The 60948-nt window shown below is 46.6% G+C and overlaps 2 protein-coding genes across 2 annotated transcripts; both read right to left on the bottom strand.

Moving 5' to 3' along the window:
- Positions 1–3201: 3201 nt before the first annotated feature.
- On the bottom strand, positions 3202–32653 carry LOC149441211 (uncharacterized). Its single transcript, XM_089657588.1, has 4 exons — positions 32564–32653; positions 29592–30918; positions 3984–4296; positions 3202–3818 (listed from the first exon to the last, which is right to left on the bottom strand). Exons 1-4 carry the CDS (start codon positions 32625–32627, stop codon positions 3375–3377), a joined length of 2148 nt encoding a protein of 715 aa, XP_089513714.1. The 5' UTR covers positions 32628–32653; the 3' UTR covers positions 3202–3374.
- Positions 32654–57813: 25160 nt separating this feature from the next.
- On the bottom strand, positions 57814–60086 carry LOC149441210 (uncharacterized). Its single transcript, XM_089657573.1, has one exon. It carries the CDS (start codon positions 59762–59764, stop codon positions 58535–58537), a length of 1230 nt encoding a protein of 409 aa, XP_089513699.1. The 5' UTR covers positions 59765–60086; the 3' UTR covers positions 57814–58534.
- Between the last annotated feature and the right edge of the window lie 862 nt (positions 60087–60948).

Here is a 60948-nt window from a genome sequence, read left to right as displayed (position 1 = left end):
CGGGAGTGTGACCTCAGGGTGAGGGAGTGTGACCTCAGAGTGCGGGAGTATGAGTTGAGAGTGTGGGAGTGTGACCTCAGAGTGTGGGAGTATGAGCTCAGAGTGCGGGAGTGTGACCTCAGGGTGAGGGAGTGTGACCTCAGGGTGAGGGAGTGTGACCTCAGAGTGCGGGAGTATGAGCTCAGAGTGCGGGAGTGTGACCTCAGAGTGCAGGAGTGTGACCTCAGGGTGAGGGAGTATGACCTCAGGGTGAGGGAGTATGACCTCAGAGTGAGGGAGTATGACCTCAGAGTGCGGGAGTGTGACCTCAGAGTGCGGGAGTGTGACCTCAGAGTGCGGGAGTGTGACCTCAGAGTGCAGGAGTGTGACCTCAGGGTGAGGGAGTATGACCTCAGGGTGAGGGAGTATGACCTCAGAGTGAGGGAGTATGACCTCAGAGTGCGGGAGTATGAGCTCAGAGTGCGGAAGTGTGACCTCAGGGTGCCGGAGTGTGACCTCAGGGTGCGGGAGTATGACCTCAGAGTGCGGGAGTTTGACCTCAGAGTGTGGGAGTGTGACCTCAGAATGCGGGAGTATGACCTCAGAGTGCGGGAGTGTGACCTCAGAGTGCGGGAGTATGACCTCAGAGTGTGGGAGTGTGACCTCAGAATGCGGGAGTATGACCTCAGAGTGCAGGAGTGTGACCTCAGAGTGCGGGAGGGAGTATGACCTCAGAGTGCGGGAGTATGACCTCAGGGATTAGTATGGAGCTGTGTCTGATGAAGGAAATCAAGGGCTCTATTTATAGAACATTCATTGGACCAATGAGCCAATCATTCCTCCAGCTGTGACAACATCCGGCCCTATGTTAAGTAACACAGTGATTTCCTATGATCGCCGGCTCAATCTAGTGGCCACAATGAGGTGATTTTTCTGAAATCTCTCCATCAGTAAAACTAGCCCAATATGTTATTATGGCCACTAGATGGAGCCAATGATCATAAGAAATAAAATATGGTCAAAACTCCTCCCAGCTGGAGAATGCCGGTCACATCCGTTCAACAATGTTCTCCATAGACCTCCAAGTGTTTGTGAAATCTCCCACCACAAAATGCACTCAGCCAATCACAGGGCAGGACTCCATTTTTATTCTTCTCTTGCTATCAATGACCAACCCGGTCCCACACTTCATCCATGTCTTTGGGGACCTCTGATCTCCTTATGAACTGTTTCTTCCATGATGAAGATCAGCCATGAGGTATACAGGTGAAACTCGAACAATGAGAATATGGTGCAAAAGTTCATTTATTTCAGTGCAGCAACTTAAAAGGTGAAACTAATATATGAGACTCATTCCATGCAAAGCAAGATAGTTCAAGCCGTGATTTGTCATCATTGTGATGATTATGGCTTACAGCTCATGAAAACCCCAAATCCACAATCTCAGAAAATGAGAATATTCCATGCAATCAATAAAACACGGATTGTACATAGAACAATATCGCACCTCTGAAAAGTAGAAGCTGCATATGTACTCAGTACTTGGTTTGGGCCCCTTTTGCAGCAATTACTGCCTCAATGCGGCGTGGCATGGAAGCTATCAGCCTGTGGCACTGCTGAGGTGTTATGGAAGACCAGGATGCTTCAATAGCGGCCTTCAGCTCTTCTGCATTGTTCGGTCTCATGTCTCTCATCTTTCTCTTGGCAATGTCCCATAGATTCTCTATGCGGTTCAGGTCAGGCGAGTTTGCTGGCCAATCAAGCACAGTAATCCCACGGTCATTGAACCAGGTTTTGGTGCTTTTGACAGTGTGGGCGGAGCCAAGTCCTGCTGGAAAATGAAGTCAGCCTCCCCATAAAGCTCGTCTGCGGAAGGAAGCTTGAAGTGCTCCAAAATCTCCTGGTAGACGGCTGCGTTGACCCTGGACTTAATGAAGCACAGTGGGCCAACACCAGCAGATGACATGGCCCCCCAAATCAACACAGACTGTGTAAACTTCACACTGGACTTCAAGCATCTTGCACTGTGTGCCTCTCCATTCTTCCTCCATACTTGGGGTCCTCGGGCCTCTCCATTCTTCCTCCATACTCGGAGTCCTTGTGCCTCTCCATTCTTCCTCCATACTCGGGGTCCTTGGGCCTCTCCATTCTTCCTCCATACTCGGAGTCCTTGTGCCTCTCCATTCTTCCTCCATACTCGGAGTCCTTGTGCCTCTCCATTCTTCCTCCATACTCGGGGTCCTTGGGCCTCTCCATTCTTCCTCCATACTCGGGGTCCTTGGGCCTCTCCATTCCTCCTCCATACTTGGGGTCCTTGGGCTTCTCCATTCTTCCTCCATACTCGGGGTCCTTGGGCCTCTCCATTCTTCCTCCATACTCGGAGTCCTTGGGCCTCTCCATTCTTCCTCCATACTCAGGGTCCTTGGTTTCCAAATGACATGCAAAAGTTGCTCTCATCAGAAAAGAGGACTTTGGACCACTGAGCAGCAGACCAGGTCTGTTTTTCTTTAGCCCAGGTAACACGCTTCTGACGTTGTTTGTTGTTCAGGAGCGGCTTGACAAGAGGAATATGACATTTGAAGCCCATGTCCAGGATCCGTCTGTGTGTGGGGGCTCTTGATGCACTGACTCCAGCCTCAGTCCACTCCTTGTGAAAGTCCCCAACACTTTTGAATGGCCTTTTCCTGACAATCCTCTCCAGGCTGCGGTCATCCCTGCTGCTTGTGCACCTTTTTCTTCCACACTTTTCCCTTCCACATAACTTTCTATTAATGTGCTTTGATACAGCACTTTGGGAACATCCAACTTCTTCTGCAATTACCTTTTGAGGCTTTCCCTCCTTATGGAGGGTGTCAGTGATGGTGTCAGGTCAGCAGTCCTTCCCATGATTGTGATTCCTACTGAACCAGACTGAGAGACCATTTAAAGGCTCAGGAACACTTTGCAGGTGTTATGGCTGAATGAGCTGATTAGAGTGGGACACTTTGAGATGAGAATATTCCACCTTTTCACAAGATTCTCATTTTCTGAGATTGTGGATTTGGGGTTTTCATGAGCTGTAAGCCATAATCATCACAATGATGACAAATCACGGCTTGAACTATCTTGCTTTGCATGGAATGAGTCTCATATATTAGTTTCACCTTTGTTGCATTACTGACATAAATGAACTTTTGCACGATATTCTAATTTTTCGAGTTTTACCTGTCTCTGACGTGTATATCAAAGTGTGCTTCTTCCCCACATGAGAGCTGGGATGTCCAGCAACATTCATCTAGAAGACATTTCCCACACTCAAGGCTCTAATACACCTCCAGGGTTGTGTGTGACCCCTGATGTACAGGAAGACAGCACTTCAGTGAGGAACATTTCCCTCATTCAGGACAGGAAAGTGACTACTCCCCTGTGTGAGATCTCTGATGTTTGGAGAGATTGGACCTCCATGAAAAACATTTCCCGCACTCAGGACAGGAATATGGCTTCTCCCCTGTGTGAGATCTCCGATGTTTGAGCAGACAGGACTTCTCTGAAAAACATTTCTCACACTCAGGACAGGAATATGGCTTCTCTCCCGTGTGAGATCTCTGATGTGTGAGCAGACTGGACTTCTGTGAAAAACATTTCCCGCACTCAGAACAGGAATACGGCTTCTCCCCTGTGTGAGATCTCTGATGTATGTGAAGACTGAACTTCATTGAAAAACATTTCCCGCATTCAGGACAGGAATATGGTTTCTCCCCCGTGTGAGATCTCTGATGTGTGTGCAGACTGGACATCTGTAAAAAACATTTCCCACACTCAGGACAGGAATATGACTTCTCCTTTGTGTGAGATTTTTGATGTGTGTGAAGACTGGACTTGTCTGAAAAAAATTTCCCACACTCTGGACAGGAATATAGCTTCTCCCCCATGTGAGATCTCTGATGTTTATAAAGTTGGTACATCTATGAAAAACATTTACTGCACTCAGTACAAGAATATGGCTTCTCCCCCGTGTGAGATCTTTTATGCACATTAAGATTGGATTTAGAACAGAAATCCTTCCCGCACTCAGGACAGGAATATGGCTTCTCACCTGTATGAAAACGCTGATGTCTATAAAGATTGGACATCTGTGAAAAACATTTCCCGCACTCAAGACAGGAATACGGCTTCTCCCCCGTGTGAGATCTCTGATGTGTGTAAAGATGGGACTTCCTTGAAAAACATTTCCCGCACTCAGGACAGGAATACGGCTTCTCCCCCGTGTGAGATCTTTCATGCGCATTAAGATTGGATTTGGAATGGAACCTCTTCCCACACTCAGTACAGGAGAAGCTCTTTGTTGTTGGAAAGCCGGCCCGGTCCTGCACAGTCTGAGGTTCCTCAGGATACGAGGAATCCGATGGTCCATCTACACTGGGTGGTGCCGGATGGACATTGGAGGGAGCCGGGTTTTCTCCTGGACTATACTGTGTGATGTCCTCATCTTCTACTTTCCAGTCTGGAGACAAAGTGAGACAATCCTCGGAGGTTTTCCTCATCTCCCGGCCATGGACTAAAATACAAAGGCAAAGAGGATTACTAGACAGGAGCTGATTGGTTCCCCCAAACCAGGACTCCGCCCACATCAGGCAGCTTGGTCTCTAAGGAGCTTACAATTCCACCCTATCAATTTCTGCTTAAGGGTCCAAAGTTGGAGGATGTTATCACATTATTATCACCATGTAAAAGTCTGTGCTCCAATCACATCATCCGATATAAAATGTCCGGCTGGGAGGAAATGGGGGGAACAAAAGAGAATCCATATTATGTGTATATATAGCAGTGGGGGGAGGGGGGGAGAGCAGAAGTCAGGAGTATGGCAGGTACAACATAGAGTATATAGTGCAGGGGTCAGGAGTATGGAATGTACAACATAGAGTATATAGTGCAGGGGTCAGGAGTATGGAATGTACAACATAAAGTATATAGTGCAGGGGTCAGGAGTATGGAATGTACAACATAGAGTATATAGTGCAGGGGTCAGGAGTATGTAATGTACAACATAGAGTATATAGTGCAGGGGTCAGGAGTATGTAATGTACAACATAGAGTATATAGTGCAGGGGTCAGGAGTATGTAATGTACAACATAGAGTATATAGCGCAGGGGTCAGGAGTATGTAATGTACAACATAGAGTATATAGTGCAGGGGTCAGGAGTATGTAATGTACACCATAGAGTATATAGTGCAGGGGTCAGGAGTATGTAATGTACAACATAGAGTATATAGTGCAGGGGTCAGGAGTATGTAATGCACAACATAGAGTATATAGTGCAGGGGTCAGGAGAATGTAATGTACAACATAGAGGATATAGTGCAGGGGTCAGGAGTATGTAATGTACAACATATAGTATATAGTGCAGGGGTCAGGACTATGGAATGTACAACATAGAGTATATAGTGCAGGGGTCAGGAGTATGTAATGTACAATATAGAGTATATAGTGCAGGGGTCAGGAGTATGTTATGTGCAATGTAAATTATACAGTGTAAGGGTCAGGACTCATAATATTGGTATTCAGTAATCAGTGGAACATTAAATGTTTACTGTAGACAAGTTGCAGAGATCCCACACCGCTGCCTCCCATCTCCTGAGACTGCACTCAGTGACTTGGGTCTGAGACACTACAGACATATCCCTCCACCCGGCACAGCCAGCAGACCACAAAAAGTAACCCTGGGAGACTTGCTCTGTCAGAGGTCTTGCTAGAACCAGGTATGGGGCCGAAGACCCAAAATACATGTCCCAGGTGCCTAGGTTAACGATAATAGTAAAAATCATTATTTTGCTGCCAGCTGAACCCCATAATCTCAATAAATCCAGTCTAGATACATAAATTGTGTCTGCAGCACAGAGAAGGAAGATTATCCGAGAGAAATCCAGGAATACAGGACGGGGAACACAGCTCAGGAAAGTGACCAGGGGATTACAGGCTGATATCACCCAGTCCCCGCCCTACTCTGGACCAATCAGTGAGCAGTATGGGTGGAGGAATGGATTTAGTGTTCATGACCCACCTGTGCTGATCTCTGTAGGAGTGTCCTCCTCTATAAATGTCCCCGTTATTCCATCCTCCTCCATAGACTGCTGATCATCCCTCACATACGCCTCTTCTTCTTCTGCTTTCACCTCAAATTCTATATCGATTGGATCTCCACTCTAAATCATGAAAATTCGAAATTTCTCATAATATATAAATATAAGCTAACATGAAAAATCCCCATATTATCTCCTCAAGTCCATGTTCAAGATGTTCTGTACAACCAACCTTGTAATGAGGAGGGATGGTGTGATCTTCCTGTTTGGAATCCGGGGAATACAGAGGACAGGGACATCTCTCTGGTGGGTTCCTGGTATTAGGTGGCTCCATCATATCCTTGTGTCCTTCTGAAAACTCCTCCATCACTCCATACTCCTCATCCTCCTCTTTATACTCTTCTTTAACATCAATATTATCATCCCCGAGGATTCCACTCTGAAAGATATAATAAAACATTCATTGTAACAAACATGCTGTGTATAAATCACAACTACCAATAATTGTCATCATCTACCTGATGATGGTGAGGGATGGTGTGACCTTCCTGTGTGGAATCCCGGGAATACAGAGGACGGGGACATCTCTCTGGTGGGTTCCTGGTATTAGGTGGCTCCATCATATCCTTGTGTCCTTCTGAAAACTCCTCCATCACTCCATACTCCTCATCCTCCTCTTTATACTCTTCTTTAACAACAATATTCTCATCCCCGAGGATTCCACTCTAAATGCATAATACAAAACCCATCAATGGTAACAATGCAGATAATGTACAGATCCTAATGATACTATCAGTGATTGTTCCTCATCTACCTGATGATGGTGAGGGATGGTGTGACCTTCCTGTGCGGAATCCTGGGAATACAGAGGACGGGGACATCTCTCTGGTGGGTTCCTGTAGCTGGATGACTCCACCATGGTGTCCTGGTACAGATCTTTGCATTCTCTTAGAAGCTCTGACTCCTCCATCCCCCCATCCTCATCCTCTTCCTCTTTTACTTTTTCTTTAACCTCAACTTTAGGATCTCTCAGGTTTCCACTCTGAATATATAATAAAAATGAAATCAATGGTAACAATGCAGAGAATGTACAGATCCTAATGATACTGATAATGATCAGTGATTGGAGAATGTCCCAGAATTCCCGGCACCGCTCACCTCTCCTGTCAGCAGCTCCATCATCTTCTTGGTGACTTCTAGAATCTTCTGCATGTTGTGTCTCTCAGGGTTTAGGGAGTCACATGGAGGCACTGTGATGGTCATATGATCACCTGACTTCAGAAGAGGAAATCTCTGTATTGAGGAACCAATAGGAATATCATGCTAGACTCCCAGAATCCTCCTCACCTCTCCGGTCAGGTCTGTTTTATTAATAAAGATAAGAGTGATGTCATGTGACCTCCCAGAATCCTCCTCACCTCTCCGGTCAGGTCTGTGTATTATTAATAGAGATAAGAGTGATGTCATGTGACCTCCCAGAATCCTCCTCACCTCTCCGGTCAGGTCTGTGTTTTATTAATAGAGATAAGAGTGATGTCATGTGACCTCCCAGAATCCTCCTCACCTCTCCGGTCAGGTCTGTGTTTTATTAATAGAGATAAGAGTGATGTCATGTGACCTCCCAGAATCCTCCTCACCTCTCCGGTCAGGTCTGTGTTTTTTTAATAGAGATGAGTGATGTCATGTGACCTCCCAGAATCCCCCTCACCTCTCCGGTCAGGTCTGTATTTTATTAATAGAGATAAGAGTGATGTCATGTGACCTCCCAGAATCCTCCTCACCTCTCCGGTCAGGTCTGTGTTTTATTAATAGAGATAAGAGTGATGTCATGTGACCTCCCAGAATCCTCCTCACCTCTCCGGTCAGCAGGTAGATGATCTCCAGGGTGAGGTTTAGTATCTTCTCAGTCATGTGACTCCGGTCCTCCTCCATCCTCATTGGTGCCATCATGTGATCTATACAGGTCTCCTTGTAGACGGATAACTTTGGGAAATGAAAGTAAGAATGATTTGGATGGTATTGGTCACACAATAATAGGATGTGGATGTGAGGGGGGAATAGGAGGGTTGCTGGACATTGAAGAACTACTCCCCCCATGGGAAGACATTTAGTCTGGACTGTTTACTCGTTACTACAATTTTGAGGTCCGGGGACCCCTTTTCTCTGTTGGGTTTGTTTGGTCTCTGAACTGGTTTTGATGAGTTTTAGATCTGCAGACAAGGAATGATAAATCTGATCCTTCCTATGACTAGTTTGCTCTGAGGCAGTGCTGTGAGGTCAATGTCGGCTCATCATGCAGGGATGGTCACTTTACATCGCCTGACGCCCGGGACATATAGTTCTGGGGGCCGGGCAAGTATTGTTTTTATTCTTTATCCCTGCTGAGGGCAAGCCGCAGGGCTCTCCTTTCATGTGCCAGCCTCTGCCACCCCGTGTGTGTGATTCTCTCCTGTACCTACTATGCTTCCCCGGCTCTGCTTGCCCATCTGTGGGCCCGGGTCAGCGGGTGTCGGAGGGTAGAGGGGACAGATGTCAGGGCTCTGTCCTCAGCAGAGGTGTTAGGAGACCTGGCACCCCTGCCAATACCTAGCATGGCTGCAGAAGCTCACATCAGCTCAAATTTGGTGGCAAACGGCCTTTATAAGGAAGCCCTGCACTACTCTCAAGTGCTGGTTGATCTTTGGCTCTCCAGTACCTTGTTCCTGTTCCACTGTGAACTGTGATTTCCTGTTCCTGTGCTACTGTGATCTGTGATTTCCTGTTACTGACTCGGCTTGCTCCTGGACCTGTCTTCTCTGCTTAAACCCTGACCTGACCTCGGCTGGCTAACAGATATTCTCTCTTGCTCTTCTGTGTATGACCTCAGCTTGGCTAACGGATATTCTCTCTTGCTCCTCTGTGTATGACTTCGGCTATCCCATCTGACTATGTCTGTTCTGATCTCCACCCGGTACTGGATCTTGGCTTTAAACCGGCTATCCAGTAATCCTGTTCCTCGGAAGGGCTTGCATACCTCGCACAGGCGCCACCTGTCTGCAGACCTCATCTCAGTGCATCAGCTGTGCTCCTGGTTGGACCACCAACAAGCACTCCTACAGGTGACCTGTGCCACTTTGGTCCTGACTCCTGCTGTCCCACTCTCAGGGGAGTCTGGAACTTAGCCACAAGGGAAGCCCTCTCTCCATTGGCGTCTTTCACCAGGTACGTGACAGTATCAACCAGCCATTATGTCTGAGGCCAAGAGAGGTGCTTCCGCATTAGAGTCCCTGTGCCAACAGATGACGGCACTTACGCAAGTGGTCAAGGATCTGCAGGAGGGATATTTTCAGCTGGAGGGACGTCTTCTGCACCTTCTGCAGACCAGAATCCATTGCCTAGTCCTATCCCTACAGTGGCACCAGCCAGTTCGCCTTCCACTGTTACACCCACTTTGGTACTACCCAGAGTTACCGTTTCGGAATGCTTGCTGGGACCAATGTAAATGCTGAGCCTTCAAGAATGCTTGTGAGTTGTATTTCTCACTGCAACCCAGGACCTTCTCACTTGCGGCAGTTAAAGTGGGGTTCATCATTTCTGTCATATCTGACGAACCTCAATCATGGGCACACAGCTTACTGGAACAAAAAGACCCAGCGCTGAACTCAGTGATCACATACTTTGAAACCATGGCAGCTCTTTATGAAGACCCCCAGAGGACCTCTACTGCTGAATCCACCCTTCATGCTCTACAACAAGGCCGACGGGCTGTGGAGGACTACATTGTGAAATTCCGCAAATGGTCCGCCAATACCGGGTTGAATGACGCAGCCCTAAAATACCAGTTCCATCTAGGTCTGTCTGAGTCCCTCAAGGGTGAATTAGCTAGGGTGGAGGCTCCCTCCTCCTTGGAGAACCTTATTCAACTCGCTACCCAATTGGATTGACGGCTATGGGAGAGATGTTCTAAACGTACCCAGACCTTTTGCCATGGGTTCTGCCAAGGGTTCCAAGACCAGTGGATTCTGTCCCTATTTCTCTGCCTATCGGCACTCCTGAAGTGGAACCCATGCTAATTGGCCTTCTCCGACCTGCCTTAACGCCAGAGGAAAGATTACGCATACGGCAAGGCAACCTATGCCTTTACTGCGGGGCTGTCACGGATCCACACCGCACACACTTGCCCACACACAGTGCAATTGCATACAGATTGGCAATGAACTTAAACCGAGCATATATAGACACTGTAATACAATAATCTCTCTGGAGATATGAGCCGGAGCTTAAGTACCCAGATGTCACCTTTTAATTTTATGATTTAATATCCCGAAAGTGGGCAGTGCATAAAATATGTACAAAGTATAAAAAGTTTCAAATAATACAGAACATACAAAAAGACACAAAATTGGCTATTCACTATAAAATTAAAGGGAATAAAAACAGAAATAAAACTTTTACCAAGAGTTATCCTTTGAATAGAGCAAGTCAGAGAAAGTCTGCGATTCACCAGTCAAATAGAACCGACTCTGTACGAGTCACCCCGTCCATATCTCAGGGTCCTCAATTTATTGAAATATGGACGTAGGCTGGACATTAGCCCTTGGCCAATCAACCTTGGGGGGTGTTCCTGTACCAGCCCACAGGACATTCTGGGTACTGAAGTGCCTAAAGTCGATTGGACCAGGAATGGTTTGAATCACCAAGTCAGGGATAGAATTTCCGACACCAGCGCATCAATCCGATCGTGACAGTACCAATCTGTTCAGCTGTTGCAATCAGGCACCATATAACCATTTTCTGTGTTTCTCTGGGATTCTACAGAGGCTACAAATACAGTTTTACATGCAGATGTAGCTTACAGTGTGTCCAATCAGAAGAAAGTATTTTCATCTCTCTGCAACTAATATTGAATCTTTTATGAGAGATGAAATATATTCCTCTGATCTGTGGATATAAATCACAGCTAGCAGACAAAGCGGAGCCCTCTCCTGGTCTCCTGCTTTTTCCCAAAGCCGAAATGGCTGGAACTCTTCTTTTAAATTTCAAGAAGGTGGCAATCTCTGGCTACATAGGTGACAACGTTTTATTGACATCTAGGTGTCACCTCTAGCCTTTGAGCTGCTCTGTCCTTTTAGATGCTAATTGGTGAACATATTTCTCTGACTGAATACTGAACACTTATCTTTAATAACATGGACTGAAACTAAATTTACAATGACATATTTCTACTGATCACATCTCAACTACTTGAATCTTACATTTATGTCATGGGGCCATGGGCCATTTCTTACACAACTGCCCAGTGCGACCAAGTAAGTCCAGCCAGCCTCATCCTTCATATATCCAGTTATCCAGAACCTTAACCACCCATGTCATTCTACCCATGTCATTACAGGTGGCTGGAAAGGAAGTCAAGTTGTGGGCAATCATTGATTCGGGAGCCTGTAGTTGTTTCTTGGACATCCACCTTGCCCAGAACCTAGGTATTCCTCTTTGTCCTAAAACACAAAGGCTTGATGTACTCCTAGCAGATGGCACCGCTCCTAGCTCAGGACCCATTACCCAAGAAACCATTCCCATCCTAGCCACAACTGATTCTGTCCATCAATAATTCATCCGCTTCAACATCCTGTTTCCAGCCATCCTAGGAATACCTTGGTTGCAAGCTCACAATCCATAAATCAACTGGCTCAAGAAAGAAGTCACCTCCACATCAAATTACTGCCTTCAGCACTGCGGCACTCCCACACCCACCAATTTCCCTGTGTACCTCTCAGTTCAGCCTACATCAGATGCCAGTCAATCCGTTCCCCCTGCCTACCACCATTTCCTTGATGTATTTGATAAAAAGAAAGCTGACACTTTACCATCTCATTGATCACATGATTGCCCTATTGAGCTGCTTCCAGGGGCAGAAATACCATTTGGGCAAATCTTCCTACTATCTGAAATAGAACTGGAAACTCTCCAGCAATATATTGATGAGAACCTTGCCAAAGGATTCATCCGTCCCTCTTCCTCACCTGCCAGGCAGGTATTTTTTTCATTGAAAAAAAGGATCAGTCTCTCCGTCCCTGTACCGATTATAGGAAACTCAACAAGATCACCATTAAAAATTGGTACCCACTCCCTCTTGTTCCTGAGTCATTTCAGAGGTTTCGGACAGCCCGAGTGTTCACCAAGCTAGATTTATGAGGAGCCTACAATTTAGTCAGATTAGGAAGGGCAATGGGTGGAAGACCAGTTTCAGAACACGCTTTTGGCACTTTGAGTACCTAGTGATGCAGTTTGGATTGTGCAACACCCCTGCGACATTCCAACACTTTGTGGATGATATCTGCAGGGAATATCTCAGTCTCTTCTTGATCGTCTACCTGGACGATATCCTGATTTTCTCCAACTCATTGGAACTCCACTGAGACCATGTTAAAAGGGTACTGACTACACTGAGGATGCATGGTCTGTATGCTAAGGCGGGAAAGTGCGAATTCGAGAAGCAGTCCATCCAGGTCCTTGGGCTCATAATCTCTACTGAAGGAATCTCTATGGATCCTCAGAAAATCTAAGCCATATTGGATTGGCTTGCACCTAGTGACAAAAAAGCGGTCCAAAGATTTGTGGGTTTTGCCAACATTTATCGGAAGTTCATCAAGGGCTTCTCAACCATTATATCCCCCATTACCCAACTCACTTGCCAGCATGCAAGTTTTCTCTGGAGCCAGGAAGCACAGACAGCCTTTGAGCAGTTAAAAAAGTAGTTCACTTCTGCTCCTGTATTACAACACCCAGAGCCAACACTTCCCTTCATCCTGGAGGTGGACGCATAGGAGGTGGCTACAGGAGCCAAGGCCCAAAAGCTCTGCTCGATCCGGTAGCTTTTTGCTCTAAGAAACTAAGCCAAGCTGAAAGGCACTACGACGTAGGCAACAGGGAACGTTTGGCGATCAAAATGGCATTCAAAGAATGGAGGTACCTTTTGGAAGGAGCTATTCACCCAATCATGATCTTCACAAATCATAATTATCTAGAATATTTAAGATCTGCCAAGCGCCTAAGATTACGGCAAGCTAGATGGACCCTATATTTCTCCAGGTTCAATTTTCACATCACCTACTGCCCAGGATCCAAGAACGGGAAGGCAGATGCTCTATCACGTATGTTCCTGGATTCAGTTTAAACTTTGCCTCCTGATACCATCCTGTCGGCCCAACATTTTTGTTGATCCAGCCCAGTCTGAAGCTTTTGAGTGAACAGGCATCTGCATGGTGCGCCGAACCTGAGCAGAACTCATTAAGAAGGCAGGACGGCTTTCTGTGGTACCAGGATAAGATCTTTGTACCCCATGAGGTAAGATCCCAAGTTTTCAAGACATTCCATGACCATCAACTGGCTGGTCACTTTGGAGCCCGAAAAAGAATGGATATGGTCCAGCAATCGTTTTGGTGGCCCAACTTAAGTCAGGACTGCAGAACTTATGTAAAATCCTGCACAGTATGTCTACATAGCAAGGGAGACAAAGCCAAGGCATGGAGGTTGCTGTGGCCCCTATCCATTCCTAATCGTCCCTGGGAACAATGGACTTTATTGTAGACTTGCCATCTTCTGAGGGGTTTACTACCATCCTAGTAGTGATATATTGGCTATCCAAGATGACCCATTTTCTGCCAATGATAGGAACTCCGTTGGCGCTTGAGACAGCACGTCTTTATTAAGGAAATCGTTAAGCTACACGAACTGCCCAGCAATATCGTGTCAGACCGAGGGGTTCAATTTACCTCCAGGTTCTGGAGAGCCTTATGTAAAACCCTGAAAGTTGAACTCTGCCTATCATTGGCCTACCACCCTCAAAGTAATGGGCAAACTGAACAAACTAACTAAACGTTGGAACAATATCTACAATGTTTCTCCGCCTTTTCCCAGGATGACTGGACATCTCTATTACCATTAGCATAATTTGCATACAATAATTCCGTCCATTCCACTACGAATCAGTCGCAATTTTGGGCCAATTACGGGTTCCACCCTTCTTGCCTGCCGGATACCATACTCAAAACCTCGGTACCTGCAGTTCAGGACAGGATCAGCAGGATACAGGACAACTATTGAGCTCTCCAGGAATCCATACAAAGATTGCAAACTGACTACAAAAGATACTATGACAAGAAACGGAGGGGAAATCCTTCTCTGAAGGTTGGAGACTAGATTGAAGATTGGTTATCAACAGCCAACCTAAAACTTCCTTGCCCATCGCGGAAGTTGGGACCAAGATACATTGGGCCCTTTCAGATCAAACGAGTAATCAATCCAGTGGCATATGAGCTATCTCTTCCCGAATCATATGGGATTCACCCAGTCTTCCATGTTTTTATGCTCAAGCCGGCAGTTCATGATCCATTTCTGGGAAGAGTGGAACCTCCTCCACCGCCAATAACAGTTGGGGAGGATGCAAAATACGAGATAGAATCAATCCTGGACTGCAAGAAGTGAGGAAGGCAGATCCGGTACTTGATCACATGGAAGGGGTAACTCCTGAAGAAGGCTCCTGGGAACCAAAGACAACATACATGCCCCAAGACTTCTCCAGGAGTTCTACTCCAAATATCCAGACAAGATGGCCCAAATAGGCATCCGGAGGCTGCCCTTTAGGGGGGGGCACTGTCAGGGCTCTGTCCTTGGCAGAGGTGTTAGGTGACCTGACACCCCTGCCAGTACCTTGCATGGCCGCAGAAGTTAACATCGTCTCAAATTTGGCAGCAAACAGACTTTATAAGGAAGCCCTGCACTACTCTCTGGCTCCCCAGTATCTTGTTCCTGTACTACTGTGATCTGTGATTTTGTCAGGGATCCCGGCCGCTCAGCGTCGCGCGCATGCGCAGATCGCCGACTCTTCCTGGCCGGCGAATACAGAGATCGCGGCGGCGGCCGCGCATGCGCAGTAGCAATCGCGGCCGCACCAATGGAAATTCAGGGCGCCCTATTTAAATCTGCCCTGTGCATTTCCAAAGTGCCGCAAGGTCTTGTTCCTGTTCCTGTGTTCCTGCTAGTACGTTTCCTTGTTGCCAAACTCTGCCTGTTCTGATTACGCTGACCCTCTCCTGCTCTGACCCCGGCTCGTTCCTGACCATCCCTCTGCCTGACCCTCTGTACCACGCTGCCCGCTACCTGCTGAACCTGGCTTGTGACCCCGACCATTCTCCGCTTGCTCCCTCTGTACCACGCTGCCCGCACGATACCGACCCGGCTAGTCTGACCTCGCTCACTCCTAGCAGTCGTCCATCCATCCCGCTCGGATCGGGATCTGTCATCCCATCCATCCCACTCGGATCAGGGTCGGTCATCCCCTTCACAGCAGACTCATCCCGGGCACATACCCTCAGCGGGACCCCTCTGCCACCGCCGGGGGTGCCCAGGGACGCGACCTGGTTCCAGTCTTGCACCAAGTCCATCCCCACCATCAGGGGCTCTGGTGAAAAGGCAGACTGGGACTTAGACTCCGCGTCCTGGGAAACCCCGTGCCGTGGACCACTAGAGATCCCGTTGGGCGGAGCCTGACAGTACCTTGCGGCCATGACTGAGTCTGGAAGGGGAACTCTCCCCCTGGATGATCTGTGCCAACACATTGCCACCCTCACAGAGGGGGTTAGGCTCCTCCAGGAGGGCTATACAGAATTAGGTGACCGTATGCAGATCTTAGCCACCCCTACCGGGCAGGCTAAAGAGCGCCCTGGGGAAACACTAGTTCTGACATCTGCACCGGAGCCCCGAGTTCCCTTACCGGAACATTTTTTCGGGGATCGAGGTAGATTCAGGAGGTTTCGTATTTCCTGCCAGTTATACTTCGACCTCCAGCCTCGAACGTTCTCATCAGAAACCATAAGGGTCGGGTTCATTATTTCTTTATTACAAGAGGAACCCCAAGCCTGGGCCCACCGACTACTAGAGAACCGAGACCCTCAGTTAGGTTCAGTAACAGCATTTTTTAAAGCAATGGCGCTCTTATATGACGACCCAGATACGGCTGCGACGGCCGAAATGTCCCTACGTACCCTAAGGCAAGGTAATCGGGCAGTGGAGGAATACGCCGCCGAATTCAGGCGTTGGGGTGGTGACACCAAATGGAATGAGGCGGCCCTGTCTCACCAATTTCGCATGGGGTTAACCGAACCACTGAAGGATGAGCTGGCCCGAGTTGACATGCCCGAAACTCTTGAGGGCCTAATAACCTTATCTATCCAGATTGACCGCCGGTTGCGGGAACGTAGGAGGGAAAGGTCCAGCCAAGAGCAGAGATCAGCCAGGCGACTTCCAGTCCAGACCAAGTCTCCACGGGTCAACCGGAACCAGGAATTCACGGATACGTCAAATCTCAGGTCAGCAGGAGGGGTTCGGTCTCCACTAACGTCTGAGGAGCGCCAGAGGCGTCAGGTAAACCGGCTTTGTTTTTATTGTGGGGAGGCGGGCCATATAGTACATACCTGCCCTGCCAAGAGGAGGAGGTTTCCTGTGTTATTTTCCACAGTTACTCCTAAGGATAGGAACAACACCAGTTATCTAGCAGTATCTATCTCCCTGCAGCTGCCAGGGAGAACTGTGGTAACTACCGCAATTATAGACTCTGGAGCATGTAGTTGCTTCATAGATCTGGATTTCGCAGCTCAGCAGCAGATTCCTTTACAGTCAAAGGAGACGGGGTTAAATATCTTCTTAGCTGACGGGTCCCAAATTAGGTCAGGGGTAGTGGACCGTGAAACTCCACCTATTTTTACTACCGTGGCCAACCATCACCAGGAGCTTCTCCGCCTGGATGCCATTGCATCCCCCCTGTTTCCGGTGATCTTGGGCCTCCCTTGGTTACAAGCCCATGACCCGCAGATTAATTGGAAGTCTGGCTCAGTTCACTTCACGTCATCCTATTGCCAGCAGCATTGCCTCCCTAGTGCGTCTCCAGCACCGCAGGCTTTGCTCTGTCTGGATATGGAGGCAGAATTGGCTCAAGCCATTCCTTTAGCCTACCATAGTTATTTAGATGTATTCAGTAAGCGGGGGGCAGAGGTCCTGCCCCCGCACCGAACATATGACTGCCCGATCGATTTGCTCCCAGGCTCGGAGATACCTTTTGGGCGAATATTTCCGTTAACTGAACGGGAATTAGGGGTTCTAAAGGAGTATATTGACGAGAGTCTCCGCAAGGGGTTTATTCGGCCCTCCACTTCGCCAGCTGGGGCTGGTATCTTTTTTGTGGAAAAAAAAGACAAATCCCTACGACCCTGTGTAGACTACCGAGACCTGAACAAAGTAACTGTCAAGAATCGTTACCCGCTACCTCTAGTCCCTGAGCTCTTTCAGAGATTAAAGTCAGCTTCTATCTTTACTAAACTGGACCTGAGGGGAGCATACAATCTAGTCCGCATCAGAGAGGGGGATGAGTGGAAAACAGCATTCCGCACTAGATTCGGGCATTTTGAATACTTGGTCATGCCCTTCGGCCTATGCAACGCGCCCGCCACTTTCCAACACTTCATTAATGATGTATTTAGGGACTATCTGGACATCTTTGTTGTCGTATACCTAGACGACATCTTGATCTTTTCCCCATCCTTAGAGGTCCATAGGGGGCATGTGAGGTACGTTTTGGAACGACTCCGCCAACATGGTCTATATGCTAAGGCAGACAAGTGCTGCTTTGAGCAGCATAGCATTTCCTTTTTGGGTCTGACCATTTCCACTACAGGTATAGCCATGGATCCCCAAAAGGTGTCAGCTATCTTAGATTGGCCCATACCCACTGACAAGAAGGCGGTCCAACGGTTCATAGGCTTCGCAAACTTCTATAGAAAGTTCATTAAGAACTTTTCAGGCTTAGTTTCCCCGATTACTCAGTTAACCAGACAGGGGGTCTGTTTCCAGTGGACACCAGAAGCGCAGGAAGCGTTTACCACTTTAAAGAGGTTATTCACTGAGGCCCCTATCCTGAGCCATCCTGACTCATCTATGCCCTATATCCTGGAGGTGGATGCGTCTGAAAACGCAGTGGGGGCGATTTTGTCGCAGAGGAAGGGCATTAAAGAGCTCATGCACCCGGTGGCCTTTTTCTCTAGAAAAATGACTTCCGCAGAAAGGAATTACGATATTGGGGACCGGGAGCTTCTAGCAATCAAGGTGGCACTAGAGGAATGGAGGTATTTATTAGAAGGGGCGGTACACCCAATATTGATATTCACAGATCACAAAAACCTGGAATATTTGAGGACAGCAAAGCGCTTGAGACCACGTCAGGCTAGGTGGGCACTTTTTTTTTCGCGATTTGCTTTTCACATTACCTATAGACCAGGATCAAAGAATACTAAGCCCGACGCGCTTTCCCGTATGTTCGGGGACCCTGAAGAGGCGTCCCGACCCGACACAATCTTGTCCTCAGGGAACTTTTTGATCCTACAATCTGAGCTCCGCTCCAGACTGCAGACTGCATCCATAGGCATGCCAGGCACACCCGGTATTTCCTTAGTGAATCGGGAGGGGCTTCTTTGGAAAGAAGGCCAGATTGTAGTTCCCGAGGAGACCCGTACCTTGGTACTTGGATACTGCCACGACCACCCGTTAGCGGGACATTTTGGAATACGCAAGACCCTGGAACTATTGCAACGCACCTTTTGGTGGCCCACTATGGCCAGGGATTGCGAGAAATATGTTAAGACTTGCACTGTGTGCCAGAGGAATAAAACTACCAGAAACAAGGCCTGGGGCCTATTACGCCCACTACCAATACCTGACAGACCTTGGAGCATGATCTCCGTTGACTTTATTGTAGAGCTTCCACCCTCCCAGGAACACACAGCAATCTTTGTGATTGTAGACCGGTTATCCAAGATGGCTCATTTTGTACCCTTAAAGGACACACCGACAGCCCATGAGACCGCACAGGTTTTTATCAGGGAGGTGGTAAGACTCCACGGAATCCCCAAGGATATTGTGTCAGATAGGGGGGTTCAGTTTACGTCTAGATTTTGGAAAGCTCTATGTGAGACGCTTGGGATTAAACTGTCATTGTCCTCTGCATATCACCCACAAACAAACGGCCAGACAGAACGAACGAATCAGACACTTGAACAGTACCTCAGATGCTACACTACCTTCCTCCAAGACGACTGGTTGACCCTCCTGCCGCTAGCGGAGTTCGCCTATAATAACGCAAGTCATTCTGCTACAGGTCAGGCTCCTTTTTTCACAAATTATGGGTTCCACCCCACTTTTCTGCCGGATTTGATTCCGGAAGTCACGGTTCCGGCCACGCAGGACATGCTGAGCTTTTTATCCTCTAATAGCAAATTGCTCCAAGAGGCGATGGCAAAGGCCCAGGAGAGCAATAAGAGGGCTTTGATAAAAAGAGAAGAGGGGAGTTGAGTTTGCGGCCGGAGGACCAGGTTTGGTTGTCCACCACAAATTTAAAGATGTCCTGCCCATCGAAGAAATTGGCTCCCAAATTCCTGGGTCCATTTCGGGTCAAACGCAGGATCAATGAGGTAGCATACGAGCTCGCTCTGCCTGAATCTATGAAGATTCATCCGGTCTTCCACGTATCCCTACTGAAACCAGCAACTCCAGACCCCTTCCCAGACCGAAGGTCTAAACCACCGGAGGCAGTAAACGTGGATGGGGAGGAGGAATTTGAAGTTGAGGCTATCCTGGATTGTAGGAAAAGGGGAGGCCAGACTCAGTTTCTGGTGAAATGGAAAGGGTATGGGGCGGAAGAAAATTTGTGGGAGCCGGCCCAAAATGTGCACGCCCCAAGACTTGTGCAGAGATTTTTTCGGAACCAGGCATTAGGAAGGGGTCGGTTGGGCATCCGGAGGCTGCCCGTAGGAGGGGGGCAATGTCAGGGATCCCGGCCGCTCAGCGTCGCGCGCATGCGCAGATCGCCGACTCTTCCTGGCCGGCGAATACAGAGATCGCGGCGGCGGCCGCGCATGCGCAGTAGCGATCGCGGCCGCGCCAATGGAAACTCAAGGCGCCCTATTTAAATCTGCCCTGTGCATTTCCAAAGTGCCGCAAGGTCTTGTTCCTGTTCCTGTGTTCCTGCTAGTACGTTTCCTTGTTGCCAAACTCTGCCTGTTCTGATTACGCTGACCCTCTCCTGCTCTGACCCCGGCTCGTTCCTGACCATCCCTCTGACCGACTCTCTGTACCACGCTGCCCGCTACCTGCTGAACCTGGCTTGTGACCCCGACCATTCTCCGCTTGCTCCCTCTGTACCACGCTGCCCGCACGGTACCGACCCGGCTAGTCTGACCTCGCTCACTCCTAGCAGTCGTCCATCCATCCCGCTCGGATCGGGATCTGTCATCCCATCCATCCCGCTCGGATCAGGGTCTGTCATCCCCTTCACAGCAGACTCATCCCGGGCACATACCCTCAGCGGGACCCCTCTGCCACCGCCGGGGGTGCCCAGGGACGCGACCTGGTTCCAGTCTTGCACCAAGTCCATCCCCACCATCAGGGGCTCTGGTGAAAAGGCAGACTGGGACTTAGACTCCGCGTCCTGGGAAACCCCGTGCCGTGGACCACTAGAGATCCCGCTGGGCGGAGCCTGACACACTTGTTACTTGGGAAGCAGGTTTTTGCTCACTGGAGTGTCAGGTTAGTGCTTGACTATTGTGTCATATTCTTTGTTTATTGTCCTTTCTTAATTGGAAAAACACTTTAATGTATTCCTATGTAGACCAACTCAGCTGTCAGGTCTAAGTGTGAAGATTAAGCCCCTATCTGCCTGATGTGTTGTTTAGTGTGAATGTTTTATTTCTTTGGGGGGGCATCCTAAACACAGGATGAGGCCAACCAATGGAGACAAGTAAGGGGGAGGGGAAGCCTTCTACATACATTACATGTGCATATATTTAAGCAGTTTAGAAACTGACCTTCAGGGACGCTGGCCTCTGCATCCAGAGGGGGCTGGAGCTCCCCCATAGCACCCCGGGCATTCTGAGGTACAAATACGTGAAGAGTAAAAAAAAGACACAGTAAAGATGCGAGCCCTGACATTCAAGAAACACATGGATGTTAAACAGTCACATAGTACAGGCCCCGGTAGTAAGTCCTAGCCCTAACCAACATAGCAAAGTCCTCTTTCAGTTTGGGCTACTAAACTAGATGACCAGAACCAGAAGGGCTTAAGGCCAATTTCATATGGCCACTTGTTGGCACCCACACTGCAGCAAGCTGCTCATATCCTACAATGCTGACATAGTCTCTGGCTGTCCATTGATGATCATCATGTGAAGTGAAAAAATGCTGCGCTACATGAAACAATGGCACAATCCTTATATAACCAAAAAACAAAGTGAAAAAAAAAATATATATTAGAATAAAAAATAGTAGAAAAACTATTAATATTGAAATAAAAAAAATAAAATAATTTATATAAACAAAAATCACACAAAAAATAAAAAATAGTTTTAAGCATGAATCAAACAAGTCATTCAAAAAATCAAGTTCAATCAATAAAGTGCTCATTCAGTGAACCTTCCTTTGGATAACAAAAAATATGTGCATCTGTCATCAATTCCCGTGCAGAGACATCCTCCGCCATGTATCTGCTCACCATCCTCCACCATGTATCTGCTCACCGTCCTCCACCATATATCTGCTCACCATCCTCCACCATGTATCTGCTCACCATCCTCCACCATGTATCTGCTCACCATCCTCCACCATGTATCTGCTCACCATCCTCCACCATATTTCTGCTCACCATCCTCCACCATGTATCTGCTCACCATCCTCCACTATGTATCTGCTCACCATCCTCCACCATGTATCTGCTCACCATCCTCCACCATGTATCTGCTCACCATCCTCCACCATGTATCTGCTCACCATCCTCCACCATGTATCTGCTCACCATCCTCCACCATATATCCGCTCACCATCCTCCACCATGTATCTGCTCACCGTCCTCCACTGTATATCTGCTCACCATCCTCCACCATGTATCTGCTCACCATCCTCCACCATGTATCTGCTCACCATCCTCCACCATGTATCTGCTCACCATCCTCCACCATGTATCTGCTCACCATCCTCCACCATATATCTGCTCACCATCCTCCACCATATATCTGCTCACCATCCTCCACCATATATCTGCTCACCTCACGCAGTGTGATTATACAATGTTACGGTCTAACTGCACTTTTGGTCCCATATGGACTCAGAAGATCAGCTTGCTGAATGAAGACTCCAAAGTAATCTCCCTCCTGATAAGCGTCTTTGTATCAGCCGTATTCCTCGTTAATAAGAACTCCACATGGTGCTTTATCCTTTTATACTTTTATTCATCAATTACACATAAGAAATGCTCTCACGTTCCGGAGGTGTATTTTGCACCATGTATGATGAACATCCAGTGATGTACTGATCAGACACAAGGTGGCAGTATCATCTCAGCAGCAGAGTCCTGCACATGCTCAGAACAGACACCATCCATCATGTGATGCAAGGCAAAGCACAGGGCCCCTTAGTGAATGCTACTGCCTGCTGTAATGTCATTCCAAGGGCCGGTTAGAGAGTACTACAACCGCTGTCCCGATGAATGGCAACATCATGACGTCATCCGCACACTCCTCCCCGATGGATGGTGTCTGTTCTGAGCATGTGTAGGACTCTGCTACTGAGATGATACTGCCACCTTGTGTTTGATCAGTACATCACTGGATGTTCATCATACATGGTGCAATATACACCTCCGGAACGTGAGAGCATTTCTTATGTGTAATTGATGAATAAAAGTATAAAAGGATAAAGCACCATGTGGAGTTCTTATTAATGAGGAATACGGCTGATACAAAGACGCTTATCAGGAGGGAGCTTACTTTGGAGTCTTCATTCAGCAAGCTGATCTTCTGAGTCCATATGGGACCAAAAGTGCAGTTTGACCGTAACATTGTATAATGTGTGGTCACATTATAGGTGAGCACATATATGGTGGAGGATGGTGAGCGGATACATGGTGGAGGATGGTGAGCAGATACGTGGCGGAGGATGGTGAGCAGATACGTGGCGGAGGATGGTGAGCAGATACGTGGTGGAGGATGGTGAGCGGATACATGGTGGAGGATGGTGAGCAGATACGTGGCGGAGGATGGTGAGCAGATACGTGGTGGAGGATGGTGAGCAGATACATGGCGGAGGGTGGTGAGCAGATACATGGCGGAGGATGGTGAGCAGATATATGGTGGAGGATGGTGAGCAGATACGTGGCGGAGGATGGTGAGCAGAAACATGGCGGAGGATGGTGAGCAGATACATGGCGGAGGGTGGTGAGCAGATACATGGTGGAGGGTGGTGAGCAGATACATGGTGGAGGGTGGTGAGCAGATACATGGTGGAGGATGGTGAGCAGATACATGGTGGAGGATGGTGAGCAGATACATGGTGGAGGATGGGGAGCAGATACATGGTGGAGGACGGTGAGCAGATACATGGTGGAGGATGGGGAGCAGATACATGGTGGAGGATGGTGAGCGGATACACGATGGAGGATGGTGAGCGGATACACGATGGAGGATGGTGAGCAGATATACGGTGGAGGATGGTGAGCAGATACATGGTGGAGGATAGTGAGCAGATACACGGTGGAGGATGGTGAGCAGATACACGGTGGAGGATGGTGAGCAGATACACGGTGGAGGACGGTGAGCAGATACACGATGGAGGATGGTGAGCAGATATACGGTGGAGGATGGTGAGCAGATACATGGTGGAGGATAGTGAGCAGATACACGGTGGAGGATGGTGAGCAGATACACGGTGGAGGATGGTGAGCAGATACACGGTGGAGGACGGTGAGCAGATACATGGTGGAGGACGGTGAGCAGATACATGGTGGAGGATGGTGAGCAGATACATGGTGGAGGATGGTGAGCAGATACATGGTGGAGGACGGTGAGCAGATACATGGTGGAGGACGGTGAGCAGATACATGGTGGAGGATGGTGAGCAGATACATGGTGGAGGATGGTGAGCAGATACATGGTGGAGGATGGGGAGCAGATACATGGTGGAGGACGGTGAGCAGATACATGGTGGAGGATGGGGAGCAGATACATGGTGGAGGATGGTGAGCAGATACATGGTGGAGGATGGTGAGCAGATACATGGTGGAGGATGGGGAGCAGATACATGGTGGAGGATGGTGAGCAGATACATGGTGGAGGATGGTGAGCAGATACATGGTGGAGGATGGTGAGCAGATACATGGTGGAGGATGGTGAGCAGATACATGGTGGAGGATGGGGAGCAGATACATGGTGGAGGATGGTGAGCAGATACATGGTGGAGGATGGTGAGCAGATATACGGTGGAGGATGGTGAGCAGATACATGGTGGAGGATGGGGAGCAGATACATGGTGGAGGATGGTGAGCAGATATATGGTGGAGGATGTCTCTGAACAGGAATTCATGACAGATGCACATATTTTTCATTATCCAAAGGAAGGTTCACTGAATGAACACTTTATTGATTGAACTTGATTTTTTGAATGACTTTTGTTTGATTTATACTTAAAAATATTCTTTATTTTTTGTGTGTTTTTTGTTTTTTATATATATATATTTTTTTTTTAATTTCAATATTAATATTTTTTCTATTATTTTATCTTCTAATATATATTTTTTTATTTTTTCACTTTGTTTTTTGGTTATATAAGGATTGTGCCATTGTTTCATGTAGCGCAGCATTTTTTCACTTCACATTATGAATGTATAATATGCCGCACTGAGACATGGGTTGTGTGCACCAGCGGCTACAGTATTTAATTGTAATTTTTGTTGTTTTCATTTCACCATAGTTAGTGCTAGAGTTACTCAATTTATTTTAGATACCACTGCTCATGAGATTGGTCTCTTTCAGTTGGGTTTTGGGGGTGGTAAAAATGGACAGCTGAGCCACAGTGTTTCTGCCCTCGAACTGTAAAATAACAGCCAGATGGGGCTATTAACAGGCCGTGTCTGCAGCATTATTACCTCGGGGTGCAGAGTCTGACAAGCAGCACCTCTTGTCAAGCTCCCCCACTGGGCCCAATGGGGCCACACCACCAATACGTACAATGTGCACAATTACAATGTGGTAGTGTGTCATTGTAGGGTGAAATCAGGTGGTGGGGGTGGTAATAACATGTCCTCATTCCCTGTCAGATGTCCTCTGAAAAGTCCTGTGACTGGAAAGAGAGAGCCTAAGATGGGTACAGGGGGGATTTCTGGGGGTCCTGGCCTGGAATGAAGGACAGGTGAACATCTCTCGGGTTTGCAGAGTGGAGGCGCTAACACAGGAAGGACTTGGCTGGGTAGCAGAGTGGAGGCGCTAACACAGGAAGGACTCGGCTGGACAGCAGAGTGGAGGCGCTAACACAGGAAGGACTCGGCTGGGTAGCAGAGTGGAGGCGCTAACACAGGAAGGACTCGGCTGGGTAGCAGAGTGGAGGCGCTAACACAGGAAGGACTTGGCTGGGTAGCAGAGTGGAGGCGCTAACACAGGAAGGACTTGGCCGGGTAGCAGAGTGGAGGCGCTAACACAGGAAGGACTTGGCTGGGTAGCAGAGTGGAGGCGCTAACACAGGAAGGACGTGGCTGGGTAGCAGAGTGGAGGCGCTAACACAGGAAGGACTCGGCTGGATAGCAGAGTGGAGGCGCTAACACAGGAAGGACTCGGCTGGGTAGCAGAGTGGAGGCGCTAACACAGGAAGGACGTGGCTGGGCAGCAGAGTGGAGGCGCTAACACAGGAAGGACTCGGCTGGATAGCAGAGTGGAGGCGCTAACACAGGAAGGACTCGGCTGGGTAGCAGAGTGGAGGCGCTAACACAGGAAGGACTTGGCTGGGTAGCAGAGTGGAGGCGCTAACACAGGAAGGACTTGGCTGGGTAGCAGAGTGGAGGCGCTAACACAGGAAGGACTTGGCTGGGTAGCAGAGTGGAGGCGCTAACACAGGAAGGACTCGGCTGGGTAGCAGAGTGGAGGCGCTAACACAGGAAGGACTTGGCCGGGTAGCAGAGTGGAGGCGCTAACACAGGAAGGACTTGGCTGAGTAGCAGAGTGGAGGCGCTAACACAGGAAGGACTCGGCTGGGTAAACATATACAGTAAATGGTTCCTCTGCTGATTCACAATTGTGTAAATATGGTGATAAGGTGGGTAAGCAAAGGGTCTCCAACCAACTCATGTAGCCTCCCTAAAGGATACTTCTGCTACCCTTGTCTCCTCCTCAGAAGAAACCAATAAAATACTGGAAGATATTTGTGCCACTCTATATCTAGATCCAAGACCTTGAGGTGACCACAAAATTCTTAGACTCACTTCATTTACTCACTATTGGCCCCTCCCACCTGCAATCTGTAAATGCCCCTATTTTATTAAAGGAAGAGTCTGAGGTGATTAAAGGCTTACCTAGTGGGAAATCACCTGGTCCTGATGGCTACACACCAGCATTGTATAAGATGATGGACTCTCTTCATCCCTCAGCTACTGACAGTATATAACGAGGTTTGGGAGGGGGGCCCATACCTTCCAATGGGTCACCAAGACTATATAAAACTGATTTCTAATAAGGGCAAGGACCCAATTGAACTGGAGGCATACCGACTCATATCCCTCTTAAATGTGAACACTAAAATACTCTCTGAAATAGTAGCATCCCTCTTGGCTGCAATATTACCCTCCCTTATCCATACTGCCCAGGCTGGCTTTATTAATGGTAGACCAGTGGCTTCCAACATTCAGAAAGTTATTGCAGAGCTGGAACAAGGCAAGGTACACCCGTCTGAGGATCGAGCTATTATTACATTGGATGCTGAGAAAGCCTTGGATAATGTCAGCTATCATTGGCTTGCTCTGGTTCTTCTGATGGGCTTTTCAGCAGTATGGATTCTGCACCTTCACCCAGGGTGGTAGCTGCTGGTCTCATATCAGGTGAAATATTGCTGCACGAAGGGTACTCACCAGGGTTGCCCCCCTTTTCACCTCTTCTTTTCAACCTTGCCCTGGAACCTTTCTCCCGTTACCTTTCCTCCAGAGCCCCAATACATGGGATTCAGACAGGTCAAGAAGAACTCTGTGAAGCTCCATTTGCCAACGATATTTTTTATGGCAGATCCTGTGGCAGATATTCACATTCTCCATCAGGTCTTCACAAGCTGCCTACAGTGCTCTGGCCTTCCAATCAATTCTGCTAAGAGTGGAATACTTTCCTTATCTCGAACCAACACCCCTCCCTGGGCCCAGCAGTCTCTCTTCACGTAGCAAATGTTCAGATCACATATTCAGGCATTACAATAGGGAAGGAGCCATCCTCGGTCTATCATTGCTACCCTCCACTGATATCTAAAATAGGAAATGAGATGGAAACATGGATGTACCTTCTCCTATCGCTTTTTGGGGGATGCCACCTGTTCAAAATGGTGAGCTTTGCTCTCCTATTATACCCTCTTCAAACAATTTGGTTCCTGCTTAAACAGGGGGAGCAAAAAAAAAAAAAGGGTGGAGCAAACTTTCCCAATATTCGATTGTATCACCTTGCCTGTTTATTGTGTATAGGGACAGATTGGATACTTCAGGCTTCCTCATACAGTAATTATGATTTGGAGTTGGCAGTGGGGCAACCATATGACTTAGCTGCACTCCTGCATTGCAAAATACAATTGTTCCCCACAAGTATTCAACACAACCTTCTGATACGGGATCTGATTCTTACATGGAGGGACATACAGAGCAAACTGGGCCTGTCACCCCATGTCTCCCAATATTTGTCCATACGAGGCATTACAATGTTTCCACAAGCTGTTCAATATGAGGCTTTCAACATTTGGAGTTCTAAGGGGCTCTCCTGCGTTGCCTCCCTGTATGACACATATTTGAACTATCAAGAACTTTGAAATCTTTCCCAACCCTTGCATCAACTTATGCCCTGCCAAGCCATCCCTCTCTCTACTACCTACACCTCTCAGGTTGTATAAACTCGTGCTGCCCAGCCAAGCAACAATGTTTTCAAACTTCCATATCAGATTGCTTCCTACAGGAATGGAAATACTCCATATCTGACATCTATCGACCTTTACACTCTCTCTTTACTAAACCTCTACATCCCACATCTGTGAAATCTTGGAGCAAGGTCATACCGGGAGAGAACCTGGTGGGCAACATACTGGAAGGATAGAACAAAGTGCAAAGGCTTGTGGTGAATGAATCCTGGAGAGTCTCAATGTAAGCTCTTCCATGGGGCCTTTATCCCATTTCTATCCACCAAGAACTCTCCACAAATCCACTATATAGTGAGCACCGCCCTCTCTCTTCCACCGATTTCAGGAATGGCCCCCCTGCATCTCAACCTTTTGGGAACAAGTGTTAGCCTACATCTCAGGAGTTTGTGGCTGCTCACTCCCCATGGACCCAGTTCTTCTACAACTCTCCATTCAGCTCAGAAAGCCCACATCCACAAATCCTGCAGGAGCTTGCAGAGGATATTATTATGTTTACTGGTGGCCCACAGGGCTATTCCTAAGAAATGGACTATCACCTTGTCCCCACCATCACAGACACTAAAAAGATCTACGACTTCTGATTTACAGAGAGAAGGTAGACATGGAGCTCAACAACCAAGCCTCAGTCAAACATTTCCATAATAGATGGGACACTTTTATTGCAGCAACACTTACATCCTTGGAGCAATCCTCTATGTTGTCTTCTTTTACTTCTATGGATGGGTTGGTCAAGGTGGTTACATTGTAGAGATCAGACAGCCGTGTATGGAACACGCATTGAGGACACGCATACATAACAGGTGTTACTTGCTCCCCATCTGGCCGTGTATATCTTGGTTTTCTGGTTCATGACGTTGTCATTCTTTGGCTCTCCTGATGTGTCTGTGCGCACTCATGGCCGAACCTTACTTCCTTGGCTTTATCATGACATCTAGGAACATTATGACATTCTGCTCCTCTCACTTATTGGAGTTGGGAACAAAGTCTCAGGAGAGTCCATCCATGTTTTCTGATCAGGTATCACACCCGGTCACACCTCCAGGTCAGTTCCTGCCAGAAGATTCCTTCCTCTTTCTTTATTGGAGAGATTATAATTATTTCATTGGTTACTGTGATTTATCTTTTATTCAGAAGTCATGGCAAGAAGTATGAGCTACTCGTCTCCTCTTTCACCCCAGACATATTGCTTCTTTGTATATCTCTTTAGAAAACTCAGTAAAGAATGTTATAAAAATGTACTCAGCCAATGAAAGGTAATGACTCCATTTTTATTCTTCTCCTGCTATCAATAGCCAACCCGGTCCCACACTTCATCCATGTCTTTGGGGGCCTCTCATCTCCTTATCAACTGTTTCTTCCATGATGAAGATCAGCCATGGAGTATATCTGAGGTGTATATCAGGGTGTGCTTCTTCCCCACGAGAGCTGGGATGTCCAGCAACATTCATCTAGAAGACATTTCCCGCACCCAAGGAACTAATACACCTCCAGGGTTGTGTGGGACCCCTGATGTACAGGAAGACAGGACTTCAAAGAGGAACATTTCCCTCACTCAGGACATGAAAGTGGCTTCTCCCCTGTGTGAGTTCTCTGATGTCTGGAAAGATCGGATTTCTGCAAAAAACATTTCCCGCACTCAGGACAGGAATAGGGTTTCTGCCCCGTGTGCAATCTCTGATGTGTGTAAAGATGGGAAATCTGTGAAAAACATTTTCCACACTCAGAACAGGAATATGGCTTCTCCCCCGTGTGAGATCTCTGATGTATGTAAAGATGGGACTTCTCTGAAAAACATTTCCCACACTCAGGACAAGAATGTGGCTTGTCCCCAGTATGCAATTTCTTATGTCTGTAAAGATTCGACTTATCTGAAAAACATTTCCCGCACTCAGGACAGGAATATGGCTTCTCCCCCGTGTGACGTATCTGATGTTTGTAAAGACTGGACTTGTCTGAAAAACATTTCCCACATTCAAGACAGGAATATGGCTTCTCCCCTATGTGAGATCTCTGATGTACGCAAAGATTAGACTTCTGTGTAAAACACTTCACGCACTCAGGACAGGAAAATGGCTTTTCAATCATGTGAGATCTCTGATGTCTGGAAAGAATGGACTTGCTTGAAAAGCATTTCCAACACTGAGGACAGGAATATGGCCTCTCCCCCGTGTGAGATCTCTGGTGTATGTTAAGACTGGATTTTTGTGAAAAACATTCCCCACACTCAGAACAGGAATAAGGCTTTTCCCCCATGTGAGATCTTTGGTGTATTTGAAGACTGGATTTTTGTGAAAAACATTTCCCGCACTCAGAACAGGAATACGGCTTCTCCCCCGTGTGAGATCTCTGATGTGTGTAAAGTTGGGACTGCCGTGAAAAACATTTCCCGCACTCAGGACAGGAATATGGCTTCTCCCCTGTGTGAGATCTCTGATGTGTGTAAAGATGGGACTTCACTGAAAAACATTTCCCGCACTCAGGACAGGAATACGGTTTCTCCCCTGTGTGAGATCTCTGATGTGTGTAAAGATGGGACTTCACTGAAAAACATTTCCCGCACTCAAAACAGGAATACGGCTTCTCTCCTGTGTGAGATCTTTGATGCACATTAAGATGGCATTTAGCATGGAAACCCTTCCCGCACTCAGTACAGGAGAACCTCTTCCCTGTTGGAAGGCCGGCCCGGTCCCGCACAGTCTGAGGTTCCTCAGGATAGGGGGAATCTGATGGTCCATCTACACTGGGTGGTGCCGGATGGACATTGGAGGGAGCCGGGTTTTCTCCTGGACTATACTGTGTGATGTCCTCATCTTCTACTTTCCAGTCTGGAGACAAAGTGGGACAATCCTCGGAGGTTTTCCTCATCTCCCGGCCATGGACTAAAATACAAAGACAAAGAGGATTACTAGACAAAAGCTGATTGGTTCCCCCAAACCAGGACTGGCTGAGCCCCACCAGCGGTCAGAGAGTGAGGATGGGGGGGGGGGCAACCATGTCCAGCTGGTAGGAAATGGGTGTAACAAAAGAGAATCCATATTATGAGTATATATAGCAGTGGGTGGAGAGCAGAATTCAGGAGTATGTAATGTACCACATAGAGTATATATTGCAGGGGTCAGGAGTATGTAATGTACAACATAGAGTATATAGTGCAGGGGTCAGGAGTATGTAATGTACAACAGAGTATATAGTGCAGGGGTCAGGAGTATGTAATGTACAACATAGAGTATATAGTGCAGGGGTCAGGAGTATGTAATGTACAACATAGAGTATATAGTGCAGGGGTCAGGAGTATGTAATGTACAACAGAGTATATAGTGCAGGGGTCAGGAGTATGTAATGTACAACATAGAGTATATAGTGCAGGGGTCAGGAGTATGTAATGTACAACATAGAGTATATAGTGCAGGGGTCAGGAGTATGTAATGTACAACATAGAGTATATAGTGCAGGAGTCAGGAGTATGGAATGTACAACACAGAGTATATAGTGCAGGGGTCAGGAGGATGTAATGTACAACAGAGTAGATAGTGCAGGGGTCAGGAGGATGTAATGTACAACAGAGTAGATAGTGCAGGGGTCAGGAGTATGTAATGTACAACAGAGTAGATAGTGCAGGGGTCAGGAGTATGTAATGTACAACAGAGTATATAGTGCAGGGGTCAGGAGGATGTAATGTACAACATAGAGTATATAGTGCAGGGGTCAGGAGTATGTAATGTACAACATAGATTATATAGTGCAGGGGTCAGGAGGATGTAATGTACAACATAGAGTATATAGTGCAGGGGTCAGGAGTATGTAATGTACAACATAGAGTATATAGTGCAGGGGTCAGGAGGATGTAATGTACAACATAGAGTATATAGTGCAGGGGTCAGGAGTATGTAATGTACAACAGAGTATATAGTGCAGGGTCAGGAGTATGTAATGTACAACATGGAGTATATAGTGCAGGGGTCAGGAGTATGTAATGTACAATATACAGTGTAAGGGTCAGGACTCATAATATTGGTATTCAGTAATCAGTGGAATATTAAATGTTTACTGTAGACAAGTTGCAGAGATCCCACACCGCTGCCTCCCATCTCCTGAGACTGCACTCAGTGACTTGGGTCTGAGACACTACAGACATATCCCTCCACCCGGCACAGCCAGCAGATAACAGAACAAGGAACCCTGGGAGAAATGTTCTGTCAGAGATCTTACTAGACCCGGACATGGGGAAGAATACCCAAATCACATGTCCCAGGGGCCTAAGTAGAGCAATGTCTATGGTGAAAATGAACATTTTGCTGCCAGCTGAACCCCAGAACCTCCATAAATCCAGTCTAGAGACATAAATTGTGTCTGCAGCACAGAGAAGGAAGATTATCCGAGAGAAATCCAGGAATACAGGACGGGGAACACAGCTCAGGAAAGTGACCAGGGGATTACAGGCTGATATCACCCAGTCCCCGCCCTACTCTGGACCAATCAGTGAGCAGTATGGGTGGAGGAATGGATTTAGTGTTCATGACCCACCTGTGCTGATCTCTGTAGGAGTGTCCTCCTCTATAAATGTCCCCGTTATTCCATCCTCCTCCATAGACTGCTGATCATCCCTCACATACGCCTCTTCTTCTTCTGCTTTCACCTCAAATTCTATATCGATTGGATCTCCACTCTAAATCAAGAAAATGAGAGAAAATACCATCTGTAAAATATAAGGTCACATAAAAAACTACACACATTGTCTCCACAAGTCCATGTTCTAGATGCTCCATCCCACCAACCTTGTAATAGTGAGGGATGGTGTGACCTTCCTGTGTGGAATCCCGGGAATACAGAGGACGGGGACATCTCTCTGGTGGGTTCCTGGTATTAGGTGGCTCCATCATATCCTTGTGTCCTTCTGAAAACTCCTCCATCACTCCATACTCCTCATCCTCCTCTTTATACTCTTCTTTTACAATTGTATTATCCCCGAGGATTCCACTCTGAAATAAATAAATTAATTCTAACAAACAAACCTTTTTATAAATCACAACTACCAATAATTGTCAATCATCTACCTGATGATGGTGAGGGATGGTGTGACCTTCCTGTGTGGAATCCCAGGAATACAGAGGACGGGGACATCTCTCTGGTGGGTTCCTGTAGCTGGATGACTCCACCATGGTGTCCTGGTACAGATCTTTGTGTTCTTTTAGAAGCTCTGACTCCTCCATCCCCCCATCCTCATCCTCCTCCTCTTTTATCTCTTCTTTAACCTCAACTTTAGGATCTCTCAGGTTTCCACTCTGAATATATAATAAAATGCCATCAATGGTAACAATGCAGATAATGTACAGATCCTAATGATACTATCAGTGATTGTTCCTCATCTACCTGATGATGGTGAGGGATGGTGTGACCTTCCTGTGTGGAATCCCGGGAATACAGAGGACGGGGACATCTCTCTGGTGGGTTCCCATGACTGGATCCATCTGTAGGAAACACACACACTGACTGAATCCATTGTTTCTATGTGTTTATCAGATGATGGGGGATCTAGGTGGATCCTCCGTACTGCTCTCTCCTTTACAATAAAGTCTCCTCTTACCCGGTGATGTGAGGGGCGGCTGATTGTCCATCATGACGTCCTTGTAGAGATCCTTGTGTCCTTCTAAATACTCCCACTCCTCCATGGAGAAATAGACAGTGACACCCTGACACCTTATAGGAACCTGACACACACAATGATACAGTCACCATCCAGACACATCCCTTGTCTGTTACTGGAGAATGTCCCAGAATTCCCGGCACCGCTCACCTCTCCTGTCAGCAGCTCAGTGATCTCTCTGGTGACTTCTAGAATCTTCTTCTTCTTTCTCTCTTCTATCAGGGAGGGAGGTGGAGGCAATGTGATGTCATATGATCTCCAGACTTCACAGGAGGAAAACTCTACATCTGAACACAAATAGTCACATCAAATGATATTCCCAGAATCCTCCTCACCTCTCCATTCAGGTCTCCATTTTATTAAAGCCCCACTTCAGGCTGAGGTATAATTCCCCCCCACAGGACCCCCACACTACGCAGGATATAAGGAATTCTGACATCATTACACACAACGCAGGATCTACAGTTCTGTTTTGCTTATGAGGATGCCAAGCGTTCTCCCACATCCTAAGACCATAGAATAAAAAGAAAGGAGCCAAATGGAGGGACATTGGGAGGGGGAGCTGTGAGGTCAGTGTGATGTCATAGGACTCTCTGACTCTGGATGGAGGGACATTGGGAGGAGGAGCTGTGAGGTCAGTGTGATGTCATAGGATTCTCTGATTCTGGATGGAGGGACATTGGGAGGAGGAGCTGTGAGGTCAGTGTGATGTCATAGGATTCTCTGACTCTGGATGGAGGGACATTGGGAGGAGGAGCTGTGAGGTCAGTGTGATCTCATAGGACTTTCTGACTCTGGATGGAGGGACATTGGGAGGAGGAGCTGTGAGGTCAGTGTGATGTCATAGGATTCTCTGATTCTGGATGGAGGGACATTGGGAGGAGGAGCTGTGAGGTCAGTGTGATGTCATAGGATTCTCCATCCCCTGCCACTTATAAAAGTGGTATAATCCTTTGGTATAGACTGATGAGGTGAGAAGGTGACACCTCTCCACAATGAGGAGAATGTTCCGGCCCCGGAAGTGGGGGAATGTTCAGCCCCTGAAGGGGTTAATCTGGGTTCCCACACTATATATGTGTGTATCATCATCTGCTGGAGATAAAAGACGTCACAGTGACTATGGAGGAAGAGGATGGACATGACTATGGAGGAAGAGGACGGACGTGACTATGGAGGAAGAGGACGGACGTGACTATGGAGGAAGAGGACGGACGTGACTATGGAGGAAGAGGACGGACATGACTATGGAGGAAGAGGACGGATGTGACTATGGAGGAAGAGGACGGACATGACTATGGAGGAAGAGGACGGATGTGACTATGGAGGAAGAGGACGGACATGACGGGGGGTTACTGGGTGTAAATAGGAAATAACATCTTATTACCTCCTCTGCTGCCACTTCCAGCAACGTCTCCTCTCTGCTTCCTCCCAACTCAGCTCTCACCCGGAACATCCTGTCTGTGCCTGACATCACTTCCTGTCTGTACCTGACATCACTTCCTGTATGTCTTCCATAGAGACTTCCTGTCTGGGTAGAAGTGAGATCCCCACCTTGTGAAGCTCAGAGGAACTGCAGCCCCGAGAAGCGTCTGGTAGTGTGTCCCCGGCCTTGTGCTGGGTGTGTATGGACTGTAGATCCTTGTGTAGGGGAGGAAATGACTCCTATCTGTGACTGCTGTAACCTGCTGACTGGCATCTCCTGTGAAATCTGACACTTGCACTGGATACACACAAGGCAGTCAGGGATTTCAGCCCCTCCCTTCTCCTCTCAGACTGTAATACAGAGAGAGCCAATCAGAAGAGGTATTAAAGGAGCCAATGACAGGGACTTTCTCAGCAGGAGGTGCAGCTGCAAAGCATTGTGGAATATGCAGTCCTGAACAGAAATGGCCTGATAGGCTGATATGAGGGATGGAACTACAGAGACCAGCATGCTTAGTGAGAGCAGAGTGAAGGACTCCATCTTGTTTTTCCTGAGGGGAGGCAGTCTGCATGTGGCAGGAGACAGTCTGGACCTGGCCGAGAAGTGCTCAGGGTCAGTTCACAGCATGTTTAGGTATCTGCATCAGTCAGGGAACATCCAACCTGAGAGATGTGGCCTACAGTACAGTGCCTACACCGACAGTGTGAAGGGCTCATCGTGAGGTGACCACAGGAGCCGGTCATTTCCAGGACCATGGTTTGGGCCTTAGTCCCAGGATCTGGTGAGAGGGATTTTGCCCCCTGGCAGATGACAGGAACACGGCACACAGAGACATGACACTTCTCCCATACTCACCAGGCACTGGGTTGTGTAGATGGTCCTGCTATACAGACACAGTGTTTGCTTTGCTATACAAATCCTGCCACGGGATTACAATGATACTTTACCATAGGAGTGTAAGTGCACCAATGAAAGTGTCTCGCTGAAGACCCCAACATTCATCCTGTTACCAAGAGACTGAAGTTACTGGTGCCATACGGGCACGCGCATGCGTATTCAGGCCTCTATATTGCATGGTGTGGGAGGGAATAGCTCTACCTTGGAAAGTAGCTATGAAGCATCAGTTGGGCGCAGTGTTTGCCTATTGGGCTTGTGGTGTCGGGGGTTAGAAGGGAGAAGTCTGACACCACAGAGAGTCATTCTTCTGCTCTCCTCCAGGCACACCTAGGATCGGTACAGGGGGTGATGCCAGTTAGAGGGGTGGGAGATTAGTGAACATTCTCTCCTGGATCTCCCCTTCTTTCATTGAACATTTACTCCTAAATTTCCACTTCCCATGGTGAACGTTCACTCCTGGATTTCTCCCTCCTGGAGTGAGCATTCGCTCCAGGATCTCCCCTTCCTTTAGTGAATGTTCGCTCCTGGATCCTCCTTCCTTCAGTGAACATTGACTGGTGGATATCAGAGGTCCATCAGCTTCATCAGATGACAGGAGAGACATTAGAGGTCTATCAGCTTCATCTGAGAACAGGGGAGACATCAAAATGTCCATCAGCTTCATTGTAGAACAAGGGAGACATCAGAGGTCCATCAGCTTCATCAGAGGGCAGGGGTGTCATCAGAGGTCCATCAGCTTCATCAGAGGATAGGCAGACATCAGAGGTCCATCAGCCTCATTGGAGACGGGAGACATCAGAGGTCCATTAGCTTCATCAGAGGACAGAGGAGAAATCAAAGGTCTATCAGCTTCATCAGAGGACAGGGGAGATATCAGAGGTCCATCAGCTTCATCGTAGGACAAGGGAGACATCAGAGTTCCATCAGCTTTATTGGAGGACATGGGAGTCATCAGAGGTCCATCAACTTCATCAGAGGACAAGGGAGACATCAGAGGTCCATCAGCTTCATCGTAGGACAAGGAAGACATCAGAGGTCCATCAGCTTTATTGGATGACAGAGGAGTCATCAGAGGTTGTCACGGATCCCACCCACATGCACACGCCCACAGCGACTAGCTAACCGAGGCGTGCATGTCTGGCCATGACTTGGTGTAAAGAGGGAATGAGGGGGACTTATTTTGTCACAGCCCGCACTACCTCTCCTCTCATATTAGGACCCATGCAGTTTATGTTGTCTATATGGAGGAGGTGTAGGGTTAGATTCATCCTAGGCTCTAAGTGTTCCCCCTTGACCAACATCATTTTTAATCCAAGTCTCCCAGATAGTCTGGCCATTGGTCGAGTCCATCCTTGGGCTGAGGTTAATCTATTCCAATTGTGACATTTGGTCAATCCCGTAATTCACAACCTTAAATCCTTCCCTGACATTCAAAAAGCTGCTCGCATTCCACCCCATCAGTATTTTGTTTATCTACAGATACAACACATTTTTGCCTCCAAAGCCTCTTCTCTGACTCTTAAACAACCTACCCCTTTAGATCATATCTGCATCCAAGGCCCACACCACCGGGACATCATTTCCGCTACGTATACATTGCTTGTAGATGCCCTTTTTCTATTGGTTCTCCCCTTTATATGTGTAAATGGTCCCGTTTCCTTCAATGTGATATTGGGTTGGATCAATGGAGTAGGATTTGGGAGGCCTCTTCTAAATATTCTATGTGTGTAATGTGTACAGAAAATCCTTCTAAGACCCTGATGTTTTGGTATCGGACCCCTGAGGTTCTCCATGATAGTAACCTGAATGTTTCTTCTGTTTGCTGGTGTTGTGGGACGGAAACTGACACTCTTTTCCACATTTTTTGGGATTGCCGGTCCATTGCGCCCTTTTGGAGGAGGTCCTTACCCCATTGTGGTTACTTCTGTGGGCTCCTGTCCCTTTTGAGCCCATTTACTTTCTGTTGGGTCTACCTTTTCGGGTCTCTCTAAATGTGCGAGGAAACTTTCCACCTACATGAGGGCAGCCAGGAGAACCATTCCCATGCATTGGCTGTCTTCTATGTCCCCCATGTTACCGGCACTGATGAAGGTCAGAGCAGAAATGAGAAAGTTGGAGTACCTACCTGCTTTACACCCTGCTACTGTCCCTGCGCTGGAGGCAGTTCAGGACCCACGGGACACCTATGACACCGATCTGTCTGCTCCGATCGTTTGTGATTGATGGCCATGTCACTGTTTTGTATTGACATTGTATGTTCTTATGTACCTCTCATCGATGAGCTGCTTTATCAGCCTTCTCTCCCTCTCTGCTTTTATTTTACATTTACCTTTGTGAATGCTTGTTGTAATATGTGACATAGAGAGGGAAATGGGTGCTAATAGGCTGCAGGAGATCTGCTGAGACATAGAGAGAGAAATGGGTGCTAATAGGCTGCAGGAGATCCGCTGAGACATAGAGAGGGAAATGGGTGCTAATACCCTGTAGGAGATCCGCTGAGATATAGAGAGGGAAATGGGTGCTAATAGGCTGCAGGAGATCTGCTGAGACATAGAGAGGGAAATGGGTGCTAATACCCTGTAGGAGATCCGCTGAGATATAGAGAGGGAAATGGGTGCTAATAGGCTGCAGGAGATCCGCTGAGATATAGAGAGGGAAATGGGAGCTAATAGGCTGCAGGAGATCTGCTGAGACATAGAGAGGGAAATGGGTGCTAATAGGCTGCAGGAGATCTGCTGAGACATAGAGAGGGAAATGGGTGCTAATAGGCTGCAGGAGATCCGCTGAGACATAGAGAGGGAAATGGGTGCTAATAGGCTGCAGGAGATCTGCTGAGACATAGAGGGAAATGGGAGCTAATAGGCTGCAGGAGATCTGCTGAGACAATGAAATGTGTATGAAATGGATGGATGTGCAGACACTCCCAGAAGATGATGTCATTATGAGTGGATTGATATATATTTTTGCATTGTCCCCCCCAGAAGGATCAGGTTTGGCGGGATCGCTCTCATTAGCTATACATTTGTATTTTGTGTTCTGTGTTTGTAAGACTTTTCTATATGTAATAAGAGATGTTTGTTGAACAGTTGGTTACATAAGAGTTACATTTATTTCTTCTTCCTTTATTCAGTAATGTTTCATCTCCCGTAGTATCCCTGTAAGGTACATATTATACAGGAAGGGGGATTATGGGATGGATCTCGGGGCTGCAGTTCCTCTGAACTCCACAAGGTGCTGATCTCACCTATACTGACACAGGAAGTCTCTATGGAATGCAGACAGGAAGTGATGTCAGGTACAGACAGGAAGTGATGTCAGACACAGACAGGAAGTGATGTCAGGCACGGACAGGAAGCATATCAGAGACGTTGCTGGACGTGACAGCAGAGGAGGTAATAAGATGTTTTTTTTCCTATTTAACCCCCGTCATGTCCGTCCTCTTCCTCCACAGTCACAGCCGTCCTCTTCCTCCACAGTCACGGCCGTCCTCTTCCTCCACAGTCACGTATGTCCTCTTCCTCCATAGTCATGTCCGTCCTCTTCCTCCATAGTCACGTCCGCCCTCATCCTCCATAGTCACGTCCGCCCTCATCCTCCATAGTCACGTCCGTCCTGTTCCTCCATAGTCACGTCCGTCCTCTTCCTCCATAGTCACGTCCGTCCTCTTCCTCCATAGTCACGTCCGTCCTCTTCCTCCATCATCATGTCCGTCCTCTTCCTCCATAGTCATGTCTGTCCTCTTCCTCCATAGTCACTGTGACATCTTTATCTCCAGCAGATGATGATACACACATATATAGTGTGGGAACCCAGATGAACCCCTTCAGGGGCAGAACATTCCCCCACTTCCGGGGCCGGAACATTCTCCTCATTGTGGAGATAAATTCTAGTAATATGGTCCTCTAAACAAACAGCACTGACAATAAATAGACAAGACAAGGACCATCCTGACCATACATGGCCTACAAAGGGCAATGATGACACTACACAGGCAGCCAATGGGCAATCATTACACTATGCAGCCAACACAATGATGGAGTGCCGGGGTCAGGAGTATGGAGCATAGAGCCCCTTACATTGCTGCTCAGGAGGAAGGAAACATTCCTTTGTACCAGAAAATGTATATAAATCTGAGGCTCTTTTAGGAATGTCCGGGGGGGTTAAAGAATGAAAGGGGCTTTGGTGTCTCCAGACCAATCAGGTTTTATCCCGGACAGATTTATCAGTGACAACATTCTCCTTACATTACACATTAGTCAGGACCCCAATTTGCACTCCAGAGAAGTTTTGTTACTGAGTTTGGACACTAATAAGGCCTTCAATGGTGTCCTTTGGCCTTGTTTTCCTGGGTGCAGAGAATGGGTGTCAGTGATGAGTGTTTATCTGGTATACTCACCCTCTATGACTCTCCCATAACAAGGATCAGACTTCTCGGCTGTAACTCTGACTTTGTTACATTGGGTAGAGGTACCCGTCAGGGTTGTCCTCTGTCATCCCTATTGTTTGCACTGGTGTTGGGACCTTTGGTGATTGCAATCAGATCACATTCAGACATCTCTGGTTACCCTTTATTGGTTTCACCTTTCAGAATCTGTATGTATGCTGATGATGTAATGCTTTTCCTCACCATCCCGTTAGTATCATTGCCTAATCTATGGCGGTATTGAACGACTTTGCTCCAGTGTCAGGTCTGTTCATGTCACTAAATCAGTGGTTATGCCATCAATGTTCCTGATTCCTGAGTGCCTCTCTCCGTAGATCTTTTCCATTTCGTTGGGCCACGGATCGGATTTCCTATTTAGGTATCAACCTCACTCCCAGATACTCAGATATGTTTGCTGCTAATTACCCCCCATGTGTGTCGCCCCTCTACTCTACTGAAGATTTGCCATGGGTACCCCATCTCCTTCCTGGGTAGAGTCACGGCAGTCACAATGAATATTCTGCCTAAACTACTTTATTTACATCACTTCCAGTCTCCGTCTCGGAAATGTTTCTGGATCACTTTCAGCGGCTGATTAACAATTTATTTGGTGTAATAAACGTCCACGTTTTACCTCATCGGTTTTGTACCGGTCACAATGGGCGGGGGGCCTCGGTCTTCCCAATTTTTGGCTCTATTACCTTTCAGCGTGTTTTACACAATTATCACAATGGGCGACTGTTAACTCCCAGATCCCGGGGGTTAGATTTGAATCTCAATCTATACGCCCATTTTATTTACCGGGTATTTTATGGTCCAAAATCCTCCCTCGATCGTTAACTTTTTCTAACTCTGTTGTGGCCATTCATTGACACTTTGGTCTCGATGGAAACTTAAATGAAATCTGGTCTCTTCTGTTTCCCCGGGTGTATCGTTTTTTGGTGACCCTAACTTTAGTACAGCATTTTCTTCTCCTCGGGCGTTTCGTTGGTGGTACGATAGATCCTTTATTAGGTTGTCTGACTGTCAAAGTGGAGGATCTTATATTCCCTTTGATATGATGTGCGTACTTTTTGATGTTCCGCTTCGTGAATATCATCGTTATCGACAGATTAAACATTTTTTTAACTCACATTTTGGCCTTACACCTTGATCTCTGATTTTGTTTTTTGAACGTATCAGCCGTGACTCTCCCAGGGGCAAACGTCTTATCTCTGATCTGTATCACCAATTCCTGGTCAGTCTCTCTCCCTCACCTCCTTTATATAGACAAAAATGGGAGGAGGATAGTGGTATCACTTTTTCGGATGAGGATTGGGATTCCATGGTGGATAACATATGTAAGAGCTCTCAATCTCTTTCTGTCCGTGAGACGGCCCTCAAGGTATTAACCAGATGGTATTATACCCCGTCAAGGCTACACGTTTTGTACCCACAAACGTCCCCGTTATGTTTCCGGGGCTGCGGCCTCACCGGTACTTTGGTACACACGTTGTGGGCTTGCCCAAATTTATCCTTGGTGTGGTGCAGGATATCTGAGTTGGTGACTTCACTGGTGGGTGTTCCGGTACGTCTGACTATACAGTCTTCCTATTGGGAGCTCGTATCCCGGGGGTTCCTGATAATGTCATGACATTGATACATACTATTTGTATTTCTACTTTGTGGGCTATCGCCCTACATTGGGAATCTATCACTGTACCATTGGCCTCTGTATTACATAGAGTAGATGCTGTGATGCTCATGGAGAGAATTCATTATAACTTACTGGACAAGATGCACTTGTCTGATAGAAAATGGGAATCATGGAAGGTTCAGAGACATTTACTACATGAATAGTGGCATTCCATGTGAAGGTTGATTGACGTGTCCTGTTCACACATATATCATTCAGTCTACTTTCCCTTTATATTTCTCATGTACTTAGGATCTATTCTCCTTTCCTTTCTCTTCTTTTTTACCCTTTCTATATGATGGTGTCTTTCTGAATTGTACGATTCAAGTGTGCCTTGTTAATACTGTACACATTGTTTGATGCTGTACTGTTATTTTCAGTCTACTCTTTGAAAAATAAAATTGTTTGTAAACAAAAAAAAAAATGAAAGGGGCTTTATACCAACTTAAATGTGAAATATGTGTAACATTGCGCTGTTTATCTCCTCCTCCCCTCCCCCGCCTGTCTCCAGCACCACACCCAGGACTAGCAGCGAGGGGAGAGACCTTGCAGTGTAATGAGAACCGATTGGCTGCTCCTCAGGAAAGGGGAGTGTCCGGCTTATCCTTTCTCCCTTTCACTCCCAGAGCTGTTTTTGCATTTTTTGCACATTTAAAAAATCATTTTAGCCCTAAAGATGACACAAAACCCCCAAAATATCGATTTTCTGAAAGTAGAGACTTTAGAGAATAAAATAGCGGCAGTTCTAATGTTTTATGTCACAAAATATTATCACAAAGTCTAGGAAATGCCAAAGGGCACAAAAAAGCAACAAACGACCCATTTATGTGTAATAATATAAAAGCCGAGGTTGCAGCGAGTAAATAGATATCCAACATGTCAAACCTTAAGTTGTGTGTGCTGAAATGGTGACAACCTTTAGTCCCCGGTATTATCTATAGGGGACACATTTATAGCCCCTTCTAGGTCATCAGTATAGAGTACGGAGGAGGTCTGCTCCTAGAATTATCCTCTCATTCTGGTGTGACCGGCGATATGTAACGTGTATCACAATCAATGTTATCACGTGTAGGCCCTCCAAGCGTGTGCTCTTATGTTTGGGTGTGCATATATGTGGGGGTGGGGAGCCTCAACATTTTTTAAGGGGAGGAGTTATATACTTGGGTGTAACTTTAATTGTTTACAATTAAAAAAACATTTTTACTTAAGGGGACAAAGTCCTCTTTGTGATGACTTCTGATGACAGGTTCTCTTTATGAGACATCCAGGGTCTAAAAGACCCCCAATGTCTCCCCTGTACTCCATTGGATGTAATGTAGTGCACATCGCACCGCATTACATTCTTTGCCGTCCTCGATGGTCGGGAAATCTGTCATAACGTCACCTCTGGGTCAGGACAAGAAGGGAGTGAATGTGTCCGCTCTCCTCCATCCCCTCTACCCTCCGACACCCGCTGAACGGGGCCCACAGATGGGCAAGCAGAGCCGGGGAAGCATAGTAGGTACAGGAGAGGTTCACACACACGGGGTGGCAGAGGCTGGCACCTGAAAGGAGAGCCCTGTGGCTTGCCCTCAGCAGGGATAAAGATTAAACACAATACTTGCCCGGCCCCCAGAACTACATGTCCCGGGCGTCGGGTGATGTAAAGTGACCATCCCTGCATGATGAGCCGACATTGACCTCACAGCACTGCCTCAGAGCAAACTAGTCATAGGAAGGATCAGATTTATCATTCCTTGTCTGCAGATCTAATACTCATCAAAACCAGTTCAGAGACCAAACAAACCCAACAGAGAAAAGGGGCCCCGGACCTCAAAATTGTAGTAAACACTAAACAGTCCAAACTAAATGTCTTCCCATGGGGGGAGTAGTTCTTCAATGTCCAGCAACCCTCCTATTCCCCCCTCACATCCACATCCTATTATTGTGTGACCAATACCATCCAAATCATTCTTACTTTCATTTCCCAAAGTTATCCGTCTACAAGGAGACCTGTATAGATCACATGATGGCACCAATGAGGATGGAGGAGGACCGGAGTCACATGACTGCGGAGATACTAAACCTCACCCTGGAGATCATCTACCTGCTGACCGGAGAGGTGAGGAGGATTCTGGGAGGTCACATGACATCACTCTTATCTCTATTAATAACTCACAGACCTGACCGGAGAGGTGAGGAGGATTCTGGGAGGTCATATGACATCACTCTCATCTCTATTAATAAAACACAGACCTGACCGGAGAGGTGAGGAGGATTCTGGGAGTCTAACATGATATTCCTATTGGTTCCTCTATACAGAGATTTCCTCTTCTGAAGTCAGGTGATCATATGACCATCACAGTGCCTCCATGTTGCTCCCTAAACCCTGAGAGACACAACATGCAGAAGATTCTAGAAGTCACCAAGAAGATGATGGAGCTGCTGACAGGAGAGGTGAGCGGTGCCGGGAATTCTGGGACATTCTCCAGTAACAGACAAGGGATGTGTCTGGATGGTGACTGTATCATTGTGTGTGTCAGGTTCCTATAAGGTGTCAGGGTGTCACTGTCTATTTCTCCATGGAGGAGTGGGAGTATTTAGAAGGACACAAGGACCTCTACAAGGACGTCATGATGGACAATCAGCCGCCCCTCACATCACCGGGTAAGAGGAGACTTTATTGTAAAGGAGAGAGCAGTACGGAGGATCCACCTAGATCCCCCATCATCTGATAAACACATAGAAACAATGGATTCAGTCAGTGTGTGTGTTTCCTACAGATGGATCCAGTCATGGGAACCCACCAGAGAGATGTCCCCGTCCTCTGTATTCCCGGGATTCCACACAGGAAGGTCACACCATCCCTCACTATTACAAGGTTGGTGGGATGGAGCATCTAGAACATGGACTTGTAAAGACAATGTGTGGATTGTTTATGTGACCTTACATTTTACAGATGATATTTTCTCTCATTTCCTTGATTTAGAGTGGAGATCCAATCGATATAGAATTTGAGGTGAAAGCAGAAGAAGAAGAGGCGTATGTGAGGGATGATCAGCAGTCTATGGAGGAGGATGGAATAACGGGGACATTTATAGAGGAGGACACTCCTACAGAGATCAGCACAGGTGGGTCATGAACACTAAATCCATTCCTCCACCCATACTGCTCACTGATTGGTCCAGAGTAGGGCGGGGACTGGGTGATATCAGCCTGTAATCCCCTGGTCACTTTCCTGAGCTGTGTTCCCCGTCCTGTATTCCTGGATTTCTCTCGGATAATCTTCCTTCTCTGTGCTGCAGACACAATTTATGTATCTAGACTGGATTTATGGAGGTTCTGGGGTTCAGCTGGCAGAAAAATGTTCATTTCACCATAAGTGTTACTAGACCTAGGCACCTGGGACATGTGATTTGAGTCTCCTTCCCCATGCTTGGGTCTAGTAAGATCTCTGACAGAACATTTCTCCCAGGGTTCCTTGCTCTGTTATCTGCTGGCTGTGCCGGGTGGAGGGATATGTCTGTAGTGTCTCAGACCCAAGTCACTGAGTGCAGTCTCAGGAGATGGGAGGCAGCGGTGTGGGATCTCTGCAACTTGTCTACAGTAAACATTTAATGTTCTACTGATTACTGAATACCAATATTATGAGTCCTAACCCTTACACTGTATCATTTATATTGTACATTACATACTCCTGATCCCTGCACTATATACTCTGTTGTACATTACATACTCCTGACCCCTGCACTATATACTCTATGTTGTACATTACATACTCCTGACCCCTGCACTATATACTCTATGTTGTACATTACATAGTCCTGACCCCTGCACTATATACTCTATGTTGTACATTACATACTCCTGACCCCTGCACTATATACTCTATGTTGTACATTACATAGTCCTGACCCCTGCACTATATACTCTATGTTGTACATTACATACTCCTGACCCCTGCACTATATACTCTATGTTGTACATTACATCCTCCTGACCCCTGCACTATATACTCTCTGTTGTACATTACATACTCCTGACCCCTGCACTATATACTCTATGTTGTACATTACATCCTCCTGACCCCTGCACTATATACTCTATGTTGTACATTACATACTCCTGACCCCTGCACTATATACTCTATGTTGTACATTACATAGTCCTGACTTATGCTCTCCCCCTCCCCCCACTGCTATATATACACATAATATGGATTCTCTTTTGTTCCCCCCATTTCCTCCCAGCTGGACATTTTATATCGGATGATGTGATTGGAGCACAGACTTTTACATGGTGATAATAATGTGATAACATCCTCCAACTTTGGACCCTTAAACAGAAAGTGATAATGAGGGAGGAGTCAATACCCCAATGATGGTGGTCTTCAGGATCAGTCCAGTCTTCATCTTGGTTGTTCTCCCCCCATCCTCACTCTCTGACCTCTGGTGGGGCTCAGCCCTGCTGTTCTTCATGACTAAATCATGGACTAAATAAGGAAGTGCAGTACTTCTTGTGTTGGGAAGATGGCGATGAGTGATAGAGGGGGTGGGGACCCTCGTCCTATAATCCCCTCATCACTGTCCCTCCTATAAAAGACAGTTCTGGTTGTTTCCTCACTCTCTGACTAAGGTCCATGAATAAAGAAATGACCTGGTAGGAGATCAGAGGGGCCATTTCCTAGTTCCCTTGAGGGTGGAATTGTAAGCTCCTCAGAGACCAAGCTGCCTGATGTGGGCGGAGTCCTGGTTTGGGGGAACCAATCAGCTCCTGTCTAGTAATCCTCTTTGTATTTTAGTCCATGGCCGGGAGATGAGGAAAACCTCCGAGGATTGTCTCACTTTGTCTCCAGACTGGAAAGTAGAAGATGAGGACATCACACAGTATAGTCCAGGAGAAAACCCGGCTCCCTCAAATGTCCTTCCGGCACCACCCAGTGTAGATGGACCATCGGATTCCTTCTATCCTGAGGAACCTCAGACTGTGCGGGACCGGGCCGGCCTTCCAACAGGGAAGAGGTTCTCCTGTACTGAGTGCGGGAAAGGTTTCCATTCTACATACCATCTTAATAGGCATAAAAGATCTCACACAGGGGAGAAGCCGTATTCCTGTCTAGAGTGCGGGAAATGTTTTTCAGAAAAGTCCAATCTTTACACACATCAGAGATCTCACACAGGGGAGAAGCCGTATTCCTGCCCTGAGTGCGGGAAATGTTTCAGTTCTAAATCCCATCTTAATGTGCATAAAAGATCTCACAAGGAGGAAAAGCCGTATTCCTGTCCTGAGTGCGGGAAATGTTTTTCAGTGAAGTCCCGTCTTTACAATCATCAGAGATCTCACACAGGGGAGAAGCCGTATTCCTGTCTAGAGTGCGGGAAATGTTTTTCAGAGAAGTCCAATCTTTACACACATCAGAGATGTCACACAGGGGAAAAGCCGTATTCCTGTCCTGAGTGCGGGAAATGTTTTTCAGTGAAGTCCAGTCTTTACAAACATCAGAGATCTCACACAGGGGAAAAGCCGTATTCCTGTCCTGAGTGTGGGAAATGTTTTTCAGAGAAGTCCAATCTTTACAGACATCAGAGATCTCACACAGGGGAAAAGCCGTATTCCTGTCCTGAGTGCGGGAAATGTTTCAGTTCTAAATCCCATCTTAATGTGCATAAAAGATCTCACAAGGAGGAAAAGCCGTATTCCTGTCCTGAGTGTGGGAAATTTTTTTCAGTGAAGTCCAGTCTTTACAAACATCAGAGAACTCACACGGGGCAGAATCCACTTTCCTGTCCTGAGTGAGGGAAATGTTCCTCACTGAAGTCCTGTCTTCCTGTACATCAGGGGTCCCACACAACCCTGGAGGTATATTAGTGCCTTGAGTGCGGGAAATGTCTTCTAGATGAATGTTGCTGAACATCCCAGCTCTCATGTGGGGAAGAAGCACACCCTGATATACACCTCAGATATACTCCATGGCTGATCTTCATCATGGAAGAAACAGTCCATAAGGAGATGAGAGGCCCCCAAAGACATGGATGAAGTGCAGTAAATGTCGGGGTGCAGAGTGGTCAGTAGATCCTGGAAATGAAGGACACAACTTCAGCCCTTCTTGGGTGTCGGAGTTGCGTTTCCTGATACTGATATAGCGGGTTACAGAGCTAGAAGCCGGGAGAGCCCAGATCTCGTTATCGGGGAACTTTACACAGACAAGAACTTCTGAAGTTGATGTCCTTCATTTCAAGGCTCTACAGAACAGTGGTGACCCCGAAGCGTCTCTCTGTCTTCAGTCCATCCTTCTCCCATCCCCCAACAGGAGGGAAGGAGAACTCTGCCCCAAACTAGGGGGGAACTTTCCTCTCATTATTTCCCTTGGCTTCTGTGTGGGTTTGGGTGGTTGGAGGAGTGCGGCACGAGAGGGAACACAGCTTGTTGTTCTATGTATACATATGGGGTCTGGGTAGAGGGGATCCACCGGAAAATATTTCTACTCTTTGATTTTGTGCAAATCGTTTCTGCTTTCACTTTGAAGGGCGATATTATGTGTGGTTTGTAAAAGGGATTGGCCCAATAGATACCACCCCACTTAGAGAATAGATGAACTACTATGACCAGCATTCATTCAGCCATGTCACATGTTGGGATCTTTTCTACAATACTTTGTTATAATAATGGAACACGTTGTGTATTGTATTGTACACCAATAATAATGACTCCGCCCCCACATTCCAGACAAGGGATCTTCCTGACCAATCAGATTCCTCCCTTTGTTATTTCCTGATTCTATGATTACAATCTTGTTAGAAATAAAACTATAATAAAGAATTTATTGAGTGAAAAGAATTGTGTGTGTCGGGGCCATGATGGGGATCTTTGGGGGCCAAACATTTCTCACAGGAGACACTTTACAAGCCTTTACAGGTCATCCAGTTTTTGGTTCACCATGAATAATGGCCCAGAGTGCAGGGGTCAGGAGACTACTTCATACAGCCCTGCAAACAACGTGCAGTGGTCAGGAGTATGTGATTTACCTCCCAGAGTACAGAGTGCAGTGGTCAGGAGTATGTGATTTACATCCCAGAGTAGAGTGTAGTGGTCAGGAGTATGTGATTTACATCACAGAGTACAGAGTGTAGTGGTCAGGAGTATGTGATTTACATCACAGAGTACAGAGTGTAGTGGTCAGGAGTATGTGATTTCCATCCCAGAGTACAGAGTGTAGTGGTCAGGAGTATGTGATTTACATCCCAGAGTACAGAGTGTAGTGGTCAGGAGTATGTGATTTACATCCCAGAGTACAGAGTGTAGTGGTCAGGAGTATGTGCTTTACATCCCAGAGTGTAGTGGTCAGGAGTATATGATATACAATCCTCATACAGAGTGAAGTAGTTAGATGTAGTATGTCATGTACAGCACACAGTGGGTAAGTTCATGTCTTATATTGTCTCAGCAAAAAGAGTGCAGTGGTTAGGAGCATATCATATACAGCTCTGTGAACAGAGTGCTGTGGTCAGGATTATATCTTTGGCCCGTGTACAGAGCACACTGGTCAGGATTATATCTTAGGCCTGTGTACAGAGTGCAGTGGTCAGGAATATATCTTACGCCTGTGTACAGAGTGCAGTGGTCAGGAGTATATAATATACAGCCCTGTGTACAGAGTGCAGTGGTCAGGATTATATCTTAGGCCTGTGTACAGAGTTCAGTGGTCAGGAGGATGTCATATACAGCCCTGTGAACAGAGTGCTGTGGTCAGGATATCTTAGGCCCGTGTACAGAGCGCACTGGTCAGGATTATATCTTAGGCCTGTGTACAGAGTGCAGTGGTCAGGATTATATCTTAGGCCTGTGCAGTGCAGTGGTCAGGATTATATCTTAGGCCTGTGTACAGAGTGCAGTGGTCAGGAGCATATCATATACAGCTCTATGAACAGAGTGCTGTGGTCAGGATTATATCTTAGGCCTGTGTACAGAGTGCAGTGGTCAGGAGTATATCTTATGCCTGTGTACAGAGTGCAGTGGTCAGGATTATATCTTAGGCCTGTGTACAGAGTGCAGTGGTCAGGATTATATCTTAGGCCTGTGTACAGAGCGCAGTGGTCAGGAGTATGTCATATACAGCCCTGTGTACAGAGCGCAGTGGTCAGGAGTACATCTTAGCCCTGTGTACAGAGTGCAGTGGTCAGGAGTACATCTTAGGCCTGTGTACAGAGTGCAGTGGTCAGGAGTATATCATATACAGCCCTGAGTACAGAGTGCAGTGGTCAGGAGTATATCTTAAGCCTGTGTACAGAGTGCAGAGGTCAGGAATATATGTTAGGCCTGTGTACAGAGTGCAGTGGTCAGGAGTATGTCATATACTGCCCAGCATGCATAGTACAATGGTCAGGATGTTGTGGTATACAGCCCGGTATACAGAGTACACTGGTGAGGAATATAAACCCTTGTAAGGAATGCAGGTATCCAGCGACAGAAGGGAGGACCAGATTGGAGGGCTATGCCTAAGAAATGTGGAATAAGACGGAGTAGGAGGAGTGTGATTACAGGGGGTGTAAAGTCAGGAGGTTTGTTACCTCCATACATTCTATATATGAAGGTAAATACCCTTCTCTCTGCAGGAGCCCCCCCAATACTCACCTGAGCCCCATCCTGATCCAACAATGTGCACAAGATCCTCAGCAGTCTGGGGACTCTCACTCCTTATTGGCTCCTGCTGTTGTCAATCACAGCCAGTGAGCCAATGAAGAGGGAGAAGGGGCTCTGTGGACACACAGAGCAGCGGCTTGCTCCTGAGCCTGCTTGGATGCCCCATAATGAGCTGCTTGCTGTGGGGGCACTCAGCAGGAGGGAGGGGGCAGGAGCACCTGTGGGGGACCTGAGAAGAGGAGGATCCAGGCTGCTCTGTGCAAACATCACACACAGCAGTAAGTATGACATGTTTGTTTTAAAAGAAAAAAAACAGTCAATTTAAATGGAGTTTACTAATGGACACGACACCCTCCGACACCCACAGATCATAAACAAAGCAAAAGTGACAAATAAATGTGACAGCAAATAACCAACCCAACAACCTGACTATAATACACTGTGTACAATGGAGGGAAGCTGACATACACCGGGCAGACCCGGGACTGGGAATCAGGGGAGCAGAGATGGGGGAACAGAATGCAGGAAACCAGAATCAGGGGAAAGTATACAAGATACAGGACGCAGGATCCAGCAGGGAAGCGACTCACAGGCAGAACACTGAGGAACTGATGAAAACTACGGGGGGATTATATACCTTCCCAGCAGCCAGCATCAGGTGGAGCCTCATTACTGACACCTTCTGTCTCCTGGGAGACACAGCAATGTCTCCTCTCTACTTCCTCCCAACTCACCTCAGCCAGAGCTTCCTGTCTGTACCTGACATCACTTCCTGTCTGTACCTGACATCACTTCCTGTCTGTACCTGACATAATTTCCCCTCTGTACCTTGCATCACTTCCTGTATGTGCCTGACATCACTTCCTGTCTGTGCCTGACATCACTTCCTCTCTGGATAGAAGGGAGATCACCTGGTGGAGCTCAGAGGAACTGCAGCTCCAAGAAATGTCTCATAGTTTGAATCTTGTTGTTTCCAAGTGTTCTGGAATGTCCATGTCCATGTCTGGCAGGTTCCAGGACTCTTCAGAGTGGCAGTGAGGTGATGACTCCGGAACACTCTCTGGGTTCCATCACCAGGCACTGCAATTATACCCGACTGCTGGGAGCCACCATCTCCTTTCCTACAGTGAAAGTATAATTGTGACATCAGCAGAGAGGCAGTGGGAGGGTGGGATCAGGTAAGTACCACCACTGACCACCAATGCTGGGCTGGGGGTACACTTTGTTCTCACTGACACCAACAATGGGGCTTATTTTATCACACTGACACCAACAATGGGGCTTATTTTATCTCACTGACACCAACAATGGAGCTTATTTTATCTCACTGACACCAATGGGGCTTATTTTATCTCACTGACACCAATGGGGCTTATTTTATCTCACTGACACCAACAATGGGGATTATTTTATCTCACTGACACCAACAATGGGGCTTATTTTATCTCACTGACACCAACAATGGAGCTTATTTTATCTCACTGACACCAACAATGGGGCTTATTTTATCTCACTGACACCAACAATGGGGCTTATTTTATCTCACTGACACCAATGATGGATGTCAAGGAAATCATGCCCACGGTGACTGGCTAACTGGAGTGAGATCCTTGATTGGTGGAGAAGGAAAGAGGGTGGAGCTTTCTCTGAATTCTCTAGAATTCTCATCTGCTGACAATTGATGGACTGATCTGAATTCTGTGTGAAATATATCTGGTTGTTAATGATTGGCTGGAAATCAGGCGGTCACACCCCTAACCGATGACTCCTCATCTGTCGGCAGGTTTCCCCACTGACAGCTGAATGTCCACAAAAGAATTGTCAGCAATTACAAAGTGTGGAAAACCCCTCAGAATGTCTCTGAGAAGAAATGATATTTTATCTTCTCTCCAACTCAGACTATATTTGTCTTAGACGTAAGAGGCCCAAAATCCCGAGTCCCTGTCAGGTCTGAGCTCCAGCCGGATACAATCACCTTCTCCACTCACATAGTTTGCTTTTGTAAATGAAGTGAGTACAGAATTGAGGAAAGCGAGGACACCCGGCAACAATGGGATTCTGTCCTATCTCCTGCACCCGGAGCAAATGAACAACATGTACCAGCCTTCCCAGCCCCATCAATGTACACTGTGGAGGCATCTTGTATGTAGACTCTGGATTCAACAAACCAGCAGCCTGGCCATTCAGGAATGTACCATTGTTCAGCTCTGGGGGGGAACAAACATCTCTCATGGAAAGGAGCTCTGGGGAGTCAACAGACCAATCTTCCATCTATACATATGTTTCCATCTCTCCACATCACTCCATTCTTTTTCTGGACAAAACCATTATAAATATCAGCGACAGATTTACAAATCTAGGATTTTACAATGAGAACACAATGTCACAAGGGATCTATAAAAGATTTTATCCGGACACAAGATCCCATTGTAAGAAAGGAATTCTGAATATGAACAGCGACTGTTATGTGGGATCCCATTATATTCAGTGGGGGAAATGTATCTTTTATATTTTACTGAAACCTTAGATAATAAATTACATTTATGTCCCAGAAATTAACTTTACTGTATTTTTAACTGAAATTGTACCTTTCATAAATCATTGCACTAATATTGTGTAAAATAATAAAACTCATAAAACATCAGAACTACTAACAATTTATCCTCTAGTGTGTCTGCTGTTGTGAAGAAATATATATATTATTTGGGGGTTTAAGTAATTTTAAGGTATAAATGGCTTTTAAACATGTAAAAAAAAAAATTAAAAATGTCTCCAGGACTCCATGGACCCCTTCATTCCACACAGTCTCCAGGAACCGGGAAACCACAGAGAAACCAAGTGTCCTCCGACTTCCTCTCCAGGCTGGGATGTCGCCCTGGTTGGGTGCCCCCTACAGTAGAAGAAGCAGACTGCACCTGCCTACATCTTCTTTATGCTTTGTCTGATCAGGATGGCGGTCATTTCTCCCTGAACACGGAGCCCCCTAAACACGAGGTAAGCGTGGTGCAGCATTGAGCCCCGTCCAGCTGTAGTGTAGACTTTGACAGGCTGCAGGCAGCGGGGCTGGACGCTGTACCTGTGCCTACCAGGTGTATTATAATGCCAGCATTGCACCCACAGGGGCTGGACCCCCCATGTACAAGGGGCCTAAGAGATACCATCAGCTGGTGTCCCATTCCACCAGACCCCTATAACTGGAAGAGGACATTTTGGGGGGGATGTGTTGTAGAAGAACCCAGACCACGGTATTGTGTGATGAAATTATAATTCAACTTTATTAATCATATATATGTGACACTTTAACAACAGAAGGAAGTAGATAGATTGTTTACATTTCAAGGATCTATTTATACCATTTATATCATCTATGCTAAGAAACTGATTAAAATATGACACACCCCTCATTAGTACCAGCCCCGCCCACTTATGTAACCCTGTAAACATCCAAATCCCTGTAAATTCCCAGAAGACACTTTCATCTTTTATCCACAACAAGCTGATTGGGTACAAGAGAACCCCGAGCCCCTCTTGCTCATTCCCACACAAGTCCATGTCACCATCTACAAGGTGAGAGGACCTGATGGAGAACAAGACCATGACCACCAGGACCATCGCCTGACTGAAGCCAAGCTCACATTTCTTTCTAATGCTGCTTCTATGGTCTCCTCAGATACAGATTTGGCAGATGTACATTAGTGGAACCCTTTCACTCCGGCCAACGTAAGGTTTCCATCAGCAGCAGCACGGCCTTATAGCTACAGCACCCGGGGGTTGTCTACATTTGTTAGGCCAACTGTCGGCTTTCTGGTGGAAGTGATTCAGCCACACTGAAGTTCCCCCCCCGCCATGTATACTGGGCTCAGCTGTCCCTCCTGCAAGCCCAAGACAGGCATGGTGGGTGTCAGTGGTGAGAGCAGGAGGAGATCAGCAAACATCTGATCTCTGATCTCCCCTTCAGTGAATGGATGTTGGATGTGGGAGATTATGTCACTTCTGGGTTCAGCGCTGTCATTCTCCAGTCACTATGGTTTGGGAAGGAGCTGATTAGGCATGATCTGTGCTTGACCATCTTTCTTGGGGTACAGAGGTGACATTGGGGGTCTAATAATGTTCTGATGTCTCTTTAAAGAGGACCTGTAACCAGAAATATGTATCACGGGGGCTATCAACCCCCTATATGACAGAAGCCATGTTAAGTGAAGAAAGAGATGAAAAAAATTTAAGTAACACTATAAGAATAAAAACCCACAAAACAAATCACACAACACATTGTACATATCATTGCACAAGCGAGAGTGAGAACAATCATTCTGAGGCCATCGTTCACGGGTAACTATCTGAACTGATAACCTATAAAGGCTCTTAAAGCGTCATCTTTGAACAATTTTTGGTTCTCAAGTTTGTCACCATTTCACAAGTACGCACAATTTTTAAAGTTTGACATGTTTGGTATCTATATACTTGATGCCAACCCCATATTTTATATTTCACCAAACAATTTGGGTCATATATTGTGTTCTTTGTGCACTAACATTTTCTTTTTTTTACAGAAAATATGTATTTGATAAACAGCTGTACTAATATTCTGTGACATGAAAAATGGCAACTACCACCATTATATTCTCCAGAGTCTCTGCTTTCAGAAAATAAAAGAAATGTTTGGGGTTTAACTAATCATATGGCCTAAAATGTGAAATTAACTAAAAACAAAAGCAAAATAAACTCTGGCAGTGAAAGAAAATACAGCAATATATAACATTTCCAAATCAAAACTATGGTAGCAACTAATGGCTTAAGAAGCAAACCCACCATATTACTCAACCAGGTTCCATCTAAACCCACCCAAAACATTGGATCCCACCTCCTCCCACCCAGGTTCCTGTTGGAACTCCTTTACCTTGTGTAGATATCCCCTTCTGAGATCCTCATGATCTAATATAAATGTACAACACTCTCCATCTGACACCATTTGTAGACTCCTCCTTGGTCTGCCAAGAGATAGTCAGCTGCCATGCAGTTCTGTGACACCACCTTAGGTGGTGGAGCCACTTCTGCTGTCAGCTCTGCTATACCATCAATGGTGTCATTGGTTATCTGATCCATGACTCCAGTACTCCGGTCCATCTTACTTATCTTAGATTCCCCATCCCGTCTATGAAGGGTTCACTGCATAAAACATCTCCAATCCAGAGAAACTGTTTCTTCTCACTGGAAGGCCAGGGGAGTATTGGGAGAAATTGAGGCTTTCCCTTACAGATATGGGGGGAGGGGCAACATAACCTCAAGTACAGCTATGGGTGGAATTGAAGGGAAGCCATTTTAGGGTGCTCCTTCCACACAAGAAGCAACTGTTATCTGGAAGGACTAGGAATCCATTGGACCAATGGGGATTAAACATTCTGAAATTACATTGAGAAACCATGAAATGTTACTGTCCTGTGATTGGCTCTCCTATTGTTAGTGAAGTAAGTGAGACTCCCTTTGTCAGTGTCATTAATGGAAAGAAACCATGTGAAATGTTTCTTCCAAATCCAAAAAGGTGACCCCCTTGGGTAAGTACCCATCCTAATATTCCTGATATGAGTTTGTAGTCCCTGCTACTACAGGAAACATGTGGGCAATCATTTACACCTTTTACAGCAGGACAGTAAATATCAGAATTCAAACAGAAGACCAACAGCAGGAAGTCTGCTAACTGAATGTGTAATGCAATCTGTCATTAGCATTCCCAGAGTTCCCTCTGCAACATAGTTGTATCCAGGGCTTTTTTTCTCAGAGGAAAGGTGGTGGAACTCCCCCACCCAAACCTGGCCACGCCCCCATCAAACCCTAGGACCACCCCTTTAGAGAACAGGAATGCAAGTAAAATTTGGGAGGGGCTATAAAAGTAAATGTATGGAATTAACACCGCCCCCCCCCCCACATTAGTAAGAATAGCGAGTAACACTGCCCCCCCCCACATTAGCAAGAAAAGCGAGAAAAATTGTATCGCCGCTCCTTACCTGATGCTGACGATCCGCGCTATGGTAGGATCGACGAGCAGAGGGCGTGATGACGTCAGCGCGCACCGCCGGGTGTACTAAGATACACCTTTCCTATGGGGGTGGCCGCGCGCCCCCGATGTTTACACGCTGGCGGTAGAGGGGGGGGGGTGAAGCGTGCATGTCCCCGCTCACCGGCTGTGAGCAGCGGCAGTGACAGGTGCCGGGCACGCGCAAGCATGACATAAACAAGCCGCGTCCGGCACCTGTCACTTTCGCTGCTCTGCATAGCTTGTCAGCTCTGCAGAGGCAGTCGGTGAGCGGGGACAAGAAGAAAAAGGTGGCGGAACGCAGTACCGCCGCGTTCCGGCAGAAAGAAAGCCCTGGTTGTATCAGCTGTTGGTCCTGTCTGTAGATCTGTTATTTCCCACCTTCTGTAACAGGGTGACAACCCTGATCATTCTGCAGGAACATTACACAGCAGCGTTGTCACCCTGTACAGAGAAGTCTTAGATAGATTATAAGTAAGACACACAACAAGTAAAGTCCAACTCCAGCTAACACTTCTACAGCAGTTACAGCAACAGGTTCTCTATAAGGTTCAACCCACCATATGAATGGAAGATGACAGTTGTAAGCACCCCCAGCAGTGTTATATGGTGTTTCCTACCCCCCCCCCCCCCCCAACTTTTATTTTTGCCAAATAGCTTGGCCTTCTACAGGAAGCAGGAAAAAAACAGATCTACTGGGAGAGTCAACAGGTAATAAAAATGTTACGAGGGGAGACTTGGAAAAACATAAAACGTTTATGCTAATGACAGATTGCACCATTTATGTAATTATTGATTTTGCCCATTGTTACACTTTAGTGTCGATGTCTTAGCATTTCCAGGAATAATTAGTGCTCTTTGCACACTTTGCCCCAAAAAGGGACCCGTTCATTCAGAGTCATTAAGGTGAACCCCAATAAGAGGAATTTCAGTCTCCCAGAAGAAGTGGTAGGAATATGACCGCACACTTAGCACTTTGTAAGTTCAGATCTCTTGCAGTTGTACCGTGTGAATAGTTTATGGAGATGAGCAATAGCTGGACAAAAAAAAAAGATAATAAGGACATCCAATCTTCTCCTGATAGAATCCCTTTTGAGAAAACCAGATGAAACATAAGTGGCCAGCTTGGATTAGGTGGTACTGTTGAATATGTCCCCTAAAACAGTATTAACTCCGTGTTGGAAGGCCTACACCAGCTTAAGAAGTTACTCTCTAACCAAACATAGACCTCTAACTGGCTACAGACCTGCCTGTCATCCATGAGAGGAGATGGAACATGGAAAGGAGGCATTGATCATGGGAGAGGAGGTTGACCATGTAATGGGAGGTGTGGACAAGGTGGGCTTAGCTGGAGCCCTCAAGCCTAGCTTATGGTGTATCAGTTCTCAAAAGAACCTGGAATGGGTTCTCCTAATGAGGTTTCAGAGGCTTGGCAAGAATCCATTGGACCCCATCCTAGACTCTGGTACTGAGGCATTGTTGGTCATGTATTGGTTGGTCAGATTATGGCAATGAAGAAAACACATGAGAACATAGCTCAGTTAGTGAATGATGAAAATGCATTACATGTTCAGTCAATGCTCCATAAAAAAGGATAAAGATGAGAATGATGAGGAATACAGTTCAGTCATTGCTGCTTATCTGAAGAAATGTCCAAAGGTAAAATATTCACAGGCCTTCTAGGTGTGTTTCTGAAGGACATAAGAACTAAACCCAATGAATCCGATCATTAGAGTCCTGTTTGTTCAAAGTTTTTTTTTTTTTAAGTAGCATCATGTCTTCCTTAGTTTGTGGGAAGACATTGGGCCTGTGAGCCTAATGGGACAGCTGTGACTTCTTTAATATTGCCCCTTCTTCTGGAGTTTCCTCTATGCAGCTCAAGCTTGTGAATCCTCTGGTGACAGATTAGCCCGGCATTACCTGTAAAAGCTTTGTCACATTCTGAACATTGATATGGCTTCTCTCCAGTATGAACCCTCTCATGTATGACAAGGTTTCCTCTCTGTTTAAAAGTTTTATCACATTCAGAACACTGATATGGCATCTCTCCAGTGTGGATCCTCTGGTGTGCTATAAGATATGACTTCCGTGTAAAAGTTTTATCACATTCAGAACACTGATGTGGTTTCTCTCCAGTGTGGATCCTCTGGTGTGTGATAAGATATGACTTCCATGTAAAAGCTTTGTCACATTCAGAACACTGATATGACTTCTCTCCAGTGTGGATCATCTGGTGTCTGATAAGATTCGACTTCCGTGTAAAAGCTTTGTCACATTCAGAACACTGATATGACTTCCCTCCAGTGTGAACCCTCTGGTGTATGATAAGCTCTTTCTTGGTTAAAAAAGCTTTGTCACATTCAGAACATTGATATGGCTTCTCTCCAGTGTGCATCCTCTGGTGTCTGATAAGATGTGACTTCTTTGTAAAAGCTTTGTCACATTCAGAACATTGATATGGCTTCTCTCCAGTGTGAATCCTCTGGTGTATGATAAGCTCTGCCTTGGTTGTAAAAAATTTGTCACATTCAGAACACTGATATGACTTCTCTCCAGTGTGGATCATCTGGTGTCTGATAAGATTTGACTTCCATGTAAACACTTTGTCACACTCAGAACACTGATATGACTTCTCTCCAGTGTGAATCCTCTGGTGTCTGATAAGATTTGACTTCCATGTAAACACTTTGTCACACTCAGAACACTGATATGACTTCTCTCCAGTGTGAATCCTCTGGTGTCTGATAAGCTGTGACTTCCATGTAAAAGCTTTGTCACACTCAGAACACTGATATGACTTCTCTCCAGTGTGGATCCTCTGGTGTCTGATAAGATGTGACTTCCATGTAAAAGCTTTGTCACATTCAGAACACTGATATGGCATCTCTCCAGTGTGGATCCTCTGGTGTGTGATAAGATGTGACTTCCATGTAAAAGCTTTGTCACATTCAGAACACTGATATGGCTTCTCTCCAGTGTGAACCTTCTGGTGTGTGATATGTTTTGCCTCCATTGTAAAATCTTTGTTACGTTCCAAACAAGAAATCGCTTGAAATGACTCCTCTTATGTATACATGGGTTGGACTTTACTGTAAAGCAATTGTCACATCCAGAACCCTGAAATGACTTTTCTCATGTTGTCCTCTGAGGTTGGATCAGTGTTGAAGAGGACCCAAAGCACTTATGACATTTAGAACACGGATATGACTTGTGTCCTGTGTGACTCCTCCAGTGAACTGCAATAAAAACTTTCAGTCAATTAAGACACCCAGACGTTTGGTTTCCCATGAGTTGTATTCACGAAGACCAGCATGACCAAAAACGTGGCTCATCAATCCACCTGTACAAAAAAAATAAAAATCAGAATTCTATATAAAAGTGCTAAAGTTGTTTTTTATTTTTAATGATCATTATTATGCAGGCTGTGTCAGCATTATGGTTTCCCTCAAAGGGCCAGTTGTAATTGTAAGACTAGATGTCCAGAGCATCTCATCCCCCCCATTACATCAGATGCCAAGAACTCCACACCCACCATAACATCACCGTGCACCTCCTTTGGGGGCATGAGGGGCAATCAAAGGGTTAACTGTGTGCTGGGAGTGTTTTACTAGGGGGTAGGGGGGTGCATCACTGTAAGTGCACTGTTCTGGATGGCTGTGCTGTGCAGTGTGCCTGAGCTAACAGGGAGGAAGATTGTTAGTAAACAAAACAGTCGTCCTCCCCATCGGAGATACTCGGTAATCACTGGGCGCCGGCGGGTAATTACTGGCAGGGATCCGGTGATTGACACCCACACATGCTATTTCTATAACTCCTGATTGGCGGGAGATATGACATCACACATACACTGTTTCTATCACTTCCGATTGGTGGGAGATATGACATCACATGCACACTACTGTATTTCTATCACTCCTGATTGGCGTGAGATATGACATCACACGCACACTGTTTCTATCACTTCCGATTGGTGGGAGATATGACATCACACACGCACTATTTCTATAAATCCCGATTGGTGGGAGATATGACATCACACGCACTATTTCTATCACTCCTGATTGGTGGGAGATATGGCATTACACACACACACTATTTCTATCACTCCTGATTGGTGGGAGATATGGCATTACACACACACACTATTTCTATCACTCCTGATTGGCGGGAGACATGACATCACACGTACACTATTTC

The sequence above is a fragment of the Staurois parvus genome, unplaced genomic scaffold, assembly GCF_062004578.1.
Source record: "Staurois parvus isolate SC_StPar_1 unplaced genomic scaffold, SC_StPar_1.0 ptg001011l, whole genome shotgun sequence".
NCBI lineage: Eukaryota > Metazoa > Chordata > Amphibia > Anura > Ranidae > Staurois > Staurois parvus.
The sequence above is the reverse complement of the archived record's forward strand: the minus strand, read 5'-3'. Positions and strand labels throughout refer to the sequence as shown.

Bases quoted from the DNA above. Each gene is read 5' to 3' on its own strand.
- LOC149441211 (XM_089657588.1), bottom strand. From the start codon at position 32,627: ATGGAGGAGGATGGAATAACGGGGACATTTATAGAGGAGGACACTCCT. The intron at 4,297-29,591 runs GTGAGGGAAATG...AACAACAAAGAG, and splicing joins AAGCCACTTTCATGTCCTGA to CTTCTCCTGTACTGAGTGTG. The intron at 3,819-3,983 runs AGATCTCACACG...CTTCACACACAT, and splicing joins CCAATCTTAATGTGCATAAA to CAAAAATCTCACACAAAGGA.
- LOC149441210 (XM_089657573.1), bottom strand. From the start codon at position 59,764: ATGGAGGCAAAACATATCACACACCAGAAGGTTCACACTGGAGAGAAG.